Here is a 60,948-nt window from a genome sequence, read left to right as displayed (position 1 = left end):
TCTCCATTACTCAGCAGATTAGAATTTAGTCTTCCTGTGCCGTTATTGGAAATGCTATTTTGCTATACTCTATTGTCTACCATAATATAATTCTCAGAGAACTTTGATCTAAGAAAGTATTGAGCTATTCTCTTGCTGAAAATGAACACCCCTATCATCAACAGAAACCTTGGTAATGCATTTAAGAATCTTAATTTCAGAAAAATTCAGAAAAACATTTTAAAGTACATTTTGTCTTGAAATGAAATGAAACTGGTGAGTGGCACTCAAAAATAGGTGTATATTAGAACAATTTTAAATAAATAAGCACTGTTTTTTTTTTTGACATAAGCATAACAAAGATACAGAACAACAAAACATAGCCACAGTATGAAGCAGAAGCAATAACACCATTCTGGTAAAAATGTGACACATAATCTATATGTTTGTGTTATGGATAGTTTATCCTCAGTAGCTATAAGGTGTTAACGCCTTCAGTGCTTTCATATGATGTGAGTAGTTCCAGTAAACACTGCAAATGTAACTCCAAAACTCCCAGTTGGGAGAAAAGGGGAGGTAAAACAACTTCCTGTATACTTCACTTTCTTTTTATTTATTTATTTATTTATTTATTTATTTATTTTCCTTGAATGGTACTGCTAAACTGTGTGGAGGGAAGATACTCAAAAAGGAAAAAAGAAAAAAAATATATACTTTGAAAATGTTTACATGTGTTAACTGCTGTAATGGAAACAGAATTTATTTACAGAAAATGTACAAGATTCTATGATAAAACAAAGTGGAACAATCAACCTACTGTGTTCATAAACGATGTGTGATGATGTTATATAGAGAGATTGCTAATACATATTATAATATAGGAATATAAATGTACAATATTTATATGAATAAAAGCAAAGGAATATATAAAATACATATAATAAGTAATACGAGAATTAGAAAATCAGAAAAAAAGGCCATAGTTATCATAAATGTCCAACAATCTACAATGATTTTGTGTGTTTTGCTTTCTTTAAAAGCCTGATTTTCCAAAACTGTTTGAGCATAATTTGAAGATTGCAATACAATAGCAACAGATACACTTTCAAAATTACACTTAACAGAAGTAGAAAAGAAAGCATTTGTTTCCTTAGAATACAACCACATACAGTTACATGCCCACAAAGAGCAATAACAATAAGAAGGCATTGACCTCCAGCCCCAGTTCAGACCCAAGAGCTAGGAGAGTTGTTCTTGCAAGATGACGGCAACCTGTGCCAGGCACGTAGGCAGCAGTAAGATAAAAAGTGGATACACTACATATAACATCATCTTTGCTGTCAATGAGCGGTCATAAGTTAGGTCTCTGACCCGTCCCTCTGATCTGCAGATTTGCATATACACATATGAATATACACATATATGAAATAATTTGCAATCACAGTTTTGAATATATAAAAAAAAAGGGGGGGGGGAGGGAGATTTAATTATCAAAATGTTGACTATATCAAGTTGCAGACCCATTGAAAGTAGTTAGAATTAAGTGGAGCTCCAGGTTGTAGAAGTTCATGCATACAAGCACATGAGATATGAAAGGTCTGAATTTTGATTCCTAAATTCTAATTTCTAGTCCTCATCATTTTGAATAAAGGATAGCAACTGTGAGGCAAGTGTAATAGGCTCATATAAGTAGAGAACATTACAACAAGATGTCTGAGTGTATGAACTGCCCAATTTAGTTCAATATGTGTTTTTCAGCCAAGAACAAATTTATCTGTGCAATGCTGCTAACTTCCTCCTAGTCTGCCATCTATGTTGCAATGCCAGTGGCACTCTGAAGTGATTTCACCCTTGGTAGTAAAACTGTTGCTCTTACTGGGATACAGCTGCTTGCTGGCAAATTTGGATGGAAAAAGTCTATTCCAAACATGAAGTTACATGCTAAGGCTGAGACAAGCTAGCAGCAGCCTGGTAGCACACACAAGAAGCCACCATCCCTGATTCTCTTCTCCCTGTCTCTCTACCACCACCCAATTGCACAAACTGTCTCTTTTTCTTTGTTTAGACTGTGATATTCACCTGATAACAGTTTTCTGATCCAGATGTAAAGTATGGTTTGGTTTGGTTTTGCTTTGTCAGTTTGTCTGTCTGCCTTGATAGATTTTTCACAAACTGCTTAATGCTAACAGTCTGCAAATGCAGCTCTCAAAAACCAATACAGCAACAGATGACATTTCTAACTGAAAAGAGTGAAAATTCAGGAACCTATTCAAATCTATGCCATGATTTATCATTAGCTAATTGAACTCCAAGACATTTAGCTACCTGAGCTGGCTTAGAGAGGTCCATCAAGCACTGGAGCCACTATAAGGAAAATGTATGGGCAGGAGAAGGGAGGGAGACACAGAAAAAAAAATGAGGAAGGCCACTGCTTTTGGTAGTGATACTAATTTAAGCCATACATACATATTCCTTAATAAAGTACGTAAGACACACTGTGAAGAAAGAAAAAAAAGGGGGGAGAGGGTGTGGGGGTGTGGATTCCTTTCCTTTCAACTCTGAAAGTCTATTAGTGCCATTTCTGACAAAAATAGTCCTTTTGCCCCACAGTTTCAGAAACACGAAAACCTTTGGTCAACAAATGTGTGGGAAAAATTTTATTTTTCAGAATCAACATTTTTTTTTCTTTTTAACAGGGAAGAAGGCTCTAGAATAAGATTCCAAGGATGAACTTTTAATTTTATCTCACACATAGTATATTCTAATGCAAAAGTTGCATATGGCAAAAGATGTCTGAAGACAGAAAAACATTTTTAGGTCATTTGGCTCCTTCGTGTACAGCAAGAACTCTTAAACTGTGCTTTCCAATACTGCCATCATCCCACAGCTGCTGCTGAAGCTTCTGGTTAAATTAATACTATGAACGCACATCAAGCAAGAATACCAGCTGGATCCTGAAATTAATTGCTCATTCAAATGCCTGCTATCAAAGGAAAAGGAGTCCTGAGAAGCATGCATGAATGTAAAAATCTTGTTTGAGAAAAAATTGTGTTACAATTGAACTAAAATTTTCCTAGTCAGAGCCTTCCTTTCTAGCAAGGTTTTTTCTTAGTTCCTGTTTGGATTAGGTTGGTGAACTCCCAATGGTTTATCTAGGAAAGGAGGAACCTACTCTGTTGAAAGAAAATCTTTTGCTATTTATTGAATTTTCATTCTTTCTTGGAATAACACGGCAGACCAGAAGATTGCTCATACTTCTCATACCAGCAGTACTACTTTTACACACAAGAGCTACGCTCCATAAGGATTCCTAAATGATCCACTTGGAGCTATTCTTAGTTTGTTTGTTATATTACTGATAACGTTTAATCACAATTGTAAAACATGCAGTTTTGATACAAAACATAACAAAAACATAAATAAGTCTAGGTACTTGATATCTGAAAAAGCTAATCATTGTATTAAAAAAAAAAATATATATAATTTTCTTTTACAACACTAATTAGAGTCATTGTGCCCTGAAATGGTTCTAGCCTGCCAGCAACTGCGGTCGATCAGACACATAAAGAACCAAAGACTCTTGGATGAAACTCAAGAAAAGCCTTTAACTCTCCACAAACATCTGAGGCATAAAAATGTAAATGCAATCAGGACACACTCTGACCTCAGATAACTCAGGCAATTAAACAACTCACAGACCTCAACCCACAGATACCCTCGATTTCAGCAGGACATGCAAGAATATTCTCACAACCTCACGAGTTTCAGTGATTTCTCTTTCAACTTCAAATCAATTGTGTGGGCGAGTCACACAAATAATCTCTGTGACTCTTATGCGATTAGATAGATGAGCAAATTATGCATATCTGTGCAAAATCAGGTTATTGATTTGCATGGGTTATGTGCCACAAGCAGGAAATGAATGATGAAAAAGCACTGAAGGCACTGTTTTACCAGCTCAACACCAGTCAGCAAGCATTACTTTCCACGACTTGTATTGTCCACAGATTTGAAAATCTCACCCTCTGCTATTCACTTCCGCCAGTTTCACGCATCCTAAATTAGAAATTGTTTTGTTGCTCTTCATTTTGTTTTTGAAAAGGGGCCGGCAAGCAAGCAAGCAGCCTGCTTGGCTGAAGTTTCTCTGGCACAGCTGATGTGGCTGGAGTTTAGCAGCACTGTGGGCAACCCGCGAAGGGAAGTTCAACATGAAAATGCCTCTTCTCGCACATCGCTCTCAGGCCGAGGGAGGCGAAGGGGGCAAAGAGGCACAGGAGGGGTCAGGGGTGTGTGTGTGTGGAGAGCCCCTCCGGGGGTGCAGCACGAGCAGAGTCGCCAAAAATAAGCGGGGAAATTAAGAGACACACAGAAAGAAAACAGATCAAGCAGCTCGCTGTGTACTTTATTTATGAGGTTCCACAGGCAAGGAGAGCCTGCAGCAGCCGGGGGAAGAAGGGGGCCGGGCGCTAGGGAAGGCCCCGAGCAGGCGCCGGCCGCCCCCCGCAGGCTCCCCGCGGCCTGCCCGAGCCCCGCGGCGCGGAGCGGCCGAGCCCGGGGGCGGGGAAGGGAACGAAGGGAAGGGAAAAGAAGGGAAGAAGGGACCCGGCCGCCCCGGCCGGGGCAAGCGAGGAGGCGGCGGAGGAGGCAGGGCTCGGCAAGAGGAGGGCGGGCGGCCCGGGCCCCGCCGCCCCTGCCGGCGGGCTGAAGGCGGCCTGCGGCAGGCTGCGGCCATCGCGGGCTCGCCGCCCCCGTGCGCCCCTCGGAGGACGGAGGGGTGGGGGCAGAGGAGGCGGAGGAAGCGGCGGCGGCGCCAGGAACAGGGAGGCGGCGGCGGCACGGCGAGGGAGGGAGCCGGAGCCGGAGCCGGAGCCGGGCCGGGCCTCGCCGGAGCAACAGCAGCGCCAGCTCCTCCTCCTCCTCCTCATCCTCCTCCTCCTCCTCCTCCTCCGGCTCGGTGAGTCCCGCTCCGCCGCCCGGGAGGCTGCTCGCCGCCCAGCCCGGATGCCGGCGCAGGCCGGGCCGCGCCGCCGAGGTGCCCGGGGAAGGAGAGGCCCGCGCCGGGAGCGGGGCACCGCGGCCTCCGCTGGGTGAGCGTCCCCGGGCAGCGGGCGCGCCGAGCCCGGCCGCCCCCTCCTCCCTCCCTCCCTCCCTCCCCGTCCTGTCCCGTCCCGTCCCGTGGTGGCCGCGGGGGTACAGCCGGTGATGGGCCCGGCGCGGGGCTCGGCTCGCCCGCCCGGCCCCGGCCTCTCCTCTCCTCCTCTCCTCTCCCTTTGTTTGCGCCGCTCCCCGAGCCCGCGGCGCCGCCAGGCCCTGCGGAGGCAGCGGGGCTGCGGCGCGGCCTGCACGGCGGGGGGCAGCGCCCTGGCGGGGGGCTCGGCCCCGGCCTCGGCCCCCGGCCGCTGCCCGCAGCCCCGCTTTGGGGCCAGGCTGGGTGAGGCTGCGTCCTCCCCGCCCGCCCGCCCTCGGCTTTGGGGTCCCCGTCCTGGGCAGGGCGGGTGGCCAGAGGTGGCATTTTGTGCCCCTGCCGCGGGGGCTTGCGCTCTGGAGGAGCTGTGGGGAAGGTGAAGCTGTGAATGTCATGTTATTGTTAGCCGAGGGTACGCCAAGGGCTCCTGAAGGGGCGGGAGGAGCGTTGCTCTCTGTGACAGGCAGCACTTAAAAGCTTAAAAAACTTAACACTTTTTGTTTTTTTTTTGTTTTTTTTTTTTAAACATCAGCAACCAAAAACCCCAAAACTTTTCTGGCTTTCATTGTTCTTCAAACTGCCTCTTGCATTCTCTTTCCCCAGTGGTGCCACTTCTGTCAGAAACAACTGGTTCTGGCCCATGTCCACTCATGTGCCTGAGAACAACGCCTTTCCAAAACACTGAAGTTTTAGGAGATGCAGAGAATGTTGCTGTGATGTGAGATGCGTTGACCACGACTTTCTTTTTCCTTGGTTCTTTCATCTTTTCTCCCTGTGTTTTCAAAATCACATTCACTTGGAAGGTGGTGTGTTCCAGCAGAGAATGTTACTTTGTCAAAGGAGGAGGCACTGGCAGTAGAACACACTTCAGATAGGGAAAGTGCCACTTCCAGTTATGAAATCCTTGGGCCCTTTCACGATTAGGTCTCTTTCCTACCTGCCAGTAATGCTTACACCGCGTCCAACCTCTTAATACACCTGTAGTTAAAAATACCTGCTGCAGGCCTCCTTTCTTAGAGAGCTACAGGAGTACTTGAGGTATAATGCATCTGCATTTCTGCCGTGGGTAGAAAAAATAGCATTATTTTGTTTCATGTTAATAATCCTGTCCTTGGATTGTAGAAAATGTGGAAGCTTCAGTATAGCTATGGGATAAATTACTCTAGCTGGGCCAGAAGACTTAAACCACTGGAGAATATCTAGGTATTTTTGGAGTCTTCTGCAGCAAGACAGTAAACGTAGCTCACACTTTTCTATGTAACTTACCAAGGCAGATTTCAGCGTTTTCAAGTGCTTACTTTCACGTAGAGAATCTTTAATGGAGTTTTCATTTCCCATTGTATATTTCTTATTATGGCATCACACGATGGAACTGAGCTTTTACTTAAAGCAGGTTCACTTGTTGTGTATGCTGAATTCAGCACCTATTCCCTATAATCCTGCCTTATGACATTGAAACAGACATATTTTGCCCACCATGAAACTAAGCCTTGAAATTAAGTATGAGTGATCACAGTGTAGTGTTATGTAGAGATATCTGCATTTGCTAACTTGCAAGGCTGTGGAGTAGTAGGGAAGAAACACTGTATTGTTTCCAGAGCTTTTGTGAGTGTCTTCATTGTGCTGCATTTGTGCAGCATCAAAGTGTTCTTGCGTTTTCAGGAAAATATTGCATAATTCAAAAAGTTGACATTATGAAGTCAGGAAAAAAAAAACACAACCACGTTAATTTATATTGTGCTGTTAGTTTATTTATTCTGACATTGTGAAGTTGGTCAATCAGATACCTTGGGTTACTCCTAGAGAAGGAAGTTTTGACAAAATAATAACTTGGTCCACATTGTTCTGCAGGTGGATTACACATCCCAGCTCTGCCTAGCGTGGTGGAGTGAGAGAGTGAACTCTTAATCAGGAGTTCTTCTGGAGAAGAAAGTTAATTCTTTGTGCTATTATGAAGACTTATATTCATACAGTAACTTGCACATTCCTGTTTGAAAAAGTTTTCCTAGTAGTGTTGCCTTGAGTTGACTACATATTTGCTACATATTTGCTGCATCACTGCTAGCAAAACTGAGGCCACAGTCCAGAGTAATTCCTTACTCCCGTGCCTTATTTGCTGTACTTCCTTCCTAGGGCTACACTGTGCTATTTTGGTAGCATTTGGGTAGTGCAGTGTTGTAGGGAGGTGAGTGATAACATAAAGTAGATGAAAAAGAGACTGGTCTTAGCTGGTGTGTCCCAGCTTTCTCTTGGTAGTGCTCTAATGTGTATTAGCAACAACCAGAGAGGCTTGTGATCCTTCAAGGAGGCAAACATAGTATTAGGAGTATGAAAGTAAACATAATGCAACTTGGGAGTGCAAATACTAAAGTGTACTGAGTAGAAAGTGGGCAGGATGGGGATTAAAAAGGAGAATAGAGAGTTCTTATGCAATTTAACTCTATATTTCTCAAAAGTGTTCAAAGAAGTACAGAACTTGGAGTTTGCTTTCTATTATTTTTTTAAGTGAAATAGCAGTATCTGGCAATGTACCTCGTCTTTGTATTTCTGCCAAAATTTAATTTCATTCCATTTTAATATATGCTTATTTTCTGGAAATACTAGTCTTCAGAAAACAATAGATGTACAGATGCAGAGCTCCCAGGTTCTTATGAACACCTCTTGTGAGACGCTTCTATGATTCCTAGAGGCTTCCTAGCAAAATAAAAGAGTCTTGAAATTTTTCTGTGAGAATTTCAGATGGTGAGATGCATACAGTAGTGTGTTTTTTTAGAAAAACAAGAAGATTGTGCTTGTAATGGAATATACATTGTCCATGTTTAAAAGGCAGCTTCATACCACTTAAATATTCTTCTGGTACAACAGGGTGTAAAGACAGGTGATTCACGGTAGATCCCTTCTGCTATCGATATTTCTGCATTTTTGTTTAGAAATAATTGGATTACAAATAAAAATATGAGCATGTTCTAACAGAAATTTGTAGAAATTCATTTTAAAACAATTAGTTTTGCAACAAATATTTAAAATGCTGTAACTTTGCATTTCTTTAGTGTTGCAGCTTTTTGTTTCTCCCAGTAGCTTACTAATATACTAAAACAAAAACAGCTCACCCACTTTACCCCCTCCTGATGGTTTAAACCAAAACCAAAACCTCAAGAAACTGGCCTTGAATTATTGCTCTGGATGAAAATGGGAAGCTAATAGTGTGTGAGATGTTGTCTAGTAGATCAAATATGTAAAGAAAGTTGCACAAACGTTGCTAGAGTCTACATAGACTGACATTAAAAAGGCAACGAGGCAGAATCTGATTTAGACTGCCTATTGTGAGAATTAAAATTTTCAGATCAGAGTTAGAAATTTAGCTTTCTGACTTCTTAAATTGGCTTAAGTAAAAGTTATTCCAGATTTTTTCTTCTACCAGTCTTCATGGTCTTCTGACTCTTCTGTCATGTATGGGCACGCAAACAATAAGCATCTGCAGCTCCAGATAATTTCAGCAAGGTTTTAGGTGTATGGCTTTGTAAATCTGACTGCTGTTCATTAAAGGCTGTAATAGAGTTTCAAGGACCTATCTTTACTATTAGGACTTTATTTTTTCTTCTTTTTTCTTTTTTAAAATAAACTATTATTTGTCATTATTTATTTTTTTCTGGAAAATATCGAGATAAAATACTTAGAAATGATTTGCCCTTTTCAATGTCCTTAATCACTCACGTAACACTTTGAATTCTCAGGAACTCTGCTTCATTTATGAAAAAGATGTAAGCCACATGTTACCTAAGAAATTGTTCCTGGGTTGCTACATGGCCAAGAAAAGTATGTAAGTTAAACATAAATCTTTGTTTAGTGCGGATGCAAGCATGTTAGCTCTGTCATTGTTCCTCTGACTTTAAAACTCCATTGAAAGAGTATGAAAAATAATCTTGTTTGCAGTTAATCCCAACCTGAAGATGTCATATGTAGGTATCCAGGTGCTGCTCTCCAAACATTGCTTCCTATTGTGTATACACGTATATAGTGCACACAGAGCACATGAACTTTCTGGTCTTCTGATGAAACAGTCATTTATTTTGTGATTTGCCAAGTGCAGTAGGTTGGCAGTTCTAGAAAATCTTAGATTTGTAAAGTAAGTGGGCTTTTTGTTATAAACACCAAATAATTTTGCTGTAAACTGCTGTAAAAGTTTTGGATAAGAGCCATTTTCTCTGGCAATGAAGGTATAAATAGATGTTACAGTGTTGTTTTCTTTTCATAGCTCATTAAGTGGTCTCTAGTTTAAAAAAAAAAAAGAAAAGTTAAACAATGAAAATGAACCTCTGAGTATTGTTAGGTAAACCATACGGATATGTGGTATTTTTCTTTGCTTTCCAAAGCAGTATTTAATCAGCAGTTGTATTTGTATTATTTAGCTTGCACGGTATGAGATACAGATCTGTAAGAGGACTTGTGTAAGGTTTTAATGGTCTTGAGATAATGTGGTGAACACAGCTAGCAGATAAATTGATGAGTGTCAGCATTTGAGACCACAGAGTTAATACCTTGGTTATTGTTCCTCAAGGATATTCGGTATTATTTAAAGCAATACATAGATTGTTTCTCTTGATGACAAAATTGTTGGAAATGAGATTCTAGTCAGGCTTGGTTTTGCAGTGTGTGATCTCTGTTTTTCTTGAGTAGTTTTATTCTTAATTAATCCTGACGTTCTGTGGTAAATGTGCTAAAACAGCAGTTTGTAGGAGTCTTGAGTAGGTGATTTTTTTTTTTCTTCTCTAAAGCAGTCTGTATTCCTCAAATAAGTTGAGAATAAATTACTAGGCTACTCCAAACGTTTCCAAAGTGTGCTTGTTTGATCCTGAGCTGTGTCTGATAGAGTGGTCAAGCTTGCTTTCCTTTTTGTTCCTTCTGATTTAGGGAATCCCCAGACTTTGCCTTGGGAAGTGCTATAAGACCTGAGCGGTTAAAAGCTGTTAGTGTTAACTGTGTTTCTGGCATTAGTAATGGGTTTGAATACTCTTAAAATCCTTTACATTCTCTTTTGGTTGGTAATTAGGTATCAGATTAGTAGGTTTATTAACCGAAATAAAGAAATGGAGACTGGTAGCATCGGGTAGGTTTTTGATTACAGAAAGTGTGCCTTCCAGGGTGAGATTTGTAGAAGCTGTATGCCAAAAACAGGATAGGCAGCTTTTTCAGGATGACACTCGTCTTTCAGGCACTGGTGAGAACTCTGTGACTGAGGAATTCTCACTGGATTCACTGAACAGAAGCTGTTTGTGCAAGCATATTGGTTTTGATGAAACTTGTACTTGGAAAGGCTTCCAGGCTGGAATTTTGGTCAGCCCAAGGAGACTGATTCCAGAATAGTTGGTTTGTGCATTCAGAGGTACAAGTCTAGGTTTTATGTAAGATCTCAGGTCTGGGTCTGTGTAAGGTAGGAGCCTCATGGCATTTCCCCCCCCGTCCTTTTCCCTGTTCTCTGGTGGAAAAGAGGCAAGAACCAAATATCATCCAGTGCTTTCTGAAACTTTGACTTTTCTCCTCATCTTGGCTTTTGAAAAGAAGAGAGCTTTTGGCTAATAATAAGTAATGCTGAGAAGTAATAAGGGATTAACCATTGACCTTTGGCATGATTTTGTGCAAAAAACCCTAGCTTCTTGGGGGAAAACTTAAACGCAAATGTAATTATTCTTCAGTCCCTTGCTGAAGGGTTAAAAGAGCCTGTGCTGACCAATGTATTAGCCTTATTTGCAATTTAATCCAGTGATGGTAGAACAAGGTGAAGGGGAGCTATGTTAGTACTGAATCAGATGCTTTATATATCCCCCAAAAACAAGTGCTTTTTGGAATCTGCTCTATTTTAAATGGTTTGACATGGAAAACAGGAACAGAAAGTGTGTGTATGAACATTGAAAAGTGTGTGCCTATTCTCATGTTTTTTAATTGGGTTAATACATTTTTTATAGTGTGTGTAAGTTTAAATTTTTGTCAGAACAGGAGAAAAAACAGAGTCTGTGTGCATTTATATGTCTGTCTTTTTTTTTCATGCTTGAAATTTCAAGCTTAGCAAGCTTTTGCAGCAGGACTCCTATATTCCTGGCTCTGCAGAAATTTGACCTTAGTCTGGAGATAGCTATCTTAAGTGCTTTGAGTTTGTATAAATTTCATGTAGCATGTTACTTCGTATAGACAGTGAAAACTTTATCTTTGATCCCGCACATGAGAATTTATACACCAATGTGAAGTTGCCTGGTATAAGACCCCAGTTCTTCAAGTGCAAGCTAAGAGTAATGTACAGTGAGCATTCCCATTGAGTTAAATGTCTGCCTGCAGTTAATTAATCTTTGTTGGGCTGAGTGTTAATATTGGGAAAATCAGTTTGTTTAGGGCTGTGTGGAAAATTGTTATTAAAAAAAAAAGAAACAACAGCTACCACTGACAAAACAAAATTAAAAAAAAAAAAAAAAAAAAAGGAACACAAATTCCCCTCCCCTCTGAGCTTTCCAGTGCGCATCATGACAAAACAGTGTCTGTCTAAAAACTTTAACATATGCTTTCTCCATTTGATGTGCTGCTTGGGGTAGCAGGATGTCTCTGTCTGCAGGTGATTAGAGTGTAGGAGGGGAAAAAAAAAAAGCAATCCCTGATCTTAATCATGAATAATTAAAAGTTTCTCTAGTTTTGACCCCAAATTAGAGAATTTACATGTAGACCAAGCTTTGTCAGAACGGGTGTAGTCTTGTAAAAAGGTTTTATTCTGGCAAATTGGGACTTCATTAAAAAGATTGCTAAGCAGCCTTCCCCAGGCAGACAAAATTCCATTCCTATTCTGGTCAATGGGCTGGCTGTGCCCTGTTAATGTATGTGGGTTTTGCTGTTGTTCTTTCCAAAAAGCACCCTCTAGACTTTAAAGGATTGTCAATTGTGAAAACCTGTTTAATGTTTCTCCTCGTGTTTTAAGGGAAACAAAGTAGTAAAGTAATTTTACGAGATTATATGGAGATAATAATCTCTGTACAGGTGTGTTTACCCTGTATATTTGACAGTACTTTGAGCACAGTATTTCTACTGTTACCCATATATGGCTAGGGTCTAAACCATAAAAAAGATAATTAGCTTATTCTTTGTTCTTTTTGGGCCTTCTGCCAGTGACAATGGGAAAGAAAATAATTTAAATAAGTTATGCTTTACATTCTCATTTTCCCAAATGTAGCATTTGGATTACTGTCTGCAGTGGATCCTAAGAACTTGGAAAAGCAGTCAGTCCATCGGCAGGAGGTGCCAGGATCAACTTTCTGGTCAACAGATCCAGGTTCTGGGTGTTCCAGGAGCAGCTGCTCACTTCGGGAGGTACCTTGAGTTTCTTGGGGCCCAAGAAACTTTCCACTGGGGCCCCAACCTGACTGGGATCCCACAGTCACAGAATTACAGAATTGTAGGATATCCAGGTTGGAAGGGACCCACAAGGATCATTGAGTCCAACTCCTGAGTCCCCAAAGGACCACCCAAAAAATCAGACCATGTGTCTGAGAGCATTGTACAAATACTTCTTGAACTCTGGCAGGCTCTGTGCCATGACCACTTCCCTGGGGAAGTCGTCGGTCATCAAACATCAAGAAGGAAGTTTTCTCCTGTTCTCTGTTTCTTTCTGCTGGCTTGTCTGTGAAATAACCCTCACTTTCATTTCATGATCTGGATCTGCCTTATTGACCATGAGAGACTCAGCTTCAGTGTCTGATTCTCTTCAGTACTGCTTGTATAAAATTGGTGAGCTTGAGGTTAAAAGTGATCCTAGCCTAATCTTTCTGTATGCATTTTAATACAGATACCAATTTTATTTTTTAAGTAAGGAATATGCAGTTAATAAAAGAATCACAACAGTTTAGAAGTATCATTTTCAAATGTCTTATTAGGGATTTCATCTTTCATAAAGCTTTAAAACTGTCTCAGCATTGTTTAGCAGTTGACAGGCTAGTTTATGAATCATGGAGAGTCCAAATAAAATGGTGGAGATACCGGAAATAGAATATATGGGAACGAGGGTTACACTAAAAACAATTTGGAATCTTAGTAGTGGAAAAGAGAACAGCATTATGAGCCTTATTCAGTCTTGTTTTCATGTGCTGTACTCTAAGGAACCTGATCATCCATGATCTTTCTCTATGTGGAACATTTTCTGGTCCTGAAGATTCTGAAACTGAATTCAGATCAGTAGTGAAGCTTTACATGTTGTTGTTGTTTTACTTAAGTATAGGTTCACTAGAGCACAGTGGGAAGAATGTGATTAGCTATGTTAAAATAATCTTAGTATTTCAGTGGTTTGATGCTTGAAAGAATGACTGAGCATTTCCTCCCAACGCCTCCAAATTTGATTTTATTTAGAGCTTAAAATGGTTACTGGGTTCCTTAGAAAGGAAGATGTGGGCATTAGAGAGTTTGCGTGCTTATTAAATATTATCAGATCTAGTAATTTTATGATAAGCACTCAAATAAGAACAAATAACAGGGGAAAATCTTTTGAAGCAAAAGGAATGCTTGGGTTTACTTTGAGATTAATTGTTGAAAGGCTGTTTAAATTTGGTCTTGCTCACCAAAGTTAAGAGATTTTTTCCCCTTGCAGAATATACCAAGTAAGTCCAACCTAATGGATCACTTTCCATATACTGTTAGCATAATTGATTAGTAAAATTGGATTAAAATTAATATTTTTCAACTTTACGAATTAAGTTGCTTCTGTATTGTACTAGCTTGCGGTGACCACAATTTGTAAGCCTCTCAGTGTTTATTACTGCCTTTGTCTCTAAAAATCAAATGCTTTTGTTTAGTAGTAATTGGGAAATGGTAAGCTTTCTTCGTCAGTAAAAGGCATTAAGGCATATGAAAGAAGTCAGCACTTCTTTATTTTGTTAAAAAAACATTTGGACTTTGGTTTAAAGAAGGTTTAAGACAAAAATTCTTATTCAAACCTTCTTTTGTAATACTAACTGCTAATATGATTTGTATGTAACCAGCAAGATTGTGGGAGGTACTCATGCAGTGTTGCACATGTTTATTTTTCTGAGCGTAGCGGCTCTTTCAGCTTTAAGCTCTAGGTGCTAAAAGGCATGGTGAAGATGGAGTTAAGAATCTGTTTGGTAACTATTTTGTTTGGATAGAGCATTCCTACTAACTTGGAGACAGAGAAAAACATATTCACTTGGGAAAAAATTATTTAAAATGTTTTTCCAATAATGCTATATATGTAACCTTTTCCTTGGGTTAAGCTTTTCCCTTCTGTTAAGTAGCCAGAACAAACCAACATTAATCTCAGTTGAATTGCACCTTGCTAAAAAGCGTAGGTGTTCCACAATAGAAATGATATGCGAACATAACTATGTAAGACTGGGTTCTTTACACTTGATGTAAAATTCTCTTTTGCCTTTAAAATCAATTCCTAAGTGAGTGAGTGGAGTTGTTGTTACTGGTCTTTATTGTGGACCATGTATTAGATAAACATTGGGTCCACATGATAAAAATAATCTACAATACAATATAAACCTAAATATATAATTATCTAAAACTTGCCTTGTTTGTGCATACAGGTTTTACGGGCTGCAAGAAGTCCAGTCTGCATTTCCTAGTGATGTGAAATACCGGATGTACAGCTTGGTAGCTAAAGCCTTTGCTTGGAGCATAAGAAAGCCAAGTTACTCAGTTCTGCCCCTTCTGTAACAGCGGCTGCCTCAAACACCATCCTGTTGGTTGCTCTGAAGTACAGAAAGCTTTCTGTCTGTTCTTTTAAAGCTCTTCTTGTCTGCAAAAGGTTAATGGAGCTGAAAAAGAAAGGACTAGGGAAGGTATATATTCTCTCAGCCCAGTGGCCTAAGGAACTGCGGTGGAGGGGGGAAACCTGAGGCTGACCTTCTGGTCCAGTTCATCTTGCATCTTACTCTATCATGAAGAAATAGTTTATCATAATCAAGAATAAGTGAGAATTTAGCCCTCCATGATGGCTGGGACCGCTGTTCAGGTTGCTAAAATTTGTAGTTTGGTTTTCCCATGGAGCAAAGTCTTTATGTGATGTGGAGAGATACAGTGATCATTTATCTACTTATCACGGTGTCCAGAAAAGGAAGCAGTTGACACTGTCCTTTATTCAGCATGATTCTGTGAGGTGCTTCATGTTTCCCTTCCAGAACGTGCCTTAGGAGCTATGTGAACGCACAGCCATGAGTTAGGCATTGATACAGTTCTGCTCAGATGAGGTACTTAGGGGGATTGTTTTTTTTTTGTTCGTTTGTTTTTTCCTTGCAAAAATAAGGTTAAGGACTGCAGAGGAGGTTTCAGCTAAAAAACAATAATAATAAATTGGAATTTAGGTACTTCCTAATAAAGCAGTTCCCCACATGTGGAGGGTTTTAATGAACATTTTAAATATCAGGTCCTAATTTCTGTGGGCACTTAAGGAACCTGACTCTTCTAGTATGCCCTGGGTATTTGAAGTGATTTTTGGAGAAGTTACTTATTCTTCGGTACTGAAAGTAAAAATCTTAACTTGGACAAAAATCAGATGCTTTATCTCTATTTTAGATAAGACTGGTTTTAGTTTTGACCTTTGCAGTTTGTCAAAATGTACTTTGCTTTGAATTGTATTTTTGGAAAGCAGGCCACCAACCTCAGATCTGTTGTGTCATAGGCAGAATGTGGTAGGAATCGTGAGAATACTCTGTGCCTTGCTGGAGTCACCAGTTAGCAAACACAGAGTATTTTTCATGTAAGGCTTTAGCTCTGGAGAAGAATGTTGTTGGCCTATTTGTCAGTCTGAATTTACTTTCTTTGCAGGTTGCAACTTCATTAATGGTTTAGATAACCTTGTATCTTGGTATCTTGTTCTTTGTTTTTCTGCATCTGTATAACCCCTTGAGATATATACTGCTGGTGGATCTTCTGATTATTATAGGGTTACCTGATAATCCTCTGTACTGTAAGATGGGTAATTCATTTGCTTATTGCCTTGATAAACTTTAAGCAGTTGGGCTGAAAAGAATTTAAAATTCAGCAGGCGTTTTATAAAGTTTCGAAGAATATCAGGAAATAGAATCATTACTAAAGAGAGGACAGGGATAGAAGCTATCCTGAAAGGTTGGGTATGTCTCCTCAGAACGATGAAACCCAAGGTCCTGTGTTCGCCTATTTCTGTATTGTCAGCAAATTCCTGAAAAGGACCACGGGCTTAACTGATTGATCTCTTGCAGTGGATGACAGTTGGCTGCTGCTGCAATTAACTACTCGAGTCACACCCATTTTGTTCTGTTGTCACCATATACTTCCATGGAGAAATGAGGGAGGTTTCAGTTTTGAGTAAGCAATTGTTCAAAACCCCCTACAGGTCAAGCCCTCCCTGTCCCAAATCGCTCCACGTCACAAAAATTCAAACCTCAGGTTTCAGAATGAAGGGGCCTTAATTTGGCCTGCTGGTGCACATATATTATTATTCAGCTTATGAATCTGTCTAAAAGAGTGGAAATTGAACTCTCCATGTTCTGTCTCATGAAATGCTGAACAGAGCATTGAATGCTTACGTATTAACAAGTGTCAGATACAGAGACAGAAAAAAATTCCTTAGTGAAGCCAATAATTCTGTTTGTGAGCTCTGGAATTTGGAGTTTAATTAGTATGCTGTAAGTAAATGATGGGATCATACACTTCAAAGGGTGATGAAGAGTAAAATTAATGTAAACATTTTTATTCTGTGTATGAGGCAAGGCAGAAGAGAATTGCTCAGGCAACCCTTCTGGCTTTTCTCAACTTCACAGTTCTTGAACTCTGAACCTTTATGAAGTTTTTCTACTATGTTTCCTATATAAATAGTTCAGATAAAGGATACAAAAGCAAGTTTTGCAGTATACTGTTTAAAATTGAAAACAAAGGATTTTGCTCACCATTAGAAGTTGTTATAGAAGTTGCCTTTGATTGGTTTAGTGTTTATTTTTCTGGGAAAGTAAAATTGCTAGTGCAACTGACTTTACTATTTATTTCTATTTCAGAAATAAAAATCAAAATTTGAATTCATCTGATATATAGAAAATGTTTTCAATTCTTAATGTTCTTGCTAGTGACTTATTACATTGATATAAAAGGTATTGCTTGAGCCTTTCTCGTTTTGACAGCTGCGTGTAATATCTTGGTGGTTGGGGGTAAACATTTTTTGTCTGTGCTACAGTGAATGAGGTTTGTGAAACACATGGCTCTGTAAGGAATGGAACTGTTTAATCCCAGTTTCCTCCCTGGTTCTGGAGATATTTCTGAACTGTCAAGAAACCTTTTCCTGTATTTTGAGATGTCCGTTCCTTGGATTTTATATATAAATATAGATATATGTTTCATATATAAGAATATACGAATTTTTGCTGTGGCTGCTCCCTCAGTTGAGGCTGTCTACTGAATTGATTAAAACATTGTTTGGCAGTCCTGACTGGGGATGCAGTGTATACAGACAGAAAGAGCTATGCTTGCTCAAGCTTTGTTTCTATAGGAAGCAAGGCAAAAGCAAACTATACATGTATTCATTGAATTTAACTCTGAACTTTTCACAGCTGGTTAGGGAACTCGGTTGCTTGAGTAGTAGCTGTACTTTTTGAGCTACTGTATAACAGTGTTTTACCTAGTTGCTGTTTTTTCAAGGATTGGGAAATCCCAGCTTGACTAAAAGTAGTTACTTAAATTTAGCCAATGCATTTTTATCTCAGGTGAAAGACTTCATGTTTCACTTAACATATATTTCTCTTTAAATCTGTCTTACAATGAGTGGTGGCATATACTTTCATGTTGTTTGTGCTAGTGGTGTGCATTCGTAGTAAAACAATTGGTTATTGCTTTAGAAAAATGTGTTTAATAAATCAATGAATAAAAAAAGGTGTGTGGATTTTGCGCACACAGAAATTAGCTTTCACTTCACACGCTTGGGAATTTATAGAACGTCAGCTGTCAATTTTTGTATTGTTTCAGAATTTTCCACTGTGAGAAATTAAAGGAACCAAGTGATATAGTGTGCATACAAGAGCGAAGGTATGGATATAGGAGTCTGCGTAAGTGTGAAACATATTAAATCATTGAGCTGTATGGAAAATGAGTGCCTTCTTATGGGGCAAGTGTTGTGTTGATATTAAACTCTTTTGTATAGTCTGGAGGAGAAGGGTGCTATCTTTGTGGTGTCCTTGGACCAATTAATTGTATTTATCTTTCTAATAATTAAGTGAAGAAAGTCTGGAAACAGATCAGTTCCATCCTCTCTGTGATTCTGAGGAAAGTCTTTATTAATTGCTGCCTCTTCCTTTGCACACTTTGAGGTCTCTCCTGGTTTATGAACTTTATATGGGTGCTATAATGAAAGATCTTCCCACTCTTCTCTTTAATCAAGGCCCTGTGCTCTCTTTCCCCTCAGACCATAAATGGGTCCACTTAATCTTTCTATTTATGTAGGGGGTTAACTGCATTATAAAGGATTGCTGCATCTTAGCCTAAATTGAGAGGATGGAATGGTATCTTCTAATGAAAGAAAGCTTTTGTTGTTATTGAAAGTGGCAGCATGGTAGATGTGGCGAGGGTGATAGCTGTGAAGATCTCAGAGAGCCTGCCTGGTCATGTGGATTTAAAGAGTGTTTCAGCCCCAGACAGAAACTAATCTAGTTGAGGTTAATTTGAAGCCACAGGTGCAGCCTTAATGAATTGCAAGATCCAAGACAGAGTGGTGGGTACAAAGTGGTGTAAGACCACAGTGTATTGCCATTTTCACAAACCTTCTAGACAAGCTGAAAATTGGAAAGTGAGTCTTAGTTCAAGCACAGGTCCTGAAAAAGCCAGATTTTTAAATTATTATTTCTTTATAATACATTTTCCAACTAGTCTCTATGTTTATTTTAAAAGCTAATTTCAGCTTCTTTTGTTCCAACTTGTGTATGTGTTAAATTTCTGTGGAATAAGAAAATTAAAGAAAAAAGGTATGAAACTCTTAAGAGTTTGTTACTAGGGGAGTAGATTAGATATCTAAATTTGGATTATTGCTTGAAGAAAATCATGTTCTTACCATTTAATTAGTAAGTTCATGAGATATTTTGACAAAGTTGATTTTTCTCCCTGACATTTTGCAACTGATTGTACTACCTTGAAAGAATTGTTACAGAATGTTTATCTGTTTTTTCACATCTTTGAAACCAGTTGATGTCCTTTGTAGGAGCAAAGTTCAGTATACCTACATATATTTCCTCTTGTCTGTCAGATAAGTATAAAATAAAGTGAGAAAGTGAGCAGTTTATAACTTGATGCTCAAGATGTTAGTCTAGTTTTTCAAATAAGTGCAACGAAGCCATCACTTGACTAGAGAACAGGCTTAAAATAAAAGTTAGTTTTAACTTGGATTTTTCTATGCATGTGACTTCATACCTCTCCTGACTTGTTCCTTAGGTTTTTCATTCCCGCTTGTCAAAAAAAAAAAAAAAAGAGTATCCTATGTTGTGATTAAGGAAAACATCATTACTGTTGCCAGTCAGACTTCTTGCTTGGTGCTAGAATGTGTAAACACTACTTCCTCCAGATTTCAACCTATATCTCATTTTCATGTCAGGTGAACTAGACAGGCAGAAGCAAATGTGATTATTATTACAAATTATTAGCTCTTAATTTAAGGAGAATGGCAACGTAAAATCTTTATACTGGCAAGTAGCGTATACATTACTTTTGTCATGTATATGGTGATCCTGTGTAAGTGCTGTAGGTTTTAACAGAAAAATGGTCCGAGGCTTCTGTTTTTGTTACCTTTCCTGAAGTTTCCTCCTGCTCCTCATATTATGTTCCTTTCTTTTCTAGTACTATTTTTGGGGATGCAGAGAAACATGCACCTGTGTTAACTGAAAGATGAGTTTCTGTATTGTCCTTTCAATACGTGTCTAGTGGAGTGGATTGGTGATGGAGATTTGGTTTAAGAAGCTGAATGTTTCCTCTGATAATGTAGGAAAGATCATTTTTGGTACCTGTTTTGTCTCCTCATCAAAGTGATCTGGCAGTAGGCCCTTTTCAGCTGTTTTTGTGCATGTTTAAGGAAGTTACATACACTGATGATGTTTCCCTATTTGTAGTAATACTAGCATGAATTAGCCCAATGTGTAAAGGATAAACTTATACAAAAGCCACTATCAGCACAAGTGAATATGAAGTGGTAATATTAAGCTGTTGCATGTCTTCTAAATGTTTTTTTTTCCATTTTTTGGGGGGGAAGGACTTGAAAAGTGTACCTCACAATCATGTTATTTAATCATTAACATTAAAAGAAAGGGTCAGATTAATTCTGACCACAGCATCACTTTGAGAGAACGTTCCAATCTATTATTTCTGTCTTCTGGCACAGGCTTTAAATGGATAGACAGTGTTTCTGAAGTTACTTTTGAAATGCATCGAGATTTAAAAACAAACTGCGCTGCAAATTGGTTTGTGGTGCCTGCATCCATATGATGAGATAGGTTATGTTCTTTTTGACGCATGTTCCAGGATTCAAGCATCTGTGTGTGCTCCATAAAAAGAATCGCAGAAGTGCAAATTTTTTTTTGTGATTGTCCTTTCCCTTCTTCCTTTTGTTGTCACTGTTTTCATTTCAAACACCCTTTTTCTCAAGTAAGTAGACACGGAACCTGTTACTTGCCTAAAGCGTTTTATTACTGTAAATTGTATACTGGTTTCTACAGGTAACTTAACATAAATCTTCTAGCAAATTTATTTTAAGTTATTCCTTTTTACACAACATGGTGATAGTCCATGGCACTGGTGCTGAGAAGCTGGTTTGTACTGCATTGCAGTCCTGCAACTTCTCTGATTCCTAAAGTAATTGTTTTAAGGTTAAAGAAGATTGTGATTAACAAAGATATTTACACAAAGTGTTCCCTGTTATCATGCTGAGGGTACCAGCATACCTTACAACAGAAGAGAAGCATTTTGGTGTTCTCAGGAAGAAGTGGAACAGAGGAGCTCTATTTGAAATTCTCATGTATCATCTCCCAGTAAATCTAACCTTTGCTTATGAAGCTAAACTTAATTTTTGCTGACAGTCTGCTGCAAGGCTGGCTGCTGCAGGCTTGTAGAATAACAAGAGATGAAAATTGAGCCTGACTGAGCATTATTCTCAGTCTTGGTCTGCTTCCGTGCAGCTATGTGAAAAAGATTTACTTGCCCTCGACGGATTTGATTTCCAACAGTGAAACACATGCTATGCACAACAGGTTTCTTTGGTGATTTCTCTCATTTGATTCAGCAGAAATGTTTCACTTCTTCTCATTTTCAGTGACTTGCTATGCATTGATTTGCTCAGTTATTTTTGTTTGCTTGTTTTCTTCTCACTGTTCATCAGGGCCTGCAAGCTGGTTTGTAGTTTATTTTTTCCTGTATCTTCTCAGCTGTTACCAGTATACTTTGTTATCAGATGCCTGCTTAAAAGAGATTGATGGGAGATGACACTTGTGCCACTCACAGTAAGCACGGAGCAGGTAACAGTGTGCACTGTTCCCCTTTGGGTTGCTGGTTCCTTGCTGGGTGCTGAGACGTTCAGCAGCAGTGGCTGAGTGGCTGCTGCCCTGTCTGTCACGCACCCCGTCCTACAGGGTCCCCCTTCCACCAGCAGTGCCGCTCTGGCAGTGCCCAACTGCTGCTGAGCGGTTGCAGTTTTGGCCAGCTGCCCGTGTGTCAGCCAGTGCCGACTTCATTTTGCCGTGCCAGGTGAATGTGCCTGCGGCTGCCAAGGAGCAGACAAGCAGCCCAGCCTGCCACCCTGTGCAAGGGTGATGTGACTTTGGCAAGGACGGTCGCTGTTAGTGGCTGGCTTTGGCTATTGCAGTTATGTGATTATTGTAGTTACGAGGCTGTATGTACACAGATGAACTGGAATACAAAGATGCCATTTAACACTCCGCAGTTACTCCCCAGAGGAAAGCTACCAATCAGATAGAAATATTCCCTTCTGCAACCAAATATGGGAAAGAAGAAAGAACAGGACTTAGTGCGAGCAGGCATGGATTAAGTTTTAAAAAAAGAAAAAAAAGTCCAGATGTCAAGGGACATCCTTTTCCAACAGAGGCAAGCAGAGTCAAGGTACTACTAGGATTTCTTACAGGGTTCTGTTGCTGGTTATGCATAAAGTTAATTCCAGTGGTCATGGCGAAGAAAAGGCACGTAGTGTTAAGTTTTCATTATTACTTTACCCTACTTTTCTGATTTTTACCAAAGGCATACCTTGCTTATTCTTTGTTAGAAATTAGGGTTTCTCTGTGTAATACCTGTTTGGTTATAATGGCCTTTAGAGAAGCAAGCATAACTTTCCTTAGATGTTCAAATCTTAGAAGGTAGAAGTTTAAATTGGTGGTGAATAGTATCTACTTGCTGTTCAGGTTTTTGACTTGTTAACTTAAAAACAGAGGTGTTAAGTATTGAAAAGAGTTACAAAATATGGCAGATGATTTCTATCTGTTCTTCACCTTGCTTATTTTATATGAAGGTGTGCACCTGAGCTTCTTCATAGTCAAGAGAAGATCAGGTATACAGGAGAGGATAAGATGGACTTTTATCAATTTCACCCTCCTGTGCTAAGACAGCATTCATCCATTACCAACCAAGTTACCACTAAAACCTGTTTTGTTGCTTTCAAGGTAGTCTAAACTTTCAACATATGAGTATGCAAAATGGAATTTACATTACTTCATTTAAAGATTCCTCATATTAAAGAATAATATAGGAATTTACTTAAAGCTCAGGGGAAGGCAAAACCTCACCATCCTCAATAAACTAATGGCAAGTCTAGTCAGAAAGCTGAAAGCTGCTATGTCGTTTATATGTTCAAGAGTCATAGTGTTTTAAATAGGTATTTAACCTCCCTACTTAACGAATATTTTATATGTATGTAGCTTCTGTGACTGAAACTAGAAATAGATGTAAGGAAATATCTTGAGTTTCTTTGAGCTTTATGTTACTGGTGTGAAGAAATAAATTCCAACATTACAGAGATTTGGTTATTAAAGTAAAAGGAATGGGAAGTGTATGTAGAACAATTTCCTAGTAATTTACATCAATGCGTTTGGAATAAGTATAGATATCTGGATATTTCCAAAATACATCTCTTGAAATCTGTGTTACCTTAAGATGCTGCTGCCGAGACACCCTGCCAAATAATGTATGAATATATTTTAGCAAGAGTTTGGATGACAGTGAGGGAACACTTTCATATTTCTGCAGAAAATTAGACTAGGTTCCACCGGCTGACTAAAATGAAAATGCAGTGGCTGTTAATGCTCAGAAATGCAGAAGCTTTTGTTGTGTTTTGCTTAAAAGGATCTTTACTTTATGTAAAATATATATTTATATACTTTACAATATATGTGTTGTTAATAATGTAATAAATTATAATATAGTATATTACTTTTGAGTCGTGCTATGATTCTGTGGAAGAGAAACACCTTGTAGTAGTAGTACAACATTTACAGTTAATTCTAGCTTTTGTGTTTTCTTTGTAAGCTGAATTCTTTTCTACAGAACAGCAAAAACAGAATTAACAACTCTGTAGTACTGCACAAAAGCTGAAAATTAAGTTTCTAGATGTTTTCAAACATGAATTTTGATTTAAGGTGCATCTAAAATGTTAAGTTTTAAACTTCAGATACCACACAATGTTTAATGTCACAGAACTATAAAATAGCTCAGTTTGAAAGGGACGTGGGGACATCTCAAGTCCAGTGTCCTCTCAGTGCTGAGATCAGACAAGGTTTCTTTGGGCTTTATGTGGTTGGATCACGGAAAGCTACGAGGTGGACATTACACAACTCTGGGGAATGTGTTCTGCTGCCTGACAATTCTCATGGTGAAAAAGCTTTTCCTATATGAAGTTGGAACTTGTAAATTTCGAGATATGTATTTTTCATGATTGTTCCTCCACTGTCTATGTTATTCTCTTCACATCAGCTCCATGTATAGTTATGCCAAATGTTCTGAAGCAAGATGTGCTTAACTTGAAGTTGTAAATGATGCAAGTTTTACTGTGACTCAGTATAAAGAGTAAAGATTATTATGTATTCTGATTGCCAGACTCTTCAGGAATCTTGTAGCTATGGGTGCAAAACAAAAACAATTAAAAACAAGTTTAATGCTCAACTGTTTCCCTTTATGGAAATAAATAAGCAGATTAACATTTCTTTTAGGGAAGTGTAAGTTACCTGAAGCAGCATTGATTAATAGTCTAAAGCCATGTATTGTGATGGTATTTTTAATAAAAACCTTTTTGTGACAATTCTTTGCTCAGTACTGAGTTGCTGTATATTTCTAATACGATGGGCTTTGTCACAGCTCTTAAAAGTTAATGCTGTTTTACTTTGATAGTAGTGTGTTCTGACAGCGTTTTTCATGGTATTTGTCTTGGGAAATGAGTGTATCTAACCTGGAAGTGTGAAACAGATAAGAAATGAATAAAGGCCATATAAATATAAATAATCACTTTTGGTTAGTATACTTTTGCATACAATGCATTAAGATAGGTAGGTATTTGACTGTAATTCATTGCAACCATTTTGTAGCATCAGACTGAAACTCCTCTGAAATGTTTTGAATATTCCAATTAGATTTGCACCGACTGGTATTTTTAGCTTTCATAACTTTTCATAAATCCAGCGCCACTGTAATAACAATGTGATCATGTGACTGGCTCTTCAGATAAGCATCCTGTAAAGCTTTTGGCTTTAAGTCTGTTCATTAGTAGTTCATGTTTGTGACTATATGTGTTTTTTGTCGCTTTAATATGAGGCATTCAAACTTAGTTTTGATTATTTTTATTAGGAGAAAAGGGACCATGGTACTTGCCAGATAGTAATCTAGTTGTCCTGACACTTCTTGTCAGGAGGCCTGTGTTTAATCAATCTGCATAGTTTTAAGGATTCTGAGATGAATTTGGGATGAAAGTTAATAAGCCAAAATTTTATTCTGACTCTTCAATCTGTGTTAACATTTCATTCTCTTCCTGAATCTGATTAATGTTCTTCTGCTTTAAATCGCAGTGTTCCAAGTATTTCTGCTTACGGTCATCAAGCTTTGGAATTGCATTAACATCCTTCAGAGTCTTTTTATAGTTACAAATACCTGCCAGAAGACTTTCCAGAGGTGTCTGTAGTTAGGCTTTTTAAATGCACTGTACAGCAGATGGCACTGGAAGAGCACATCTGTGGGAGACTTCATTGGTGCCATAACTCTTACAAAATGCTAGTGAAGCTGTTGCAGTGCTAAGAGTTGTGATGAAATTCAGCAGCTCATTTTAATGTATTCCAGGAAGGAATGCATGCTGAGCTCTTCTGTTTCAGCTCTTATAGATGCAGACAATGAAAAATTTTATACTTGCAAGTACATGAGTGTATCTTACATTGAGGACTGTTTATAAAGTGTGTTTAAACACATTATGTAATGCAGAATCACTGTGTTTTTTTGTTGTCACTTCTTAAAGTATATGCAAAGGAGAGCGTCTGGATTGATTGGATTATTTGACTTCACGGTATTTCTGCTTTTTCCTGTCTTAAATAAAAAAATATGTAAGAGATGTTGTAGTGTACAGTGATTCCCATTTATATAAGACTTACTTAGAGGCTTGCTAGGTGTGTTCCGTTTGCTTCAGAGAACTTTAACCAGGACGGTCATTCACTATATTTTATGGTCTTTTCCTGGATGAATGGGCTGGACTTCTGGGTATATGCATACTATATCTGGTTTATATTTGACCCACAAGTTCTTATTATTCTTTATATGAAAGGAAACACTACTTGTATACTTGTAACAAGCATTTAGATGGTCAGACATTTTGCTTGATTAAAAATACTGGCTGGTAAGGTAGGCTGACAGATACAGAACACTTTCTTCTCAAGCATACTCAGTAGTCACTCTCAAACTGCAACATTTACATTTCTGCATATATGCTGCTATAGAGATTTATCTGTTGAGTTTATTTTTGGATACTGGATTTTCATTTGTAAGAACACATTTAGATACAGATAGACTAGTATGTGATAAAAACGTGTTCTTTCAAATGATTCATATTTTTGTCTAGTTATGGCTAAACCTAAAGAAATAGGTTCTTTTAGCCAATTTTTTAAACAGTTCTAATTCTCCAGAACCACTCCAATCAAAAAAATTGGTGAATTGGACAGCCATGTTCCCTCTCTAGTCAGCAATGTGATTGTTCTTTTATTTTCCCCTTGCTTAGAAGGCAGATTTGACTTTGTTTTTTACTTGGTTTTTCAGGGTTAGGAATTGCAAACAGTTTGATATATTTCTCACAAGGATGTGGGAGTGAACGTATTTCATAAAATGGAAATAATTTCAATTTGTGGATGTCAGTCAGAAACAGTTTGAGAACAACGTGGATTTTAAAAGTGGGGTTAATGTGACGCTTCCAAGACTTCTGATATTGCATACACAAGGGCACTTCATCAAATGAAGACATCTGTGACTTAACTCCATCAGTGTAGGAACTGAATAAAATCCCAAAGTTATATTTTTTTACTCATATAACTAAATGAACGTATAAAATAAGATGAAAAGAGTACTGTAAATTGCAAAGATGCCAAAATCCAAGTGGTTTAGGAATAGAAGGTCAACAAGGCATTTCAAGTTTGCTTTTAATTGACATGTAACTCTATCTGCATATGTAGCTTTTTGTTAATTACTGTATGTTTATTAGTTCTGATACCCCAGCTTTCAGGCATACAAAAAATCTGAAATGTTCAGTGTATTTGTGGTGTTTTGACACTGCTGAACAGCTGAACTCCTCCATACCGCTCTCTCACTCCCAAGGAGCAGGAGGAGAAAATATGGTGGAAAAAGCTCAAGGGCGGAAATAAGGAGAGGGAGATTGCTCACCAGTTACTGTCTTGAGCAAAACAGACTCAGCATAGGGAGTTCAATGTAACTTATTGCCTGCCACTAGCAGACTAGAGCAGTACGAAATCAAAATCCAACTAAAATCTTTCTTCCCCCCATCCACCCTCTTCTATCTCCTCCTCCTGAGCTGTGCAAGGAAATGGGGAATGGGGGCTGCGGTAGTCCCTAATGCTTTGTCTCAGCCACTCCTTCATGGTCACTTTTCTGCCCTTGCTCCAGCATGGGTCTCCCAACACAGGGTCCATCCCCCAGGAGCAAACTGTTCTAGCACAGGTCCCCCATGGGCGGCAGCTCCCCCCAGACCCCCTGCTCCTGCGTGGGCTCCTCTCCACGGGCTGCAGCTCCGGCCCGGGGCCTGCTCTTGCGGGGGCTCTCCATGGGCTGCAGCCTCCTCCAGGCCACATCCACCTGCTCCACCGGGGGCTCCTCCATGGGCTGCAGCGTGGAGATCTGCTCCATGTGGGACCCATGGGCTGCAGGGGGACAGCCTGCTCCACCAGGGGCCTCTCCACAGGCCGCAGGGAAACTGCTGCTCTGTGCCTAGAGCATCTCCTGCCCTCCTACTACAATGACCTTGGGGTCTGCAGGGGTGCTTCTCACTCCTCACTCTACCAGCTGCTGCTGTCCAGCCGTTTTTTTTTTTCCCCATCCTTAAATCTGCTCTCCAGGAGGCCCAACCAGCGTTTCTCACAGGCTCAGCTGTGGCCAAGCAGCAGGTCCCTTTGGAGCTGACTGAAACTGTCAGCCCTTTTCTAACATGGGGCAGCTGCTGGATTCTTCTCACAGAGGCCACCCCTGCAGCCCGCTGCTACCAAAGCCTTGCCACTTAAACCCAATAAAGTATTCTACTCATGTTTGTTTTTCAGTACTTTCATAATTTCTAGTTCTTCCAAACATACGAAGCTCATATTAAACAGGTATTTTAAAACATGAAATTTCATGGTTCTGCGTGTATCCATCTTAAGAAAATGAAAATTAGCGTCCTGCTCTCTGGAAATACATATTCATATCACTATATTCCCTTTGAATTTTGTAACAGAAATGTTTTTTAAGGTATCAGGACTCCTCATACCCTAAGAGTTTTGTTACAATGTTGAAAATAAGTAGTAGTGAACTTCTAATAAAGTACTGGTCTTTTTTTTTTTTTAATTTAAGATTCTATTATTTCTTTATAGCAAGGATTGAGTCTTAGTCCCTTGTTTGTTTGTTTCCTAAACAAGCTTTTGTGATTTTTTTTCTGGTGGCATGTAAATTAGTTTACAGGCAAAAAGGAAAACGTTTAGTACTCCCCATTGAAAGAAAGTAAAGGAGATGTAGTGCCATTTAGCTTGGTAATCAAAAAGGAAGTGGGATGAACTGCAGATATTCCAAAGATGGACTAGGGGAATGTCAGAGGTTATGGCTGAGACAGAACAGGTTTCCGAAGCACAGTTGGTGGAGAGGACAAGGATACAAATCCACGTTAATCAAGCTTTTGCATTTCTGCAGTTTATGAGAACAGTGTTCAGCACCCTAGCAGCAGGCCTTTACTTCTTTTTTTCTTTTTTTTTTTTTCCCCCCAAGGTATTTTGAAGTTCAGAATCCTTAGATTCCCTTCATTGTCTTTATTTAGTTTTGGATATGATCCTTTAGCCTTTGTGTTCTTAAGGTCCACAGAAGTTGGGCTGGATCAGAATAGTAATCAGTGGACTGCTGCTTGAGTGTACTAATTGTTTCCCTTACATTTTTTAACATAGTTTTTGAACAGTTACTTAAGAAAAAACACGTTCGGTTGATTAAAAATGTTTCTATTCACTTTACTGTGTTCCTGTGTTGTGTGTATTATGATATCATGAGAGAAGTGGGAAGTGCACATCTCTTGCTCTATCCCCCAGGGTGCAAATACTTTTTTTTTTTTTTTTTTGAATGATTCTTGGTCTCTTCCAGCTTGCCATACGTTGCCCAGAGCCAGGCTTACTGTTGCAGTTTGTTCTGTTTGTAAAGGTATTTCTGCCATGGAAGTAGAGAATAGCTTCCCGCTCTCTTCTCTTTCCCTTGTTCTTCCCTTCTCTGTGCAGAGCTGCTTGCTTTGATAGGTCTGAGCAACACCAAAGAAAAACAAGCTGAAAACTCAAGTTCAGGGGAGGGGCAGGGGGGTACATGACTCTAGAAGATGCCAGGTTGTCTGGGATGCAGTTATCTGGGAATTGAAGAGATTTGTCCACGTAGCCTTAGCAGAAGTACTAGAGAAAGAAAAACAGCAGTAGTATAACTAGGCAAGGGAAGCCAGTTATGTGGCTTCCTTTATGTCTAAAACAAAATTTGGAAATAATTTTTCTTTCATAGAAGTTTAGGAGGGGACTTCCATTGTTTGCTCTAAATAGATGTTATTTTGCTGTTTATTTCCCTCAGTTTTCTTTGACTAGAGTTAATTTTCTTATAATTATATATGATAATCGCTCAGCTGTCCTGTGTAAAGAAGGTATGACCATGGCTGATCACAGTTTTACCTGTATGTAGAAAACATGTTGGGTAGAGTATCTTAGTTTTATGTTTTCTAGTTATTTTTGTGGGGGGCTTTTTTAGATGCCTTCTGAAAAAGAGGGGTGTTTCTTTGCTTGGAAATTTTGCATACGTGCATTAAATATATGTGCATGTGATGTGTGTGTATTAAAAATAGTATAGTAAAAGCTGAATAAATTGTGTAGATCAAGGCTCTAGTAGCACATTCACTTTTTAAGCCTCATTGATTTCCAAGTCAGCTCTCTATATTTACTTTTATTTGATGCTCATTACTTAAGTACTTCAGTTTTTGTTTTGTTTGGAGGAAAAAGAAAACACCCTTATGGGTAATTTTTCAAATATTTCTTTTGTGAAGTTAATTGTATTTTATTTGCTTCCAGGAAATGGCTCTTGAAGTTAAATGAGGCTGGATAAAACACGTAAATGAAGCAGAAGCTGCTCTGCGTGTGTTAGGGCTATATCACCACGAGCACTGCTGATCAGCCAGACTTGGTAACTTGTCATAATGAAGAAAATTAGTCTCAAAACAATTCGCAAGTCCTTTAACTTAAATAAAAGTAAAGATGAAAGTGACTTTGTAGTGGTTCAGCAGCCATCGTTAAGTGAATTTGGAAAAGATGACTCCTTGTTTGGCAGCTGCTATGGTAAAGATTTGGCTAGCTGTGAAGTCAATAGTGAAGATGAAAAAGGAGGCAAAAATAGATCAAAAAGTGAAAGCTTAATGGGTACGTTAAAAAGGAGGCTTTCAGCAAAACAAAAGCAGAAAGGCAAAGGCAGCACACCATCTGTAAGCTCTGCAGATGATGACACCTTTTCTTCCTCATCTGCTCCAATAACCTTCAAAGATGTGCGAGCTCAAAGACCTCTGAGATCCACTTCCCTCCGTAATCACCATTACAGTCCAACTCCGTGGCCCCTTCGACCTACAAATTCAGAAGAGACTTGCATCAAAATGGAAGTCAAAGTCAAGGCTTTGGTCCATTCTTCTAATCCAAGCCCAGCACTGAATGGCGTTCGAAAGGACTTCCATGACTTGCAGTCAGATAGCGTGTTCCAGGAACAAAACAATGCATTAAAAAATACGGAATCTCAGAATGGGGACTTGCATCTTCATATTGACGAACATGTGCCTGTAGTTATTGGATTAATGCCTCAGGACTACATTCAGTATACTGTGCCTTTAGATGAGGGAATGTATCCTTTGGAAGGATCACGTAGTTACTGTCTGGATAGTTCCTCACCCATGGAAGTTTCAACTGTTTCTTCTCAGGTGGGGGGAAACTCTTTCCATGAAGAAGAGAGTCAAGTGGATCAGGATGTAGTCGTTGCACCAGACATCTTTGTGGACCAGGCGGTGAATGGTTTGTTGATTGGTACCACAGGAGTCATGTTGCAAAGCCCAAGAGTTAATCACAGCGATGTCCCTCCACTCTCACCTTTGCTACCTCCAATGCAGAATAATCAAATCCAAAGGAACTTTAATGGATTGAATGGCACAGATGCCCATGTGGCTGAAAGTATGCGCTGCCATTTGAATTTTGATCCTAACACTGCCCCTGGAGTTGGAAGAGTTTATGATTCTGTACAGAACAGTGGCCCTATGGTTGTGACAAGTCTAACGGAAGAACTGAAAAAACTTGCAAAACAAGGGTGGTACTGGGGCCCCATTACGCGTTGGGAGGCAGAGGGAAAATTAGCTAATGTGCCTGATGGCTCGTTTCTTGTTCGAGATAGTTCTGATGATCGTTACCTTTTAAGTTTGAGTTTTCGTTCACACGGAAAAACGCTTCACACTAGAATTGAACATTCAAACGGTAGGTTTAGCTTTTATGAACAACCAGATGTGGAGGGGCATACATCTATAGTTGATCTAATTGAACATTCAATCAGGGACTCTGAAAATGGAGCTTTCTGCTATTCGAGATCCCGATTGCCTGGATCTGCAACTTATCCGGTGAGACTAACAAATCCAGTATCTCGGTTTATGCAGGTGCGTTCTTTACAATACCTGTGTCGTTTTGTAATACGTCAGTACACCAGAATAGACCTGATTCAGAAACTGCCTTTGCCAAACAAAATGAAGGATTATTTACAGGAAAAGCACTACTGAAAGCTTATGGGAATCTTGCATCTTGCACTTTGGGAACAACAACAACAAAAAGAGATTGAATTACAGTTTACAGACTTTCATTATTATCAAAGTCTTTTGCTGCCATAACAATTTCATTTTTTGTGTGTTAAAGAAAATTAATGCATTTGGATTTATGTTTGTTTTTGGGTTTTTGTGTATTTTGGGGGGCTTTTTTTTTTTTTTTTTGAAAAGAATGATCTCAAGTTTATTTTTAGAAGTGTGAAATAGCTATCTTTCATCAATGTGCAGATTAATCACAATGTGAATGATCAAATTCTCCTTAATTTCCCCCAAGTCCTTTGCTGCTATCCACTGTGATTTTTATGCATTGAAAGCACATTTCATGTGTATTCAACCATAAGTAAAAGTCAAATGAAACTTGTTGAATGGATTTTTTTTTTCTTTAAAATAACCTGTTTGAAAAAGATGATCATGGATAAAAACATATAGGTATTCTAAACTAAAGAATTTACATCTATGCTAACAATGATTTCCTAGTATCTCAATTATAAATTTCTACAGAGATATGCCCTAATATAAAATTTAAAGAGTTGTGGTATAAGAACATGGTTATGCAGCATATCTTTCAAAACAAAGAAACCACAAAACCAACAAAAATAACTACAACAACAACAACAAAAGTAAAACAAAAACACCTTTCTCTTAAGCCTTGTATTGTCTGTACACTACTTTGTGTTTGAGAAGGTTGGTTCAGCTTTCTTATTGTCTCAGTATTTTGTCCTTCTAAAAATGGCCTTTAAAAGAGAAGTCTGTGAGAGTCAGTGCTTTTCACCTGTTAGAAAATTGCAGTATCATTGCAACTGCAGGATCATGTCAAATATTACCTTTTTAAAATGCCATCAGTTAAATAAATGAACACCTGCCAGGTATTCTCTTTGTCATTTTCCCTCCTGCCTCCCCTTGAGAAGAAGAAGAAAAAGAAGGGAAAATTGAAAATAAATAAAAAAGGGGGGAACAAAAACGAAACAAAAAAGCCTGAATTTGTAGGAAGACTCTAGGAATTATTATTATGGAAATACAAATTACTAAGCCATTTCAGGGATTGGGTAAAACTTCTAATAGGAGGATTTCTACAATTTATTCAAAGTACTTGGGATTTCAGTATTTTCAATTTTTCTGCATTTTTCACTTCTGAAATGCAGCAATACACTAATGTCCTTTGGATCATTTATTCCTTTTTGGATCTTCTTTGGGGAGGAAGGAATAGGACTAATGATATTTTGGATGGAAGATGCTTAAAATGATTCTCCAATTCTATTCTCATAGTCTCTGAAATTATGGGGAAGAGAGGTTTGGATTGACTGTAGAAAGTGTTTCAGTTAACTGTTGTGAAATACATTTTGACATACGAAATATTGAAACAAGTAAATGTTTATGATATCTGTCAAAGATTTTGGCATTTGAAGAGCTTACAGTTATTCTGACCTTCAGGAAAAAAAAAAAAAAGGACTTTTATTTGGGAGTACAGGTAATATTTTCTTCATGCAAGGTTAATCCATGTCATTTTTTTTTCCCCTCTCCATGATTCTGTCCCTTTTATGATTTACTAGTTGTTGCTACCTTGCTAACTGGCATGGGAGGAAGGCTTACTCTGCCTTCCTATGCCCCTGGATTTGTGTTTTAGAATGTCATCTTCCAAATCTGTGGTAGGAGCTGCTAGTTAGTAAACATCAGTATAGAAAGGGCTGTTGATACAGCTTTCTTATTTAGGTCATTTTATTCTCTTTGTTTTTTATTTTCTAGCCTTTTGTCCCCTAAGTGAGTGTTAGTAATGAATACAGTATTGCTGCAAGGTGGTGCAATAGCACTACATCTTGGGTTGCCTGAATTGATAGACAAAATTTATATTTTTTTAATTTATTTTTTGACCATAATGTTTAGCAAAAAATAAAAAAAAAAAAATCAAAGGTAGATAAAGGCTGCCTTTGCTTTTAAGGGAGGGAGAATAAGGATTTCTTTAGTCTGATAAAGTTTTAAACTTAAAAGAAAAAAAAAAGTAGAACTGTCTATATATGTAATTTGTTGTCTCTGCCATTGAGATACATGTATGCAAGTGTGAATTTTGTTTTCTTTTTTCCCCTCTATTTACCCCCACCCCCCGGTGAATCAGAATCACTAACTTTATTCAAAAAAGGCACAATAATCTATAGTATGGTACAGTGTTCTGATTCTGTCTGTGGGGAGGAAAATTAAAATCATTTTTATAGATTTCAGACTCATACTTGGAAGAAAACCTCTGGCATTTTCTTCACTTTAAAAATTCTTTCCCTGTACAAGCTGGAGGACCTATGCATTCTACAGAATCTTTGAAAGATTACAGTATATTAAATATTTTCTTTGCTATTTAATACCATTATTGAATGCATTAAACTTATACTATGCCACTTGCATTAATTTAATTTAGCAGTTACTGTATTGAAACAGAAATATTTGAAGGTATAATATCCCAGTTTTATTGCTGAATTGAAAAACATGTAAGAACACATGCTAAATTTCTTGCCCATGCCTTTACAAATTTGTTTGTTCACTCATTACACGTTATTGCTTTTTGAAACTGTAGTTCAGCTATCTAGTTCTTGAATTGCCTTCCTTGCTGTGTTCTTCATTTGTGAACTTAATCAGGTCAACTTAGCATTGTCATCTCCCCCACTGCCCCCAGTAAAGCTTCCACAAAAGGAACACTTTAAAGTAGTGGAGGCCTAGGATGTGAGAACCATATAGCACTTTGATAAAAAATGGTGGTGATATTTCTACTAAGCTTGAAATACTTTAAATCAATAGTAAGTAGACAAAAATACTTATTTTTACAGGTTTCATTATTCAAAATCCCTCTGTATGTTTTATACTGAGGTAACTGGCCAGCCAGGAGAAAGAACCCAGAAAAAATGACTTTGAAAGCATTAAGGATACTTACAATTTCTTACATTAATGATTAATATAGAAGAAACACAGTAACATTTAGTTATGAGACAATTTAGAAGTATTCAGAGAAAACATAAAAGTTGTGTTGACTTCGGCTTCATAAAAATTAGTGAAACAAAGTGTCCTCGGTAAACAAAAAGGAAAGTAATTGAAGATATTTTGGGAACCTTTGGAAGTACATGTAGGTACACTAGGAAAAAAAAAAAACAAAAAGGAAAATAATTGAAGATATTCTGGGAGCTTTTGGAAGTAGATACACTAGGAAGAAAGTTAACTGACTATAATCCTTACAGAGTAGAAAAATGACTATTTAATCAGCACAACAGTTTAAGGGTTCAGAAGGTATGCTTTTTATACAATTAAATTGTGAAACAATGTTTTTCCAAATGAGACTTTGAAATAAAACTTTTTTGAGCATCTGAAATAATTGAAGTTATTGATAACATTTCTGTTTTACCTATTAATTTGAAAAGTAAAACAACACCTTTGGACATATAGAAATAAATTTGCACATTTTTTTTTGTAGGTCAGTGTTATAAACAACTGAAAGTGATTTGTATTCTTTGATCTATTTGAAGGATATAGCACTTATCCTACTGTTGACATAGTGAATGCCATCTTTTGATAAAAATGTTTTTCTGTCAGAAGGATCAGAAATGCAATTATTAGTTAAACTCTGTTCTCCGATGAGCTGACTTCACATATTTTTTAAAGCCAATTTCTTTCTATGAATATTGACTGCTGGGCTAAGTGCAGTAATCTGTGCAGTTTTTTCTTGTGATGCATTTCATCTGTGTGAATACTGGAATTATAACTTTAAAACAACATACCAGCAATATATGGGCTATGATTGTTGAGAAGTATTTCTCTGTTACTGAACTTTCAATTTCTGAGCTAAGCTATGGATAAATTTCATTTCTTTCAATCTTTTTATGACTGCAAAGAATAAAAACTAAAAGCATTCTTTTTAAATAAAAAATGGACAAGATGGTAGTTCATAATATTGGAAATGTGGCATCAATGTGTCTGGAAAACTCTAAATTCTACAAAGATGATGAAAAATTCTTAAAGAATTTTCTGTGACTACATGTTGGGTTAAAGAATTTTTATAGTGATGATGATGGAGTGCCATGAAGTTAATACTTGCAATCCAGATTGCTGTAGTTTACACTTTTCTCTGTTTCAGACCTGGTGTGTGCTATTTGTACTCAGCACGCCACAGAGTGAATTATCCAAAGTCCATTGATTTTAATGTGTTTTGATTTGTAAACAAAATTATAGTAATTTCTTGCACATTTTTGAAAAATAATTGTATAAGGATTTATGTATCTGCTTCTGGATACAGTGTGTAAATAAAAATTTCATTCACAAGAAGATTTGTGGAGTGTTCGTTCTATAACTGAATTAAGTTCTAAAACAAAACAAAACAAAAAAAAAACAACACTGAAAGACAATGTAGAATTTGGGCATCTTACAAGTAAATTTAGATTTTGTTGGTTATAATTTAAACTGTTCCATATGTTCTTACCCCAGTTGATTGACTTTTCAAAACAAACTATTTCTATATACTAATTGTATTAATGCTTACTTTACAAAGCAAGAAGAAAATTTGCCAGAACATGATTTTTAAAAGATCAGCATGTATAATGTAACTTTTTGATGTATTTTTTTCTTAAAAAAAAAAAAAAGAAAAAACAACAAACAATATAGAATTCATAAAAGAAGTCTCCTTTTCCTCCAGATGTATGTCAAAGGTAATACTGCCTTCCTGTATGTTTTGAATTAGAATATAGTTCTTATTTAGTTCCAAAATAAGAAATAATATATGGTGTTGATCTTCAAATATTCACTTGATGCTTTTTAGATTCTAAAATTTGATTCTTGGATTTTAAACAAGGAGTGACATTTTAAAATCCGAAAAAATAATACAAATAAACCAGAAGATCAAGTGTTATGAATTCGTATGTTATGAAGGACTTTCACAGTTGCATATATGTTTTTAAAACAAACAAAAATACCGTGGTAGCAAGTAATTATTGTTCATATTGTCCACAGCTGATAACGTACTTTTTGAGTATTCTATCACTTAGGTCCTAAACCCAAATCCAGTAATAACCAGTTCTTGCCATCAAAGGGAAGACCCTTCTCCTCCCTGCTCTTGGGGCCAGTGTTACAAGCTCAGTACAGTGTGTGATTGCTCCCTGTCAAGAAGCTTGTTGGGATTCTGTTATTACTCCACACGTGCTCTTCTCTAATTTCATTCTATTGTTGACTCCAGTAAATTTGGCAAGAAACAAACACATTCTTAAATGTTTCACTGGTAAGTGCTGAAAGGAGTTAATTTTACAGCTGCCTATCATGATCCAAGCAGGGCTGAAATGTTTATAGTTAATATGCCTGTAATGCTATTTACTTCTGCTTCATGTTCACGTTCAGCTTAATAGCGGTAAGATTGAAAGAGAAATGCTAAAACACTGTGAGATGCAGAAAACTTGGTGTGTTATGTCTGATAATATAACAAGACCCAAAGGCAGAGCTTGGTGGGGCAGGAAGGTGAATTAAGTCATCCTCTGCAATCAAGAGAAGACCTCAGAGATTACAAAGCTGTAGAAAATGAGTATAAATCCTTAATATTTAGGAAGTAATGTTCCATTACTTCCCTCCAGCACACACAATTTGCTTGCAGTCTATGCCTCAGACCTATTCCTTTTTTCCCTTTTCAAACTCTGAGCTTCAGCCAAGCTGTGGTGGTTTTACCGTGCTGGGCAGCTAAACCCCACAACCGCTCTCTCACTCCCCCTCCTTTAGATAAGGAGGGGGAGAAGTAAAGCAAAGAACAACTCACGGGTTGAGATAAGGATAATTTAATTAAAGGGAAATAATTATAATAATTAAATAAAGACTACCATGAACTAAACAATTTAACTAAGGGGAAATAAAAGGGAAAGGGGAAAAAGGGAGGAAAACAAACAAACAAAATAAATGAAAGCGATATGGAAGTGCAGAGGAAAGAAATTACTCTCTACTTCCCACAAATGAGCGATGATTGACCACGTCCTTGAAGCAAGGCCTCAACGCACGCAGCCGGTGTTCGAGAGGAGGACCGACGTCTTCTCAACGAGAGCCCACCCCTCCCCTCTTCTTCCTGTTTCCACCTTTTATTGCTGAGTGTGACACCACATGGTATGGAATATCCCTTTGATTGGTTTAGGTCAGCTGCCCTAGTGATGTTTCTCTCCTCACTTTTTTGCCCACCCCCTAGGAGGGTTAGAGAAAGGCCCAATGCTGTGCCACTGCTGCTCAGCAGTAGACACAACACTGGTGTGATAACACTGCTGTTCCAGCTACAAGTACAGAGTACGGCACTGAATGGGCTGCTGCCGGGAAAGTTAACATTCCAGCCAGACCCAGTACACAAGCATTTCAGCATCCCTTGCTGCATTATTAAGCACATCTTTGGCTTTCTTGTCAAGGTAGTATCTAATACTTCTGGTGAAAGCAATGCAAAACAGAGATAGGATAATGTGGAAAGCAGAGAAAATAATTGTTTGTTTTGAGGTATGACTCAGAAGTAGGAAGTGTCCTGCCTCTGGAGTCTGGAGCCTGTGATCATCTTAGGCCAACTTGCCACATGCTGTCAGTAAACTACTGAAACTCAGACTGCGAGCTTTGAGGATAGCGCTTCTGAGGGCTCAGGGTAGGCAGAAACGGGCTTCAAAAATGAACTTAAAGGAGTGGTTTCTTGCTTAGAATGAGGGTGGAAAGAAAAATTAGACTAGTTTCAATTTCAGAATGTGAGAAGATGACTAAGCTTGGAAGAACGCAGGGGAAGGATGCATGCTGGTGTCTGCACCGATCCTGACACTGACGATTCAAGTGTGTTTGGGCAGCTGTTACAGGGATGAGTTACCAGGCAGTGAAAGAGAGAGGACCTATAGCAAAGGTAGCCCAAGTTCTGTAAAACTAGGGAGCTACTGTGTCTGACATTATATGTGTGTTAGGTCTCCATCTGTTCTTCAAAACAAAATGCCTATCTAATTCTCTAAATTCTCACTCACAGCACTCTTTAGTTCTAATTTACATGTCTCTCTGATGTGAAATAGTGTTCTTGGCTGAGTCTGCTGCCATAAGGGCAGGATTATTTTAGTTTGCTTGGTTGGTTCTCTTTGGTTTTGTTTTCCTAAAGCAACCCTTGTCAGCTATACTTATTTAAATAGGAAATCTTGCTTAAATAAATGAAACAATTCAAATATGTTTGTCCAGAATTCTTGATGAAATATCTAGGGCACCTCTCATCATGTGATCAACATCATATCTATCTAATGATACACATGTTTTCAATGAAGAGAGAAAGGAAAACACCTGAATTTCTCAGATGATCGTTGGATGCTTCTGTGCTGGATCGTGGCTCATCAACCAAGGTGGTGGTATCTGGGCTTGAGATTTTTTGCAGTGCTGCTTGCCCACAGCCCACATTCAACACTCCAGCTTTACCCCAGCCCTCTGCTTCCACCATGTTTTGGAGCTTGTATGGATAGTCAATAAGTTTTTAATGTCTACTTCTACATCCCCAGATCTCCACTGAAAGCATACATTCTATTTTCTTTTAAATATCTTTCTTTCCTGGTTGTCTGCCCCATGTCCCTCAGAGAAGAAAGTAAAAACAACTACAGAACCATTGTCAAATGAAACTGTTTTAAACAGTTTCATTTTTAATTCAAGCTAGAAATAAAGTAATGGAAAGTTACCTGAACTGGTTTGTGCCAGTAGTGTTTTTTGAATCAGTCTTACCATACTGAAACATCTGAAAGTCTGAATTTCAAGACTTCATTGTATCACATTTTCTAAGATACTTTTATAGTTCCATGAGTGTGGAGTAAAGCTTGGAAAATGTTTAGATTAGAAAACCAAAAGTCTGAAATACATTCCATTATTATTAATTAATTAATTTATTTTGAATTTCTGACTGGAGGTGGTGGGGACACTAGCAAAACAAAAAATGAAAAGTGTTCCTTCTCAGGCTTGTAGCTTGCCAAACTGAAAACTTCTATTCAGCTCTGTCAAACAGAGAAGATGTAATGGAAATTCTCTAATAGTAGACAGAAGCATGTACTTCCTGAAAAAAAAACACGAGCAATTGCTGCACAGGGTGGATTGCACTGCAGATGTGAGTTCTGATGTGCTTTCTGTCTACTCTGAGAGAGTTCACGGGATGTTTGACCTCTAATGCAGAATCACAGACTGGCTGAGGTGGGAGGGGACCTCTGGGGGTCATCTAGTCTGACTCCCTTGCAGTGCCTTCTAGAGCTCTGACACCAAAGTATACGTTCATGACAGACTTGCTCCCTTTTGTCACTTTTGTGATAATGACAATTTTTTTTGTTTGTTTCTTTGAATGAAGGAGTCAAAACCAAAACCAACTGAACAGACAAATAAAAAAAATTTGGAAGAATGCACAGGTTAGAAATTGTTCCTATCTCTTTATGTACAGTGGGAACTTTGGTATGATTACAGGTTGTAGAATGAAATTTCATATTGACATTAACATCTTCACACCAGTTAGATGATAGGAAGTATTTATCAAAGAATCATTTTAACTGAGAGCTAATTAACTGCTAGTGTGGGTCAGTACAATGCTGGAAGTGAAGATAACCTCACCATCATACTTTGGTACTTAATTTGCTGCATATCCTTGTTTCTTATGAAGATTGAATATGAGGAGCGGCTGAGGTCACTGGGCCTCTTCAGCCTGGAGAAGAGGAGGCTGAGGGGGGACCTCATCACAGTCTACAACTTCCTCACAAGGGGGAGTGGAGAGGCAGGTGACCTTTTCTCTGTAAACACCAGTGATAGGACCCGTGGGAATGGTGTTAAGCCGAGGCAGGGGAAATTTAGGCTGGACATCAGGAAGAGGTTCTTCACCAAGAGGGTGGTTGCACACTGGAACAGGCTCCCCTGGGACGTAGTCACTGCACCAAGCCTGTCTGAATTTAAGAAGCGATTGGACTGTGCACTTAGTCACATGGTCTAAACTTTTGGGCAGACCTGTGTGGTGCCAGGAGTTGGACTTGATGATCCTTATGGGTCCCTTCCAACTCAGGATATTCTATGATTCTATGAATACTTAAAATGAAAGTTGTAGCCTGCCATATTTAGGTTGCTATCTTTTCTCCAACTAATAGTTGTATATGGGAAAAAAATATTTAAATTCTATTTTTCTTCATACTGTTAATTTCAGAAAGCATTTACTTACATGTGAAAAAAAAAGTTTTTGTCACTGTTACATCTTCAAAAGAATATAGATCTCAATAAATTTTCTAGTATACTAGTATAATAAATCTTAAGTGGAATCCTGGAACAGCAATTTCCTGTGGATAGTCATGAAGCAGAACATTGGAATACGGGAATGAAATAATATTTTTCAGAAACAATAAGTGCAGCCATAATGGTTATAGATTATTTTCTAACATTTCAATAATATGTTAAAGCGGCATATTGCTTTTTTAACAGAATCACAGAATGGTTGAGGTTGCAAGGGACCTCCAGGGATCATTTAGTCCACCCCCCCACTCAAGCAGGATCACCTAGAGCATGTTACACAGGATTGCATCCAGGTGGGTTTTGAATATTTCTAATGAAAGAGACTCCACAACCTCTCTGGGCAGCCTGTTCCAGTACTCTGTCACCTGAACCATAAATAAGTTCTTGTTATATGGTGAAGAAAACTCCTGTAGTTCAGTTGTACCCATTACCCCTTGTCCTACCACTGGCCACCACTGAGAAGAGTTTGGCCCCATCCTCTTTACATTGTCCCTTCAGGTATTTGTAGGGGTTGATAAGATCCCCTCTCATTCTCCTCTTCTCTAGGCTAAGCAGGCTCAGCTCACTTAGTCTTTCCTCATAAAATAGATGCTCCGATCCCCTAATCATCTTTGTGGCTCTATGCTAGACTCTCTCTAGAAGTTCTATGTCCCTCTTCTACTGAGGAGCCCAGAATTGCACACAGTTTTCTGGGTGTGGCCTCACTACAGCTGAGTAGGGGAAGAGGATCACCTCTCTTGACCTGTTGCCCACACTCCACCTGATGCAGGCTAGAATCCCATTGGTCTTCTTGTCCACAAGGGCACACTGCTGCTTCATGGTTAACTTCTTGTCGACCACAACCTCCAGGTTCCTCTCCGCAGAGCTGCTCTCCAGTAGGTCAGCCCCCAACCTGTACTGGTGTCTGGGGTTGTTCCTTCCCAGGTGCAGGACCCTGCAGTTGCCCTTGTTGAACCTCATGAGGTTCCCCTATGCTAGCTCTCCAACCTGTCCAGATGTCTCTGAATGGCTGCATGGATCTCTGGTGTGTCAGCCACTGTGCTAAGCTTTGTATCGTCCACAAACTTGCTGAGGGTGCACCCTGTCCCATCATCCAGGTCATTGATGAATAAGTTGAAGAGCACTGGATCCAGTACTGAAGTACTTGAAGAGGGCTTTAAAAAAAGAGAGCAACTTTTTGCTTGGGCAGATAATGATAGGACAGAGGGGAGTGGTTTTAAACTGAAAGAGGGGAGATTTAGGTAAGATGTTAGGAGGAAATTCTTTATTCAGTGATGAGGCACTGGCACAGGTTGCCCAGAGAAGCTGTGGATGCCCCATCCCTGGAAGTGTTCAAGGCCAGGTTGGATGGGGCTTTGAGCAACCTGATCTAGTGGGAGGTGTCCCTGCCATGGCAGGGGGTTGGAACTGTGTGGTCTTTAAGGTCCCTTTCCAACTCAAACCATTCTGTGATTCTGTGAATAATAATTTGAAGATATCATTGCTTCATAGAAAAACAAATGTAAAAGTAATATTATGAAAATGTAAAGCATAATACAATTTTCAATGAATTTGAGGAAGCACACAACAATGTGCATAAAAATTTGTTTCACGTAACTTTTCACTGAATTAGTTATCCCTCCAAGAACCAATTGCATCTTAGTCAATAGAGGCTGATTTTTAGATAGGTAATTGTTCCTAGTTAACACCCAAATTATTTGGTAAGTTTATATAGGGATTTAATTATAATACATCAGAATTTAACCTGTGCTGGGGTATAACATTTTTTCCCAATATTATCAGATCTGCTACTACAGAAATGTGAATGTTACATTTTGCATGGGCTCAGTTAGGAAACTGATGTTTGGTTTGGTATAGATCTGCTCTTTTAAAATTGTAGGTAGTGTGTTCAGTCATTGGAACAGTATCGTGCTTGTAAAACTTGCAGTATTTTGTAGTGTGGAATATGTGATGTGCACTGCAGTGCAAAGGAAAAGTAGTCTGAGCTCCTAGAAGAAAGCCTTGAAGAAATGCCTTTACATATATATATATGTATATGTAAAATGTTAATGTTCTGTGTTTGCTTTCTTTCAGAAAATGTAATTTTAAAATATAAGGAAATCTAATTGAAGAATGACAATATTTTAAATTGATGATTTTCTCTAAAAAGTTATTGTTATGCATTATGATGCCTGACATTTCTTTAGACCGATACCTACATTGGACATGTGAGTGTGTAGAGAAGTCAGTTCTCTTCAGTGCTATAACTCTCAATTCTGACACTTCTCTCCACATGCACTTTACCCAACATGATCATTTACAACCCAATCTCTCCCCAGGCTTTAATCACTCTTTTTAGTGTCATTTTCCCCAGTGGCCCTTGCAGTTTCACTGGCATGCTTGCTCTATGGGATATGCATATTAAGACTTCAGTGGGGCTTAAAGATAAACCACATTCTTTGATCTCTGTCCTTTTATACCAGAAGAAATAACAATATAAACATCATCCAGTATGCTGCTATTGTATATGCCATCAGCTGCACCAAGGCTCTCACAGCTCTGTGCAGTGACTCTCTGCAATGCCTCTGGGTTAAGTCTTTGTCTGTTTTCCACAATGTGCTAATGATTGCTGCTTGACAGCTTGAAGGAAGCTACCCTGCAGTTCGAGAGAGCAGCATAAGTATTTGTTTCTAGAAGTCTCTGTAGAATTCTTCCATATACGTGTTAGTGCCTGAGGCTTTTCATGATTTAAGACAGGAGTTCACAAGAGTTGTCATAACAAGAATAAGAATAATATGGCAGAGAAGTGAGCTTCCATTTACAGCCAGTGCTGCTAATCACACTCTGCCTGCCCCAAGCGTGACCTGCAATTACTCAGCATCTCTGTGACTAGCCCCATGTTGAAGCAGCATGCAGGTCCGTGGCTAGGGGGAATGAAACTATTTCACCTAACAAATACAGGGTGTGAACTGGGATCATTCATTGTCTTTCCCTTAACAAGATTTAGGGGTCAAAAAGTGAAGGTAGGTTCAAAACAAACAAATGGAGGAAGTTCTTCATACGGCAGATCTGCAGGTGTGAAGCTATTTGTCAGCAGATTTGGTGGATGCCAAGAATGTAGTCAAGAACATGGTAAGGTCATGCATTAGAAATACCTCAAGTTTTAGTAAATGCAGAAATGGCTCAGGATGGCTGGAAGTGTCTTTGAAGGAAGCATTGATTATGTTTTCTCTGTGTTGTCATTTCCAGAATTTGGCTCTTATTGAACAAATACAGTTTTGAGCTGTGAGGATCTTTGGTATGACCCTGTATCTGTGCTTGTGTTCTTACTTTGGGTGGGAGATTATAAAACTTGAAATCCTGTCCATCAGTTCTTTCTATATTTTAGTGTTAGTTTCAGTGTTAGTAGAAATTGTGAGGTTGAGTTCATACTTGAGTGGAAAGTTTTTTTTTTTTTTTTTCCTCGTTCTTCAAAGAAACATTAAATAAAACAGTAAATAATTTGGCATTTTCAAGACAAAGGATTACTCCCAGCTGGATCATCTAACAGATTTTTCATGAAGTTCTTCTGTACTTTTCTAGTGCAAAGCAAGTGTTAAAAGTAATTCTGAATCTGCCTCGGATTCATTCTAGTACTGAGAGCTTTGAAAAACATTATATCCAAGAGAGAGGTTTGTATTCGAACCAACATAAAATCCAAGTAGTATAAATATTTCAGTACATAAGAAGAGCAAGAGGAAATCTGAACTAATGCTCTTTTGCCTGTGCTTGTCAAAGCTTCCGGGAGTGTGTTTAGCTGCACATAAATTCATTAAAATCTCTGTACATCAATTTATATGAGAAATAACAAATTCCAACCTGGTCATCCTTATGATTGGAGTCATACTGACATATTTATTTCATGTAATATTGTAGGTTTATTTGAGGTTGCAGAGGTAATGAAATTGCTGGAAGTGAATGAAAAAAACAAACAAAGGAAGTAAAAAGCGAAAAAAAAATCATCCTTCTGTTTTTATATGCATGTAAAAAAGAGAAGAAATACCATTGGAGGGATTGGAAGCATCTTGGATAAAGATGAACATCAACTTTATATTACAGGAATTTTACTTTTTTTTTGTTCTTATTGTGTAGCAGAGTTTTCTGATGATCATACTCCCTATGTAAATAATGTTTAAGCTGTATAAGTTGTCATCCATGTATCTTTTAAAATATTTGATAGCTTGCTTCTGAGGTTTTTCAAAGATTGTGTTTTCAAAGACCTATCAGGGAACTACTGCCTTTTTTTTTTTTTTTTCCCTCTCCTGTCCTGGATAGACTTAGAAAAGATCAAATGCTCAGCTAATGAATGGATTAGTGCTTTTTCTCATTGCTTTATGAGTCTCAGATATTTCCCAATGGAAATATATAAATAGATTTTGATAATGAATAAAGGGAAGATATATTTTAGTCCAAAAGTACTAATGCTGAAGGGCATGTCAAATACTGTAAGTTTTTTTCTTTAGGAAAGAAACTGAAAACCTCCAAGGAGTTTGGCTAGAGATCTTTTAAAATGGTGGGAAGTAATTAAAAGAAGTAAGTGCATAATGAGTTATTTTCTAACTCTAAAAGGATATTAGAAATACCTGAATTTTCTATCTGCAATACTGCGAGGTATAAGAAAATCTGGGGTCTCACACATTTAAAACTGTAAAAGTTTGCGCATTACCTGGTGCATTATTGAGGTTGAAATACATGTAGATTGAAAATGTTGCATATTTGGAACTGAGCTTGGAGGCAGTATTACAGGAAGAGAAATTAGATATCTTTTTATAATTAAAAAAAAAAAAAAAATCTCAAATTCTAATTTGAGAGGGTGGATATCGTGAAAATGTGGCAATCAACTGAAATTCTTCCCTTTCTCTAGAGATCTGTTGGAAACATGCTTATCCTTTTGATAACAGGTGATAGTCAGTGTTTCATTTTAAGCACAAATTATTTTGGGGGGCTGGGGAAATTAAGAAGAAACAGAATGAACTCAAGCTTTTTTCTCCTCTGCAGACTTTTTACGTTTCAATTCTTATACTTGAAAACATACATACTTTAAATAATCATGAAGCTCTTGGCACGCAGCTGAGAGGATGACAAGAAATAGAAAATGCTATATAACATATAGAGTTTATATATTATTAAAACCTCATCTATCATTAATAGTAAGATAATATACTATTATATCTCATATTTCCTTAATAGTAATGCATGTTTTATTTTGGAACTATAACAAACACATTTTGAACCAATCTTAAGCTTTTCCATGTCTGAGGCATTGACCTTTCTTGACATTTTTTTCCCCAAATCTTTTACCTCTTTTTTTTTTTCAGACCCACAGTAATAGTAATATAGCTGAAATTTTATTACCTCATAAAGTCCTCTGTCTTATTGTATTTCACAAAATTCTCTTAAATGCAGTCATTTGCAGGCATAAAGCATGAGGTTGTTTAAAAAACAGGATAAAAAAAGAGCCAATTTTCACTTTAAAGGAATAGCATCCTATTTTTCTCTCAGCTTCCAAGAAAGAAGAGAAAAAGTAGTGGGTCTCTGTTGCCTAGGAGAGGGTTTAATGGCTGCTACCAGCAACCATTTATGTCTTTCCTTCTTTAAAAATCAGGTACAATATTGCTCCTTCTTCCCTCAGGGGCGATACAAGAAAAGCAAAGCAAAGCTGTGATGAACCTTGCTCTTTCTGTCTGGAAAGAGTTCTATGGCACAACTGAGGATCTACTACAAGAAGAATACCTTGTCTTGACAGGACCAACATTTACCTAAACTTATCTATAGCAAACAAAATGTAACACTCAAAGTGCTGATGTTTTTGCTTTTTCTCCCTACCTTGTATACACTTGTATATTGTTTTTAATTCTTAATGGTAAGTCTGGCTGAGCCAAGACTTATATGACCTTGCACAAATTGCTTAATTTCTCTGGGCCTCAACTAACTTGGCAGAGCAGCTGTACAAAAATGGAAGATCACTGGAAAAACAGATGGGAAAAAAAAATAAATTTCCACAAAACATTATGTTTTGAGGTAATGTGAACGGAGGTGGTGAAGCAAACAATAGACTGGATGTAGTCTCCAAACAGATCACCCACTTGACCTACTCAGTGTAATAATTCCAAGGAGTTACTGTTCATTTCTGTGCATGTATGTGCACACATATTTCTGAGAGGACACTGAAGTTCAGACAGTTCGAAGGAAAATTTATAGTCTGATTGTCTGAGTCTCAGACTGATAGTATGAGTCTGTTGTGAACTACTCTTATGCCATCACAAACAACACAATAACATGTAGACAAATTTGTGTGTGTGTAAAATTTATGTAATAATGTATGTGTGTGAATAAATCAGCTTGAAAGCATGATATGGGGCAGTAAATCAGCTTGAAAGCATGATATAGGGCAGTAAAATAGAGTGCACACAGTAGTCTGCACTGTGTGTGTTACTTGGAATTAATTGAATTTGCTTCATTTTTATTTTACTATTTTTTTTTTTTTTACTATTTTATTTTCTATTTTACAAAACACGATTTTGTTATAAACTCTTGTGTCAAGCCAAGAAAGTAGGGCCTGACATACCTTCTACTGGCTGTTGCATTTGGAAATGTAGCCAAGGTAGCTTACTAGCCCTGCTCAAGTTCTGGCTATATTATATGAAATGCAAATTACTTCAAATATTATTACTAGGACTCTGTAAATAACTGGAACTTCTGACTTTCCTTGTAAACTAAATTAGCCAATAGTATCTTCTGGGCTTGCATTTCATATTTTAACATTAAGAAAATGCTGTATTCATGACCTGGGAACAAAGCATACTCTCAGATTCCTTTGCAGTATATAAATACCAGTACAATTAATTTGAAACATAAATATAGACAAGCAGTTCCACTTGACCTTTCTGGCTAGAAAATCAGAAGCAATTCATGTCATGACAAATATTCTTACTAAAAACTACAATGTTGCTTTTGCAGGCCAATATAAGCTGCCAAACATTGATGAGGCACTGCTGGGTTCAGACACTGTTGTTAGTCAAGATTTTTGGGGCAATTACATTTCTGTAGAGGTTGGTAGTTGCTCATCTGTGTATTCTACTCAAGGGAAAAATTTGTTCAGCCATGAATATTAAACTGTTATGGAAATATTTCTAGGAAATCAATCAAGCCAAATGTTTTTGCCAAATAAAGAGAAAAGCTAATTTCTCAGAAAGTATAAGAAACTACTTGTGTCTGTATTTATTTATTTATTTATCTATTTATTTATTTATGTTAAATGGAACATTATGTTAAATAACATTCCCAAGGTGGTAGATATTGACTTGTTTTAAGGAACTTGGATTTACTAAGAACTTTAAATAGCAAATTACCTTTTGCTTCATATATCTAGTCTTACTCGTCTCTTGGGTTCAGCCAGCTTTGATTTCTCTATGCCTAAATAGCTTGATGATTTTTTTCTGGTTGTGGTCTGGAGGTGAAACTCATTTGTTTTAAGGCAAGAAAATTATGTATGTTTTTTCAGTTTCTCTTCATTGTTGAAGAGAAAAATTAAGTAGCCTAAAACAAAACAAAAACAAACAAACAAACACAACCAACCAACCAAAAAATCTTAGTGAGTCTTGTACTTTACTAGAAGTTTCAAAGTTTGTTACAGTACTCGCCATAATTGAGACTATAGCTTAGAAATTTTCTTATAAACAAATTATTTTCTAACTGAATTGATTACTTCATATGACATAAATTTAGTACGACTTTGGAAAGCAATATGGAGAGAATTCATCTTGATGTCATATTTCTGCTTGCACTGAACTCAAAAGCCTTTGGAATAGCACTGAGTATTTTTGTGAATTTCACAATAGAGAGTTTATTTTGTAATTTAGCAACTGGAATAGCTCATGTAGAAAAGAAGCCAATATGATGTGGGCAGGTACTTTAACAGATTATTAGATCATTATTTATCAGAAGATATGTAGAATCACTCTTCTAATCTGGAGCTGTAGTATTCATACAAAGCCATTGCCCTGAGAAGGAAGTCAGTTGTGTGTGGCTGGGAATGACTCAGTTTAACCTTTTGTAGTGTACCGAGAGAAAGTACTGTTCAGCAGCCTTTGTTCTCTGTCCTTAATCAAATGCAATCAAACTAGGTGTCTGTTTTGTCTTGTATTACTTTAAGAGCCAAGTGGTGCCAGGATCATGATTCTGTCAATCTTAAAGGAAGTTAAAGGGTGAAAAAGTCATATTGGTCCAACACTGAAGTACAAACTAATGGGACTCCTCTGTGAAGCTGATTGGCAGAGAGTCAAATGCTGACACCACACCTTAGGACACTAAAGGTAATATCTTTCAAAAGCAACAACTTTCACCTGACCTTGGGGACTCTGTGGAGGAAGGTAGGGAAATATTTAAAACCATATTTATAAGTATGTTAACTGTTAGCAGTTACAAGCTAAGAAGCCTGGTTTGCACTACTGACACTTGTTTCTGGCGTAGCTAATATCCCAAAGGTAACTTTGAAATCCCAGTAAGAGGTTCCGACAGGATTGCCCAGTGAAGCCGAGGCGCTGTTGTGGGGTATTCATCTCCTTCTTTCACCTCTGAAACCATCCATCGGCTCAAAGCCTTGAGCATAATCACTATAAAAGATTGTCAGGTGAATGAATATTTCTACCATCATTTCACTATGATAATGGGTTTCCAGACTTGGATTTTAGTAATGATGCTATTAATTTAACATCTAAAAATTATTGATTTAATAATATTTGCAAGTACTGGAGATCTTGATGGTAGTGTACAATTACCAGTTAGTAGAAAACAAAACAAGAATATCCATTTAAATATATTAAGGTGGATGTGTTTTATTAGTGTTATCAGATTTTGCTGATATACAGTCAGAAGATTGACATATGTTGTATTTCCTTGTGAAAATGTGACAGCAATACCTTCCTTGTTTGACTTACTTACACACTTTGTGTGTTTGTGTGTGTGTGTGTATGTGTCTTTCAAATAAGCAATGTCTGGCATGCTTGTTTCTTTACATTAGCTGAGTCTTGAATTTTCAGAAGAATTAATATATACTTTTCCAGCTTTCACCCCTTTGTGCTGTCCTAAGACTCATAAAGCAAGAGGGATTGATAGATTCAGCATTTTGCTCATCTAACATGGAGAAATAATTTAGAAAGTGATTTATGGTGTTGCAGTGAAGCAGTTCATAAAGGATAATGTCTTTCTAGTTAGAATTCACACGCTGTTACATAGGAAGGGCTTTGGCATTTGAAGGAAAAAGTCAACTGTGGTGCCATCAATTTATAACAGGCTATTTGAATGTAGGATAGAGGGAATACCCATGAAACTTCTTATTTCTGAGAATATTAGCTTCCTTGATAGTTAAACTTAATTACTCATGGAGGATGCCATTTGACAATTAGCCATAGATTTGCAGCTGTAGTGAAGGATGGTTGGAAGAAAAAATGAGGCACTAACCTATACAGCATTTCTGTGTGTGTAGAAGAGGTAATTTATTCATGGATGAGCCTCTAATTCTCCTGTCTTTGTCATATTAAGATGACATAAAATGGGGAGGTTGAGACAGGCTTACCCAGTTTATTTCCACTTCAATATTCAGCAACAATAAAATTAGAATATATTTTCTTGTTATCAGCTGACCTGATAGTTTTCAATACACACTAGAATGAAAGCTATTACAGTGGTCCCCAGATATTTGAGTCTATTCCCATTGCTATTCCACATTCCTTTATTACTAGTTGTGATATAAATCTCAATTCACTTATTCTCTCAGTTTAAAACCAGCTGATGCTGCTCCTATCCATCAGCTTGACTGATTGTTGAATTTGGGATCCTCTGCCTGTGGCTGCTGCTCCTGCCCTGCTGATCATAGGAAGCAGGAAATTACCTGCTGACACACTAACACTACCAGTGCTCTCTGTGGAGGAAGAATATATTTTTTTTTCCTTTGAAAGTTCACAAATATACCCTCAAAATTTTAAGGTAGTGCACTAGCGTGGGCTGTAGGTTGAAGAGGAGTGGGGCATGGATTAGCAGGTGGGGTGTCAGCTGAAGTGACAGATAAAGAGGGATTTGTTAAAATATTAATGAAATGTGTAAGTTCTCCTGTGTGCAGAAGTAGAATAACAAGTCTTAGGGGACAGACCTAAAGCTTTGTGAAGGGTAATTGGGACCAGTCATGACATTAAGGCACTGAGCTAGACAATGCCTTGCTTGTTAAAGTATGTACAATGAAAAGTCAGAGTAAAACTTTATATCAAAGAGTAGATTAAACCTGTCTCCTTTAGCTTTCTTCTCTTAACTTCTCTGGATGATTGTCCCCCTCTACCCTGCCTTTGTGAGGCCTCACTTGGAATACTGCATCCAGGTCTGGAGTCTCCAGCACAAGAAGGATGTGGACCTGTTAGAGAGCCTCCAGAGGAGGGCCCCAAAGATGATGAAGGGGATGGAGCACCTATCCTACACAGAAAGGCTGAGAGAGTTGGGGCTGTTCAGCCTATGGAAAAAAAAAAAGGTTCCGAAGGGACCTCATTAATTTCCTTTTAAAAGGAGGGACCAACCTTCATTTCCTTTTATAACAGTTACCCATCTGGTTGATAAATGGAAGCCATCTGATGTATTATTTATTTATTTATTATTTTTTTATATTTCAGCAAAGCTTTTGGTACCAGCTCTCATAGCATACTTTTAGACAAAATGTCCAGCATACAGCTAGGCAAACACATAATATGATGCATGAACAATTGACTGACTGATTGAGCTCAAAGGGTTGTAGTGGCGTTCCCTGGGGATCCATTTTAGGGCCAATTCTCTTCAGTGATCTTTATACATGATCCGGATGCAGGACTTGAATGCATAATAATTAAGTTTGCAGATGATACTAAGTTAGGAGGAGCAGAGAGATCTTGACAAATTAGAATACTAGATGATCACCAAATGTATGTCATTTAACAAGAGCACATGCCAGATTCTGCATCTGGGACAAGGCAACCCTGGGTATATGTACAGACTGGGGAATGGGCAGCTGGAGAGCAGGCCCACAGAAAAATTGTGAGGATTTGTGGTCAATAGGATGTTGGATACAAGTCAGCAATGTACCTGGACAACAAAAAGGGCCAACCATACCCTGGAGCGCATCAAGCACGGCATTGTTAGCCAGTCAAGGGAAGGGATTGTCCCGCTCTGCTCTGTGCTGGTGCGGCCTCACCTCGAATGCTTTGTGCAGGTTTAGGCACTATGGTATAAGGACGAAACTACTAGAGCATGTCCAAAGGAGGGTTATGAAGATGATGAAAGGACTGGAGAGGAAGACACGTGAAGAGTGGCTGAGGTCCCTTGCACAGAGCAGAGCAGGCTGAGGGGAAGCCTCATGGTGGCCTGCAGCTCCCTCATGATGGGAGTGGAGGGTCAGGCGCTGAGCTCTGCTCACTGGGGACAGCAACAGGACCCGAGGGACCAGCATGGCATGGAGCTGGGACAGGGGAGAGTCAGGCTGGGTGTTATGAAAAGGTTCTTCACTCAGAGGGTGGTTGGACAGTGGGACAGGCTCCTCAGGGAAGTGGTCATGGCACCAAGCTGCTGTAGTTCAAGAAGCATTTGAACAATGCTCTCGGACTCATGGTCTGATTTTTGGGTGGTCCTGTCTGGAGCCAGTAGTTAGACTTAGTGATTAGTATTTCTTCGGAGTTTTATATATCTTGTATTTTCAAGGAATATAGAGGGATAAGAGAACTGCTCAACTGGAAGCAAATTAGTTGGCTGTGAGTTAATGTAGTTTTGTTTGCTGCTAACATCATTTTTTTCTAAGTAAAGATGAAATTCTGGAGGGAGAGGTGGGGGGGGCAGGGAAGAAAAAAGTGAATTCTAGTTCTTTCAAGCATAGCTTTGATAAATATGTTTGAAAACCAAAGCTTGAAAACCAAATCTATTTTGAGAACCAGTTGTAATTATCTCTCAGTTTTCTGGGTAATGGAGGATTTTGATACCCAAGAGAAAAGCACAGTTAACACAAAGCTATGCAAATGAAGTTTAGAAAATACAATGCCTGTGCAAAGTCCATGAAGTTCACTGCCATGTGCATGAGGTTTTACTATTTTCAGACGTGAGCTGATTTGTGTTAACCGTAATCTGAATAATTGAGAATGTCTATTTCCAAAGATACAAAGATGTACCAGGATAGATCTAAATCTGTGATTTTTCAAAAATGTGATATGATGGCAAAAAACCTGGAGGAATGTCCAGAGTCCTTAAATTCCATATGGGCAGAAAAAGAGGACACATCTGAGGAAACTTAAATATGTAATAGCCCGGTATCTTCTGAAATGAAAAAGAGAATCAATTAAGTTTATTTATATCTGTGGCCACATAGTCAAAACCAGGACCTTGTCTTGCTTAAGGGAGGTTAAACAATTCAAAAAATACTGTTTCATGCTTTAGAACACTTTTACCTCTTCAAGGTGTAAGCCATAATTCTGTGCATGAGAAAGAAGAAATAAGTCCTCAGCAAAATTAAAATGAAACTTCCTATTCTTTCTTTAACAAAAACTGATGTTGAACAATGTGATGAATTCAGATGCCCTCTAAGCACATAATTCATTTTCAAGTGTCTTCTTTTAGATCCTATTATGGAGTTATGGATTACTGAGCTTAAGTCACGAATTACAAAATTAATCACTTATTAATTACTTCTGTGAAGCATGTTACACACAATTCCTTTTGAAATTATGTAGCCTTAAGATAAGAGAGACTTATACATGTGTTGATAAGCCCTAGAAGTAATAGTTTTCAGTCAATAGGAGGTTTCCTGAAATCATGAGTGATTGGTAGGAAAAAATGTTATTTATTTTGTAATTTAAATGATATCTAAGATACAAACACAGCTAACCTTTTGGTGTGAAGTTAGTTAAAGGTTATTTTACTAAAAGTGTCATTTATCATGCTGTTATTTTCTTCCCCTGCAATTCTTTAGAAACTTTCCTTATATGAGAAATCATGATATGCATATCCATGAGTCAGTGGAATTTTGCAATAATACACCTGATGGGTACTGCCATACTTAGAATGTTAATATTTGTATGGACAGTTCAAATCCAACCTACCTCTTTTAACTTAAATTACACAATTTTTACTAAATCTTCCTAGGATTAACATATCTGAAAAATTTACTCTTAGATTAGTCTTAATGTCATCTTTGCTGACAGAAATTTGTAGAAGGGATGGTATCTCAGCAGAGGAGTAAAAACCAGATGATAAAAGAGGCTGGCTGTATTTTCAGGAATTGTGAATCTGGCACATATTTTAGAGTGGAAGACATTCAGAATATAAAAATATTTTATGTCAGTCTTCTCCAAATGACATTTGTCATCATCTCATGTTGAAACTTAGTTTGGCACTGTTTTGAAAATAGGGTGAATAACGCATTCATTTAATTGTTTAGGGAAGTATTTTTTATTTTTTTTTCAACCATCGTCAAATAACTGGGATACATAGGCACTTTGGATTAATGTACAATGAAATGTAGTCAACAATAATGTTTATCATTGAGGGTTACTTTCATTGTAGAAGTAACTGATATTTTCAGAAAACTTCTGGCTAAGGTTTGTTAGTTTATCAGGAATACCATTCAGAAATAGGAGGTAGCTTCCTTTACCACCTATTCTTCCAATTTCTTTGGATGACTCCACTAGACTTATTCTTGAGAGTTTTGTTTTGAATGCTACTAACATGGGGAATTATAACTGAAGTGGCCGTGTCACTTATGTTTGTTATATATTATCATGGTTCTTTTATAAGTAGTTCATTGCTGGATGACATTTACAGGTACTGCCTTGGATATAGTGCACTTCATGTTATTTCCTATATCTGTTAATTGAGTGTCGTAGAGCTTACAAAGCTGTTGTCATAGATAACCTATCTTACTTTTCATATCTATCTCTCAATATATCGTCAGAGTATGTTTTTTGTTGTTCTTCCACATATGGTTTTAAATACTTGCTCTTTAGAGAAAAGCATACTTTATTTCAGCTAATGGTTTCCTACTTTTGAGATGCAGTAGAAAATTCTGGAATCACCTAAGATTTATGGGCTCATTTATGTGCACAGTACTGCACCCTTTCTCAGTCATGCTTTTTTTTATAAAGCAATAAAGTGAGTCATTGTGACTAAAAATGCAGTGATAGAGTAGTAATGGATCACTAACTCCCCTGAAGCTTTCATGCCATTAAACTATGTGTAACTAATCAGTGCAGAGACTTAGGGGTGGAGTAGGATCTGGCACATTTTCAGGAAAATGCATTTCCTTTTTCAAAGTGAAACTTTGGGTGGCTTCACTCCTAATGTTGGTGAGAGGATCCGCCTAGTTGATGGGAGTACTATAAGCCCTGCACCATCAGGGGAAGAGCTGGGGTGTGGAGGAAGTTGGTTTGGATATTTGTCAATGCCTTGATCTAAATATTCTGAAGAAAATGACACAGCACTTGACTGTAAAACAATGGTAACACTTTGCATTTTCCAACAAATATCTCAAAAATCTTGCAGATACCATTAAACTTGTAAGTATTTGTTATTAAAATAAATAGTATTTAGAAAATGTGAAGCATGCAATGAAAGAAGAAATCATATTTTCTATTATTATTTTACTCACTGAAATTCCCAGTAAAGTCATAATAGTATTTTTTGATAAATTTTAACAGAGGCTCAAAGAGGTTTGGTTAATGTTTCATAGGAAGTCTACTATAAAACTGGAGTAGAACCCAGATTTCCTATTTTGTGGGTCTATTGTAACAAAGCAATCTTCCCTCCTTCATACAATGAATGGTTTGGCCCTATATTCCATCCAGCATTTTGTTGTTTTAAGCTACAGTAAATGTGTTAAAATATACAAGCACTTTTCTGATGTTAAGTGCAAGACTCTACCATGAATAAGGAAAGGTTACACCAAGGCATCATCTAGGTCCTCATTAGGTGGCCTCTGTCGAGGTCTCATAGGACTGTTATTGCATAAAACATGTTGGTTTTCACTGTGTATATTGCAAGGATGTGAATATTCATGGCCCTGTATCTGTTACTGATATATCCCTTTTTCTGCAGTCAGTGTAGCTGAATTGATCCTTGCCCAGAATCCCACTGAGATGACAGCATTCGTAGAACACTGTTTTCACAGAATCACAGAATGGTTGAGGTTGGAAGGGACTTCTTGAAGTCTTCTGGTCCAACCAAATGCTCAATCTGGGCCACCTAGAACAGGTTGCCCAGGACTGTATCCAGATGGCTTCTGAACATCTCCAAGGAGGGAGGCGCCACATACCTGCTGGGCAACCTGTGCCAGTACCTGGTCATCCTCACAGCAAGAAGTGTTTCCAGATGTTTGGATGGAACCTCCTGTGTTTCAGTTTATGTCCACTGCCTTGTGTTCTGTCACTGGGCAGCACTGAAAAGAGCCTGACTCTGTCCTCTTTGCCCTCCCTTCAGGTATTTATAGACATTTAATGAGATCCTCCTGAGGATGCTGAGATCCTCTTCTCTAGGCTAAACAGTCCCAGCAATCTCAGTGCTTCCTCATAGGAGAGATACTCCAGACCCTTCATCATCTTTATGGCCCTTTGGTGGACTCTCTCAAATATCTCTGTGTCTCTCTCATACTGGGGAGCCCAGAACTGGCCAGAGTACTCTGGGTACAGCCTCACCAGGATCCTAGAGGGGAAGGATCACCTACCTCGGCCTGCTTGTTGTACTTGGCTTAATGCAGTCCAGGATACCATTAGTCTTCTTTGCAGCAAGGGCACATTGTTGACTCATATTCATCTTGGTGTCCACCAGGACCCTCAGGGAGTATTCTGCAAAGCTGCTTTGCAGCTGGGTGGTCCCAACATGTACTGGTGAATGTACTGGTTGTTCTGCCCCACGTGCAGGACTCTACACTGCTCCTTGTTTCTGTCAGCCCATTTCTCCAGCCTGTTGAGATCCTTCTGGATGACAGTGTGTCTCTGGCATGCCAGCCACTCCGTGCAGTTAAGTGTCATCTGTGAATTTACTGAGGCTTCATTCTACCCTCATTGTCTAGATCATTAAAGAAATGTTGAACAGGACTAAACCCAGTACTTACCCCTGGAGTACATTGATAGTTACTGGCCTCCAGCTGGACTGCATCACCACAACCCTCTTGGCCTAGCCATTCAGCCCATTTTCAGTCCAGGGCTACATTACACAATGCATCATCCCAGAAGGGAGTCTCAGCTGGGAGATGATAATGTCTCTCAGAAATCTTCATTGGTTCAACTGTGTCCAATTTTGTTGACTCAATAGTGTGGCTTTAGATGAATGAGTAGTGTGGGTCTTGTCATCTTGGCTGATTCATTCCCTCCCATATCCAGGGACTTGGACCATCCATCAGTTCCTGCTCTAGGACAATCTGCTGCTGAGTCCAGCTGGTAGCTGCTTACTAGCAATGTCCTTTAGGGGTCAGTTCTAGGGCTAATTCTGTGCAATATGGTGAGTGAGGGGACAGAGATGGGACATTTGTTGTGCTCTCAGCAGATGATAGAGGACAGGGCTGCTCTTCAGAAGGATCCTGGTAGGCTGGAGAAACAGTTTGCAGATGCTGCTTAATGTCAAATACAGTCAGGTGCATAGTCCTACATGTGGGATGGTATAATCCCATGCACCAATGAAATTTTGGGGCAGACTGGCATTGTATGGAAAACAACTTTGGAGGAAAGATATGCGAGTCATGGTGAAAAACAGATTGACCATCAGCCTGCAGTGTGTCCTTGCATCAAAGAAATTCAGCTGCATCCTGGGCTGCATTATCTTGACTGTAGCCATCAGATCAAAGGATTTTTTTTTTCTCTTTTTTTTTTTTTTTTTTTTTTTTTTTTTTCCTGCCTTTGTTAGGCAGAGAAAAAACAGATCTGTAACACTGTGTCTTGTTTTGGGTTCCCAAGTGATGTTCCCTGGAGTGCATGGTGTATGAGGAAAAGCTGAGAGGACTGGTCTTGAACAAATCCAGCTTTGAGCTGAAAGCTTTGAGAAGAAAACACTGATAGGGAAATTGTATTGCTGTCTAGGGCTACCTAGCAGGATAGCTTAGAAAAAGTAGAGAGAGAGTCCTTTTGGAGATGCATGTTGATGAGGGTCATAAGTTGGTACATGAGTCATTTCTTTGAGATATAAGAATTTTCCTTCTTTAGTTTTATTCCCGAGTGTGGTCAAATACTGGAATAATTTGCTCAAAGCAGCTGTAGAATCTCTGTTGGAGCTAGATAAAACTGAGCTAGATAAGACCATGAGCAACCTGCTTTAACTGGACCTTATTTGCACAGGGGATTGAACTAGACAACTTTCAGAGGTCCCTTCCAGCCTGAACGATTCTATGATTCACCTTTGGTTTGCTTACTCTGATCTCATGAACAATAGTGTACTTTTACAAGCAGTGGAACAGGATGTTAAAAGATGTTTAGCCTGAAAGTTATTGGCTTGGGCCTTGAAAATGAGCATTAGATGGTAACCAAGCAATTGCAACCATACCATGCAGCTATATTCTCTCTAAACATCTAATCCCTTCTGTGGTTGTGTCAAATTATGGTCTGTCCAAAGTAATAAAGAAAAAAAATGATTCTGTTGTACAACTGAGTGATGCAAATGATACCAATACCCTGTCTGCTTTCCTCCTTCTCTGATGTAATTTGGATTATAGTCTTCATTACAGGAGCTCCTATGTTTACATTTGACATTTTTCCTGCAAGGTTTCTCATGCTTGCTTGATACTGTCCTCTTGAACAGACAAAATGACCACAGTGCCCAAAAACACAGCATTCTTCTATCCATGTCGGTGGATTTTCTTCCTGTCTTCACCCATTCATGTTTTTTGCTGCTGTCTTCTATAAATGACTAATTCTGTGGAACTCACTCCAGGATGATGGACCTTCCTATCTTCATTTGTTACAAATGCTTCAAGTCATACAGTTTAACACTTGCACCTGTCACTTCCTAGTGTTCTGATTATGAATTCATAGAAACATAGAGTCATTAAGGTTGGAAAAGACCTTCAAAATCATCTGGTCCAACCATCACTCGTTACACATTTAAGGGTCTTCATTGTTTCAGAATGTTTGATGTGTGTTATCATTGCAGACACGGCTCTGCCTTTATGAAACAGGAAGCAAGAAACATTAAACAAACAAGAAGGAGAAAACTAGCATCTCCACTCTGGTAGCATTACACTTATATTTATTATAACAAGCTCAGTATATTCGTCAAATTCCTGATAGGTTTATGACCCCAAAACCACAGTTTTTAATCTGTAGCCCAGTTCCCCAGGGCATGAGACATGTGTCTGAAATAAATGGTGCAGTATATTCACAGGTATCTGAATCCAAGTAGAAAAACTGTCTGTGAAAACATGTCCAACTCTGCTTATGTGAGAGAGAATGAGAGACTGAAAGCAACTAGTAGACTCCTCTTGGAGGGGAAAGTAATGTTTTTGGATGTTTCAGTTTATCTCTGACTTCCCCATACTTGTCAAAATTCAAATCTCTTATTGAGATATAAGTGTGCCACAGTAAAATAAATCTGGGCACAGGTTTATTTAGGTGTTCCTTGACTGTTGTGATGTTATCATAGCTGGGAAAATTGTTTTTCATTGTTAATATATGTCAACAAATACCATGTAGCAGAAAATCTGTTCATGTTTAAAAACATGCTAGTTTGGGGGCGGATGACCCTAGGATTGGCTAGAACCTGATAACACTAAAGCAAGAGTTATGCTTAAAGTATGGTAGAGTTTTTAAACTACAACCTATGCCCAATGGGGTAAAAATGAAAATAGAAAAAATTAAAATATATTCAGTGTGGAAATACAGTACTCTGTCAGACCCATGTATAGGATTAATAGAAGGGTGTATCCTTTCTTTGTTCTATTATGCAAACTAGACAATACATTCATTAATTCAATCTAATCAGACTTTCACAATCAGGTTCTGGCATAGGACTATTGCAAATATTTCCTGAATTGTTAGCCAGCCACATTTAGAGCAACTGGGGAAAATATGCTGTGATAACCCCTTCATTGCCAACATACTTCATTTAAGAAGCAGAAGTCCTACAGACTCTCTTTAGGAGCTTTGGTCTGGTAGGCCACTGTTTTTCTATGTGTGAAGAAAAATTGCTGCCTATATTTTCATACCTCTGTCAGGGTTGTTTGTCAGCCTCCCAGGAGGAGATCCACTCATGCACACACCAAGGTACAGCCTGTTGATATTCATCCCAGGTCACTGTTTGCCTGTCAATGCCCTTTGAATGTCCCTTTTTAAGGTTGATAAAGGATCTTCCCCTGGGAGCCATAAGGATATTTGTTATGAATTTGCTGGTACCTGCCCTGTCTGATAGTCAGCTGCAAATCAGTCCTCTAAATTGCAAATAAATTAAGCTTTTTAGCAACTGTATTTTAAAATTATCTGGGAATTCATGTGAGTTTTCTACAACTGTTAGAAATAACAGTCAGTAATGGAACATCATAGCTCTGCAAAAGTCTGTTAAAATGGCATTGCATGGGCAGTGTCTAATTAATTAATGAACATGAATACTTATATTGAAGAAAGCTCATAGAAACAATGTCAATATATCTCAAAATGTATCTGCTTCAAAGTGGAGTAGCATTGATTAGATCTCTTTTTGAATAACTAAGCATGATATTCAGGAACACAAGTAAAATTTATATTTCAGTGAATGACAGATTTTACAGTATCTGTGCAAGAAATGATCAAAATAGTGAAACAGTTCCTGTGCCAGAGCCTTCAACAGAGGTGAACTAGGATGTGTAGTCTTAAAGTTATATACTTAAAAAACTTTTTTGGTGTATGTCATGAAAAAAAATCAATTTCAAAAATCAAATTCTTTATACAGCTATGTATACTGCTATTCTCTATACATGCAAGCTTAAAGT

The 60,948-nt window shown here is 38.3% G+C and overlaps 1 protein-coding gene across 2 annotated transcripts; it reads left to right on the top strand.

Annotated features, from left to right (window-relative positions):
* The first annotated feature begins 4,593 nt into the window (after nt 1-4,593).
* On the top strand, nt 4,594-31,886 carry SOCS6 (suppressor of cytokine signaling 6). Of its 2 annotated transcripts, none has more exons than XM_084281423.1 (2): nt 4,594-4,933; nt 29,971-31,886. In XM_084281423.1, exon 2 carries the CDS (start codon nt 30,096-30,098, stop codon nt 31,698-31,700), a length of 1,605 nt encoding a protein of 534 aa, XP_084137549.1. In that variant the 5' UTR covers nt 4,594-4,933; nt 29,971-30,095; the 3' UTR covers nt 31,701-31,886. The 2 variants fall into 2 exon arrangements, with proteins under 2 accessions (XP_084137549.1, XP_084137550.1); XM_084281424.1 differs by lacking the exon at nt 4,594-4,933 and adding an exon at nt 4,953-5,066.
* Nucleotides 31,887-60,948: the final 29,062 nt, after the last annotated feature.

This window comes from Netta rufina (genome assembly GCF_964035555.1).
Source record: "Netta rufina genome assembly, chromosome: 2".
NCBI classification, from domain to species: Eukaryota; Metazoa; Chordata; class Aves; order Anseriformes; family Anatidae; genus Netta; species Netta rufina.
This window is presented reverse-complemented; position numbering and strand designations above follow the sequence as displayed.

What these genes read in the sequence shown, in the direction of transcription:
- SOCS6 (XM_084281423.1), top strand. Translation starts at nt 30,096, where the DNA reads ATGAAGAAAATTAGTCTCAAAACAATTCGCAAGTCCTTTAACTTAAAT.